Consider the following 72,089-nt stretch of genomic DNA (forward strand, 5'->3'; position numbering starts at 1 on the left):
AAAATTTCATAACTAAGTGTCCAAAACTTTTAGGTATTCCATATATTTTCACAGTGATTGCTGTGACATTAATCTTATTATCTGTTCTAGATGGTATACTTAGAGAAATTCTCAATGAAATAATAGTAAGGTCTGAATTTTTTTTTCTGTTGTGAGATTCTTCAGTTGAAAAACAGAATCTCTTTCCCTAGATTTAAATGAATATATCTGAGCTAATATCAGTCTTTTTTCCAAAAGATACTTGAAATCCTTTCCCGAATTTGCTTTGTCCTTACTCCATAGATGAGAGGATTGAGGGCAGGTGGAACAACAACATATAGATTGGCCAGGAGAATGTGAATGTATATGTATATGGGAACATCCCTGCCAAAACGATGGGTCAAGACAGAGAAAAAAGCTGGAGTGAAGAAGGCTAGAATAATACAGATATGGGAGCCACATGTATTAAGTACCTTGAGTCTGGCATCCTGAGAAGAAAGGCAGAAGACAGCTCAGAGTATTTTCACATAGGAAATGACAATCAGAACAACATCAACAAACACCACTGATACAAGAAATAATCCAAATATCATATTTACTTTTATACTGGCACAGGCCAGCCGAGCAATTCCCATGTGCTCACAGTATGTATGTGGGATTATATGGTGTCCACAGAAGGAAAGCCTCAAAATAAGAAACACCAGAGGGATAACCAAAATGAAATTGACACCAAACACCACAACAAGGATGAGACAAATCATCCTGTTCGTGAGAATCAGGCTGTATCTCAGAGGATTGCAGATGGTAACATGGCGGTCAAAGGCCATGGCCACCAATGCAACAGTCTCCATGGCAGTGAATATATGAATAAAGAACATTTGGGTGACACAGCCATCAAAACTAATCTCTTTTAAATTAAACCAGAATATGCCCAACATTTTGGGGATAGTGGATGTCGATAGACCCACATCAATGGAGGCTAACATGGCCAAGAAGTAAAACATAGGCTGATGAAGACTGTGTTCATTCTTGATCACAAACAGGATAATGATGTTTCCCACAAGGGCAATCAAATACACAAAACAAAAAGGAAACCCAATCCAGATGTGCATCTCTTCAAGGCCTGGAACTCCCAGTAGGAGGAAATAGGAGGGATGGGACTTGGTATCATTTGAGGGGGACATCCTCTCTCTGTTCTTTTGGAATTGCAGAGAAAACAAATTATTAAACATTTAAAAAGTCAAGCCACATCTAATAAAAGAATACAATAAACTTGGAGTGGTTATTATCAGGAAATTGTGAGGGAGATTTTATGCTAGCCTTTCATTCAGACATTAAAAAATAATAATTCTGCTAAGTGTAGCAAACAAATTTAAGAAAATCTGATTTTATAATGTTATTATCTTGAGGATGAGACAGTATACAAATAAATAAATAAGAAGTATATGGGTTTATACGTATACATGTGCAGATGTCATATAGTATACATTCATATATATATACATTCATATATATATTTATAAATATACAAATATATAAATATATATATACACACACACACACACACACACAGGTAGATATAAGTAATATAACTGGCTTAAAGAGAAACAAAGCATGACAATTGGATAATAATGAAGTTGGTATCTATTTAATTTTACCATGAGGGAAGTTCCTTCTAACAAAGTGATAAAATTAAGCAGATAAATGAATGTAATATGGGGATAATTCAGTGTAAAGTTAATAATGAACATTAAATATATTTTTTAATTTGAGTATAGTTGATACATGATGTTACATTAGTTTTAAGTGTACTTCTATATTTACAGGTAGAGCTACCACCTGTCCCCTTTCATCACTATTACAAATATTATTAACTATATTCTCTATTCTTTGCCTTATATTCCTATGACTTACTCATTTCATAACTGGACACCTGTATCTCCCACTCCCCTTCACCTGTTTTGCACATCCCCCCACCCATCTCCCCTCTGGCAACCATCAACATTAAACACATTTGAGACATGGGATGATACTTGGATTTGAATCTGGAAAGGAGGCTCCTTCAGCCTTGTGGGCCATGAACTGGAAGTGGTGATAATTGCTCTTCTCTGATAAGGCTGTGAAATAGGGCTTTAGGAAAGCTAGTGTCTCTCTCTCTCTATCTCTTTCTCTCTCTGGGGGCATTGGGCAGCAGGTTTGTGAGGAGTAAAGAAGGAAATTGAACTCTTCCTCCTTAGTTTATTTTCCTCCTTTTTTATGATCCATGGTTGGTGTGGTAAGTTGGAGTGAGGTGCTTCTGCTTGAGAGGTTTCCCAAGCCCATCAGCTCAGTGAAACTGAGATGAGGTGAGATGTACAGATCAAGGAAGTGCTTATTTCTGAGGGCTTTCTCAATTTTTCTATGGAAATTTCTATTGAAATTTACTCTAAAAATTATGAATAGCAAAAAGAAAACCAAAAGAATGTACCTTATATTAAAAATATCCTGTTTGATCTATACTTAAGAAAAAAAACTGAAATTAAGGAGAAACAAAGTAGGAGATTTTACCCCTATCAAAAATACGTAAATGCTGACCTTATGCTCTTCTATTCCTCACAGCTTCAACCCTATTCCAGAGATGTCTTGTTTGCAACTATTTCTCAGATCTATCCCTCATTTCCAGGGCCTGGCTCCCAGAACCCAGCCTTGAGCAGCACCACCTGGCTTTGCCATGACCATGATTCTTTTAGGATCAGACTACAGCAATATCTCCCCTTCAGACTTCATTGTATTTGTCATGCCTACAAAGGACAGTTTATACTTGTGCTACAACAGCTGTCCAAACCCCAGCCTATCTCCCACAGAACGCTTAATCCCCAGGGTCTGGAAGTTTCCTCTTCCTGAAGAAAAGATAGTTAATTCTCCTGTGATTTTATTTATGAACTACGGATCTATGGTTGCTACCTTGCATTATTACTCTCTACTCTGACCACCCCCACAGACTCTATCCCCCAGCTTTACCTTTAGCCTAACATAATTAAACTTTTAGAAATTTTGGTTTTGATTTACAATAATAGGGATGCCTGAGTGGCTCAGCAGTTAAGCATACGCCTTCTGGCTCAGCTCGTGATCCTGGAGTCCCGGGATCGAGTCCCACAATGGGTTCCCTGCATGGAGCCTGCTTCTCCCTCTGCCTGTGTCTCTGCCTCTGTGTGTGTGTGTGTCTCTAATAAATAAATAAACAAAATATATTTTTTAAAAAAGACAATAATAGAAGTAAGGTAATATAATTGGTAATGTATAACACAGCCCGGAGAAATAGTGACTATAAAAATAATGCTAATGCCACGATGTGTAAAAGTGGTACTGAATAGCAGTGAGGGGGAGGGCTCCAAGGCCCTCTGAGTTATTTCTACTCTAGTTTAAATTAGGGGGAATGGCTAGACAATGCACATGCCAAATCTTTTAGAATTACGTAATTAGTGAAATTTCACAGAGATTGTAGCAGTAGCTGGTTTTTAGGGCTTCCATTACATGTTGCATTTTGGATTCATACACAGGAATCCAATATATCCTCACCTAGGATCCAACATCCCTGTGATGTGGAAGTAGCAGCCCTATTCTAGCAAGTCAGAATTCAGAGCTTAGACATTCCTTCTCATGCTAAGCTTTATGTCCTTTTTGTTCAGATCAATATATATTAAGTTTGCAGGGTGTAGGCTACACCACTGGTGGATAGGTTTACTCAAGCAGAACAACAAAATAATTGGTGTAAAGAGGCTAGAAGTCCCCCATAGATTAGTGGATACAGATTGATGGATGCGATATGGAAATCTGAAAAATCCATGACAAATGGGAGAATTAGACAAGAGGAAGGAATGTCAGAGAACTAAATAATTTACTGCCATATGTGATTTAGTGAACTACTAGCATGATCCACCTCTCAACATTCTTCCAGTATTGAAGTTATGACTTACCTGTAGCCAGTTTTCATGGTGTTCTGTAGGAGACCAACTGCAGGGAATCTGAAAGATTAACCTTTTCTTAACAGACTAACCGCTTATTCCAACAAATAGCTTCTATTTGTCCTATCCAATATCATCAGAAACTCAGGTCATTTAAATCTATAATGTTGAGAGTCTCCTCACTGACATCATTGAAGATAACACTGTGTTCATGAACCCCACCAACATGCAGTTTATGAGGAATGACTTTATTCAGGGTGTTTATGCCATAGTGCAAGTGTTTCATTTTATCCTTCAGAGGAAGCAGGCACTGGGCACACACAATTTGTCTTTATACAAGCCTTTATGGTGTTCTCTTGCTTCCAGATCTTTGGAAGCTGTAAGGCATGATATAACAATTAAATAAGGTTTGGATACCTTAATGGTAGTGAGTTATTTTTGCAATGCTTAAAGGGATATGCAATGTAGTCTATAGTTGGAAGTCACTATCTCTGATCTGTCATTCAACTCATTAGATAACTCCAGAGCCCTAGGAGGACCTTTGATATGTATCCTCCAGAATCACATCTGTGGAAGAACTGCTTGACAATTCTCATCTCTTAGGAATAGAGTATAATTTTGTAATTCTCATTGCTCTCATCTTCTAGATGGTTCACATTCTCCATTAATATCCCCTGTGTGCCATGAGCTAAGTGATAAGTGAATGATCCATCCAAGGTTTTTGGCTCCATAATCTTTGACAATCATGGAGAGGGCCCTTACAGCCCAGTGTTTTTGCCATAAAACAGAGTTGAGAACACAGTAAATCTCATCACATGTGTTCCCTGAATCAGGGAAGCTCACTTGTTAATTCAATAAACTTGCTTGGTACCCTCACAATTATCAATTACATGATGGGAGGAAGAATATGAGAAATCACAGTACCATACATCCATATGTGTAAACTTCTCTCCTTATTCCCATTTAATGAGGACAAATAGCAGCCCAGGGATGACGCATTATCTGAGTGATGCTCCTCTCAGTCTCAGGATGAGACTCAGGAAATTCACTTGTTCATGTCACCTTGCTATGATATAGAGATACAAGGGAATTTCATCAGGAGTCTCTTCCTTGTATTTGGATCTTTATATTTTCTTCTGCACCATGGAGCCTTTTCCCACATTGAGGTGCTAGTTTAGCCTGTCAATAAATCTGTGACAACCTGGTTAGGTCCTTTCAGAGCCATTAAAAATAATAATGATAAAACAATATTGGAATATTGTCTCTGTTTATGAGAGATTCACTACTGCAAAATTGCACATATTGGAAAACAAGTTTCCATAAATATTTGATGACCATCCTCCCCATTCCATTCCTTAACTTTGACTGTTACTGCCACTTTAAGCAGACTGTTCCTACCTCTAAAGTGGCTCTCTAATATCCATTCAGTTGGTTCATTTCCAAAAGGCACAGAGTTGACTGACCAGATACCTAACTCACTGAACTAATGGTGACAGACAGCATACTGATAGGCCTTTAGGATAAAAAAATTAATGAAAGACATTTATAGAGGAAAGAGTTGTAGCATGAATGTGGATTTTTTCCTTGTCAATTGTATTCTAGAGTAATATTCAGATACTTTGTGAGGCCAGATGTTAGACTCTAAGAAAAGAACCTTGACCCTTGGGCTATGGGATCTTAAATTATATTAAATCACCTATCCCTTGCCTGGGATAAGCAGAGACTGGGACCCAAGAGAATAAGGTGAGCTAGACCATTGGCTTCTAACTTTATTCCATCAGCTTACATTCATTGTTTGGGGGAATAATTACTAGAGTCATTAGAGGGCTGGGCTCCAAGTAATGCTGATTTAGCAGTATGTCATGTGAGAGACTTAACCACTCACCCCTTTCTGCCACTCAGTATCAGGGGATGAGAATCAAACACTTCTCTAGCACTACCCAAGGGCTTGCAGCCAAACCTTGTTGTTGCTGATTATAATATGGCTGACAAGTGCTCTAATCTGCCTCTTAGGATACTACCAATATCAAACTTGAGCACTTAACAGTGACTGTTTTCCATGGCAGTGTGTTAAATGCCAACTGTATTTCTGGAATGCATGTGTGGAGAAAATCCTTCAATTAAACCTTATTTTAAAACTCTATTTGATTGTATATCTCAAACTTCCTTAATATTCCACTTTATCTTATTATCTATGATGCAGAAAGTCTTCTAAAACTTCTTTTAATTTCAATCTATTTGACTTTCCAGCTGGTGAATGAACTCCTATTTCATAAACTAGCAGTTGTCCATCCATGCATTCATCCTTCCAATAAATATTTATTTAGCACCGGATATGTTCTAAGAATTATCTACTGAACAAAAAAATCATGCTATTATAGTGGTTTTCTTTCCCTTTAATGAGTTCTGTACTTGGTGCTAACGTCTCTGTGCTCAAAACAATTTTATTTTTCTGTTTACTTGACAAGAAGTTAGCGTCTTGAACATTAATGACTTCATATATTATATTTTTTTGTAGAGATGATAAAAATTACATGATTATTAAATGATAATTATTTACATTTAATTATTGTATATCAATACAACGTGATGCTATGTAGCTTTCAAAGGAAATGAAGACATAAATTGGTTCTGGAAAGGATCACAAGAAACTAACATTGGACATTTTTTTCTTGGAAGAGATCTGAAGAATGGAAGTTAGTGATAGAAAGTACACTTTATAAACTCCCATGTGAGAATTTATTTTTAATTGGTTTAAGTTTTCTTTTTTAACTTAATTGAAGCATGACTGACATAAAAAGCCCAGACATATTTAATGTATCTGACAATGAGCTTAGGAATAAATATACACCTGTGAAACCATCACCACAACCAATGACCTAACCATATCTATCACTTCCAGGGTGCCTGGGTAGCTCAGTCAGTTGAGCATCTGCCTTTTTTTTAAAAAGAAGATTTTGTTTACTTGTTTGACAGAGGTGCGGGGGGGGATAAAGAGAAAGAGAAAGAATAAGCAGAGAAGGAGAAGCAGACTCCCTGCTAAAGAGAGGGCCTGAAACAGGGCTTGATCCCAGGACCTAGAGATCATGACCTGAGCCAAAGGCAGATGCTTAACTGACTGAGCCACTGAGGCACCCCAAACATCTGGCTCTTGATTTCAGTTTAGGTCACCAACTCAGGGTTTTGAGATCAAGCCCATGTTGGGCTCCACACTGGGAGTGGAACCTACCTAAGATTCTCTGTCTCTCTTTCTCCCTCTGCCACTTCCCCTAATCATGCTCTCTCTCTCTCTCTAAAAAAAAAAAAAAAAAAAAAAAAAAGAAAGAAAAAAAAGAAAAGAAAAAAACAAACATATCTATCACTTCTCCAAAATTTTTATCCTAACTTCTTTACTTAATATGTATGTTTTCCTCAATTAGAGCATTTCATGTGAGATGTACTGTGCCCTCTCAGCAAATGTTTAATTATACAATGTGGTATTAACTATAGGCACTGTGGTGATTTTTCAAAAATAATAAAAATATAGTTCAATTACCCCAGAATTTAGCAGCTTAAAACAAATATTTCTAATCTCACAAATTTTCTGCAGATACAGATGACAAATAAGCACACATAAGCATGCTCCACATCTTCAGTCATTAGGTAAGCATAACTCAAAAACACAAGATATCAATAGACTCTTTCTAAAATGACTAAAATATAAAAAAAACTAACCATACTAAATGTTTGTGAGGGTGCAGAACAAGAAATTTTATGTACCACTGGTGAGAATGTAAAATACACCTATTCTAGAAATAATTTTGTCAATTTCTTAAAAAATCTTTATATATATATCTGCTATTTCACTCCTAGATATTTACCCAAGAGAAATGAAAGTATATGTTTGTTCAAATACTTGCACATGAATGATCATAGCAGCTTTATTTGTAATACACAAAAACTGGAAACAAACAAAATGTTCAACAACAGATAACAGATTTATTTTGGTATTTCCAAGAAAAATGTATGTGTGATTAACACAATGATAATTTGATGAAACAAAGTGGTCATGGAAGCAGCCAGGGCTAAAAAGATCCCATTCAGTAATATTTAATTTATATAAAATTCCAGAATTTTATAGAGTTAATCTTTATAGAGTGAAGCTAATCTATAGTGAAAGAAAGCATGTCAGTGGTGTCAGGTTCAGGCTATGGTTGGATCACAAAGATGTAAAAGGAAATTTTGAAGGTGATGAATATGTTAATTAACTTTGTTGTAATCAAGTTAATGATGGTTTCATGTGTGTATACTTATGTAGCAATATCCATTTTTATCTGTGTTTGTACTACAATGTCCTAAGAAAGTAAGTGCTCAAAATATATTTATGGTATATATTAATAAACAAATGAATGGTAATATTGCATGTTTATTCCTTGATGGAAAATATATTTTCTAGTTTAGCAAAAAACTATGAAGTACTAGGGCCAGTGCTTTTACTAGAAATTAACAGTGTTTTTAATAACTGGCATAATCCCTTTCTTGAGTTTTATCTACTAGTTGGGAAATTCTTCAGGAACAAAACTCTATCTCATGTATTACTATAATGGCACCAAGTCTGGTATCATGCAAATAATAAAAAGGCATTAGGAATAGTTTTCTTGGATTTCATCAAATTGGTTTCTGGGTCCTTTTTAAAGAAAAGTTTTCAAGTTGATGTATAAAGTCTTAGAAAAGTATAGGAATAATCAATTAAGAAGATTGGTTAGTCACTGTCAAAACACATATCCACTGTCTGTCTAGTATAGATGCCCTCTTCATCTTTGAAATCATTTTCCTTTTGTTACATTGGGATTTACTTATATCTCCTTCTTCAGTGGTCTTTTGCTAAGGAAAAATTTGAGTATCCCTTTTTGTATTTGTTTTTTTTTTTAATTTTTTATTGGTGTTCAATTTACTAACATACAGAATAACCCCCAGTGCCCATCACCCGTTCACTCCCACCCCCGCCCTCCTCCCCTTCTACCACCCCTAGTTCGTTTCCCAGAGTTAGCAGTCTTTACGTTCTGTCTCCCTTTCTGATTCCTTTTTGTATTTGTTTAGTCTTTGTCCCATGGACAATAAGATACAGAGTGGGTGGGCAGGAGCAGGTATTAGTTAACCACAAAAATATGAAAGCTGTGGAGGGCTGTATGACCCCCTAAATGGTGAGTAAAAAAAAGTAAGGAAGGCTGAGACATAGGTGATGACTATAGCACAGATTTGGGCAGTTCAGGTGCTAAAGGCCTTCTGCTGAGCATCTGCTGAGGAGAGGCTGACCACTGCCCAGAGAATCATGGAGTAGGAGACTGTGATGCACAGGATGTCAAAGTCCCCAATCAGAAGGGCAACCATCAGACTATAGATGGCATTGACCTTGATATTGCCACAGGACAACTTGGCCACAGTCATGTGATCACAGTGGGTATGGGAAATTATATTACCCTTGCGATAGGGAAGATGTTTGGTGAGTAATGTAAAAGGAATGGCAAGTATCACACCTAGAGGGAAGGTGAGAAACTTGGCCTTGGCAACGATAGAATTGGTGAGGATAGTGGCATAGCGAAGAGGAAAAGTAGATGGCCACAAAGCAATCCAGGGCCATGAGCATGAGCACCCTAGATTTCCAACGCTGTGACAGTGTAGAGAAAGCACATCTGGATCAGACAAGCATTGAAGCTGACAGCATTTTGTTAAGGATCCCTGGATCATGACCTCCATTTCCAAAAACTATTTTCCCCAGTATTTACTTTTCTATTTAATTATTTATTTTTTTAATTTAAATTCAATTTGCCAACTTATAGTATAACATCCAGTGCTCATCCCATTAAATGCCCTCCTTAGTGCCCCTCACCCAGTCACCCCATCCCCCAACTCTTTCCTTCCACAACCCTTTGTTTGTTTCCCAGTGTTAGGAGTTTCTCATGGTTTGTCTTCCTCTCTAATTTTTCCCCAGTGTTTAAAGCAGAAGCACTGCTAAGCCAGGTATTCCATAATTCCTTCCCACTGCCACCCTACCTGTAGGGTCTCACTTCACTTGTATGAAGCTTCAAAGTATATAATACACTCCCCTCACTTTATGGTACCATAAATTTAGGTGGCAGGACATATTAACAGGAGGAGAAAGAGATCAAGATAATCTTGTCTGTTATACCTGTTACTAAAAGCTACCTTTTATTTAGTCTGATCTCTGTATTCTGCCTTCAATTTTTATTTTTTTTCATTCAATATTTCTTCCTAAGAAAGTGGTAGAAAATATGCCTAATAACAAACAATTGAAACTGAAGAGTCATTGCTATAAGAGTGATTATGTCCAAAGTTTCCTTGCAGGACTATAGACTGGACTGGCTTATTGTATTCCATGGAATCCAGAGAAAAGGTTACACCACTGTACTGAAGTCCTTCAAGCATCTCACAAGGAGAGGAATCTCTGTTATCTTGTTAAGTATTGAGCAAATTCATGCAAAACAAGTATTCATTCATTTTGTCCCTCAAGGCATGAAGAGCAAATTAATTACTTCCATTTGGGTGATGGCATGTGGGAGCAGGGGTTGAAAATAAAATTTTAATTCATATTACCCAGTTAAAGTCCAAGGTGTGTGAAAGTGAAAGAGTGGAATTCTAAGTGAACAAAAAGGTAAGCCAAGAGGAAAGAAGGGGTTGAATTTTCATTTTGGAAGAAAGAAATTGACAAAATTAAATATTTTCATTCTGAAAATAATAGAACTTTATTTCAGATAGGACATTCTACATGTTTAAATATTTTTTATTTACTTTTAAGATTTTATTTATTTATTCATGAGAGATCCATAGAGAGAGGCAGAGACATAGGCAGAGGAAGAAGCAGGCTCCCCCATTGGGAGCCCAGTGGAGTTCCATCCTGGGATCCCAGGATCATAACCTGAGTCAAAGGCAGACACACCTCGTTGAGCCACCCTGCCCCTCCCCCCACCCCACCAATTTTAACTTTTAAAAATATTTCTTATAACCTATCTTTTCTTTTACCATGTTTTAGGCCCCCAAAGCTCTTTCCTGGACAACTGAAGCATTACAGACTCCAAATTGCCTTCATTTCCTGTTTTGTTCCCTAAGTTTGTAGAGATTATTATTTCAATAATTACTTAACAATTTCAACAGCTATTCAATAAACTATTATTATTTGACAATTATTTGTTGAAATTGAACAATTCCAAACTATATAGCTTAGCATATAGTCTCCTTAAATATTTAGTTGATCTGTAACTCTTCAATGACTACTGTGTGTGATCATTTATCTTTGTCATTGTTTCCACACCTCTTCTACCTCCCAAATTCCAAAAGAGAAAGCTAAGATATCTCTTTTGAATGCCACTCAGATTCACAACTCTTTTTTTAGTAGTAGAAGTTCCAGGGTTAGAAGCAATGTATATCTGAATTGGTTTTCCTTTTTTCTCATGTAGCCACTATTGACTCTTCACTTTTACTATCCCCAGGATGCTGAGAATATTCTAATTCATTTGATGGAGATCAGGTGGGTTTTGTTTGGTTTTGGTTTTGGTTTTGGTTTTGGTTTTGGTTTTGGTTTTGCTTTGTTTTGTTTTGTTTTGTTTTTAGCAGAGAGAGAACACAAGAGGGAGGAGCAGAGGGAGGAAAGAGAATCTCAAGTAGACTATGTCCTGAATGTGGAGCCTGACACAGGGTTCATCTTAGGACCCTGAGATTATGACCTGAGCTGAAACCAAGAGTTGGATTCTTAACTGACTGAGCCACCCAGGTACCCCAGCGGGGATCAGTTTTGAGGGTTGCCTCACACATGATCTTCAACCATACATTCACTGGAAGATAAATCATTATATTGATCATCATGGCTTTTGATTATTATGTTGCAATCTGCAGTCCTCTTTAGTAAAACCAGATGCTCACAGACAGAATTATGACTTTCATTAGAATCTATCCCTGAGGGTGAAGTTTTTTGGGTCGTAGGATATACATATATACATATATACATTTCTAATGAAATTCATGATTCTATGATATATATATATAACTATATATAGTTAAAGATATATATAAAGATATATATATATGCATATATATTCATTTCTAATGAAATTCATAATTCTGTCTGTGAGATTATATATATATATTTATTTATTTATTTATTTAATAATTTCAAAATATTGTCCAAAGTGGAGTATACCAATTTATACCTTGGACTTCACAGAATAGAAGTTTCCATTGCTCTGTTTTCTAACTGTTCATATTGAAAGTGTTTTCATTTAGCAAACTGGTACACATGTCAAGATATGTCATTGTGATTTTAATTTGCATTTCTCTGTTATTAATGAGGTTTCAAATCCTGTTATTTATTTCTTGGCTATTTAAGTTTCTATTTTTTTACATTTATTTTTATTTAAGTTCGATTTGCCAACATATAGTATAAGACCCAGTGCTCATCCCATCAAGTGCCCTCCTTAGTGCTTGTCACCCAGTTACCCCAACCCCCTGCCCACCTCCCCTTCTGCAACTCTTTCTTTGTTTCCCAGAGTAGGAGTCTCTCATGGTTTGTTTCCCTCTCTATTTTTCCCACTCCATTCCCCTCCTTTCCCTTTTAATCCCTTTTACTATTTCTTATATAAATTTCTACTTTTAAGAAGTGTCTGTTAATCAGTGAGAACTGTTGCAAACTGACCTTAGAGTCACCAGGGAAAACTCAGACTTTAAATGACACATCATAAATCCTACCGTCCTTAGCTTATTCATGAATTAAAAACTATACATCCAATATCTCCAGAGATAAATATGCAATGTTTCCAATACAGCCATAAATTAACTTCATCTTTTAAAACCTGTGTAAAATCAATACAATTTCTTCTTGATAATCAGGCTTAACTATCCTAACTAGGAAGATGCCATGACATATCCGTAATGACTGGGGTGGGGGGGGGCGTGGAATCTTAAATATTAATTAAATAGAATCATGGCTGTATTTTCTAGTAGAAGTATATCTCTCTTGGTAACTAAGACTTCCAACCTTTCAAATCCATAGTTATGAAGATAGGAAGATATATTCTGGGAATAACTCAAAAAAATTTTCATATAAGTTAAAGGTTATTGCTTCTTTGTTTTATGCCATTTCAGCTTACCAAAGATGTTACAGAAATGCACTACTTTTGGAAAGCAAGGGAAACCTATATACCATGCTGAGCTAAGCAGAAAGGGAGAGGGAGATGAGGTCTCAAAGGGGAGGAATTCACAGGAAGCTGAAAATAGATGGTTGGTAAACAAAGGTTGCTGCATCATGCAAATAAGTCTTTCCCATATAAGAAGTTATTTTTGATCATAGCTCTCTTCCTAGTACAGACCTGTCATCTAAATTCTTTTAGGAAGTTAAGGGTTTGGTAAAAAGCTCTTCCTGAGTCTACTGGGCCTTGATTGTTTTTAGCTCTAAATAATCCACAAGCCAAAGAGGCATATACTGTGGTTGCCTGCCTTGAACCCCCTCAGTTATGGCATGTAATAGAAAGTTTACTCTGCATGCTATCCCTTGACTACTAGAATTAGAAATCTGGCTGGAGAGGATATGGCACCATAAATTGTCCAATTGTTCTTTTTTTTATTTTTTTTTATTTTTTATTGGTGTTCAATTTACTAACATACAGAATAACCCCCAGTGCCCGTCACCCATTCACTCCCACCCCCGCCCTCCTCCCCTTCCAACACCCCTAGTTCGTTTCCCAGAGTTAGCAGTCTTTACGTTCTGTCTCCCTTTCTGATATTTCCCACACATTTCTTCCCCCTTCCCTTATATTCCCTTTCACTATTATTTATATTCCCCAAATGAATGAGAACATATAATGTTTGTCCTTCTCCGACTGGCTTACTTCACTCAGCATAATACCCTCCAGTTCCATCCACGTTGAAGCAAATGGTGGGTATTTGTCATTTCTAATAGCTGAGTAATATTCCATTGTATACATAAACCACATCTTCTTTATTCAAGCATATGCCACATACTGTAGGATAGCACCTCCATTTGGAGGTGTTTTTTTTCCCAACTGGCAGTTTTCTTTATCCTGTATAATCTATCCCATTATCCTCTTAGCCCATATGCTTTGGGTGATAAATACATTGCAAATACCATGAATTCAATGGGTGTAATTAGAGTGTTACAACTCTGTATTTGAGAAATCAATTGTTTGGAGTCAGAATAATGTTATATGAACCCCTAACCACATGTTGTGGTTCTATGAGTAGTATTGCAGACAATAAAGACATATTTGCATTTGACATTCATATCTCCTCACATAAAGAAATGTCACTCATGCTATTACTCACATCATCATGGAATCCACCAACAATTGGCTGGGCACTTCTCCCAAGAAAATGGTCTCATATCAGAGGTTCAAAAACTGGTCTCTGCTTTTGGATGGCTGAGCATTCTGGAGAAACTGTTAAGAAATCAACCTGGATCAGGGTAATTATATGCATATTAGCAGGAAGAAATGTGTAAAAATGTTATTCGTAATAGCTCAAACCTGAATGAACTTAAATGTCTATTGATGGTAGAGGTAATTGAAAGACATGTAGTATATTCACATAATGAATTACAAAGCAGCAATAGACATTGTAGAATCACAGATGTATGCAACAACATGGATTATTCTTATGTTGAACAATAAAAGCCAGGCACAAAAGAATATATACCATATGGTCCCATTTATATAAGAAAATGTGTAAATGACACTGCTTTACACCTGCAAATGGCAAATATTTGAAAACCAACAACATTTTTTGATGGACATAGGGAAATAGTTGATCTTGTACTTTTTTCATGCGTGTGCAAATTGATATCACCTCTCTGAAGAGAGGGAAGATGTCCTAAGATCCAACAATTCCTCTCAGAAATAATTTTTAAGTTTCCATTTAAACTTAAATGGAAAAGATGAGGTTTGCAAAGTTTATGCCCCCCAACATAGTTTAGATATATTCCAAATGTAAAAAAGGGAAATTATCATACAAAGATGAAAGAACCTGTACATAAAGAGATTTGAGATGCAGGAATAACAACATATAAAGTAAAAAGTAGTGAAGTATTGAATATGCTACCACTTAGATTTTTAAGTCTATATACATGGAATAATCTGAAAGCATACATAAGAGCTGCTGATGGTGATTGCATCCAGAGAGGATTTTTTGGGTTGTGAGAGATTTAATTTCACTATATGATGTTTGGTAAATTGGAATATTGAATTTCATGCATATATGTCCAATATGTATGAAACTGAAGGAAACCAGAATTTGCAAACTCATTATATGCCTCTGTGGCATAAAATTTATTTTGAGCTGAAGGCAATTAAGAAGCAAGCACAGAAAAAGTTTCCACTTTTTTGCCTAGAGGCAAGAAAGAAATTATTTGTGGAAACAGACTCTCACCAGCCCAGCAATGGCACCAAAGGAACCTACAAACAAACCTGTGACACTGTTACCTTCCGTGTTACTTCTTTACCATTTACTCTCCCTGACCCAAACATCTGTGTCAATTCTCCCCAACTCTATTGTTTCTTTGTCTAAAAAAGTATAGGGCAGCCCAGGTGGCTCAGCAGTTTAACACCACCTTCATCCAGGGTGTGATCCTGGGGACCTGGAATCGAGTCCCACGTCGGGCTCCCTGCATGAAGCCTGCTTCTCCCTCTGCTGGTGTCTCTGCCTCTCTCCCTCTCATGAATAAATAAGTAAAATAAAATAAAACTTTAAAAAAGTTTAAAAGCTTCCTGCTCTGGTCATTTCTTCATTCTCTTATGAAGGCTCCCATGTACATGTAAAAATTCAATGAAATGTGCATACTTTTCTTCTGTTTGTCTCTCTTTCTCAGTTTAATTTCAGACCTGTCAGGGAACCTAAGAAGAAACTTCCCCATCCCCTACAAAACAAAATATATGACCACTATCTAAAACACAAATTATAAGTTGGGAATATATTTATTGGCATGAAAATGTTCATAATATGTTATGAAATAAAACGAGAGTTAAAAATTTTTATGATATAAACACATTTTAAGACATGTTAGATATGGATCTTTTTTTCCCTCTTTATCTATTTTCTAGTTGGCTCTTTTTCTACTTTCACATGGCAATTTAAATGTCTCTTTCTCAGCATAGTTTCCTACTCACTTTTTCTAGATTAAGTCCCTGACAAAATGCTTTCATTGTACTTACCATATGGCAGGCAATCACTCTGGAGTTTGAGACACATCAGTAAACAAATAAGGTGTATGTCTTATGATACTAAAATCCTAAAGAGCAGAGTTGGAGAGGGCATCTAATAAACAGTAACATAGTGACTAGGTAAGATGTATTATAAAACGGAGAGAACTATGCACTATAAAAAATGAGAGCAGTACAAAGAAAATCAGAAGTGCTAGATAGGACTTTCCTAATATGATGTTAGACTGGATATCTTTGATATGATTGCACTTGAACAAGAGGTTGATATTCCCATTCATGATGAGAGAAAGTTACAGTAGCTACAATGTAAGTATTTAATTATTAATATTTGTCTTCAGGCCCTTTGACCCTTTGAAAGAGTCTTCTGTCAGGATGAACCAGAAAGGAGGCAATAATAGTGTTGGTGCATGAGACTGTCCTACGATGCACCTGAAGAATCTGATGTCAGACCCTCTGTATTTTAATAAGCCATTTAAAAGAATCCATTGAAGTAGTACAGGGTCAACAGGGGACTTTTCACCATCCCAGTCATAAAGAATGGGCCACAAACCCTTAAGTTTTTAATCTCTTGGAGAAATCATGCAGTATTTTTTTTAAATTTAAATTCTATTAACCAACATACAGTAGTACATCATTAGTTCCAGATGTACTGTTCAATAATTTATCAGTTGTGTATAACACCCAGTGCTCATCACATCATGTGCCTTCCCTAATGCCCATAATCTAATCTCTCCTTCCTTACATCCCTCTCCTCTCCAGCAACCCTCAGTTTGTTTCCTATAGTTAAGTCTTTCATGGTTTTCCTCCCTCTCTGGTGACTTCCCATTCAGTTTTCCCTCCCTACCCCTATGATCCTCTGCACTGTTTCTTCTATTTCATATATGAATAAAACAATATGATAATTGTCTTTCTATGAATGACCCACTTTGCTCAGCATTATACCTTCCAGTTCCACCAACATCAATGTAAATGGTAAAGACTCATCTTTTCTGATGGCTGAATGATACTCCATTCTATATGTGATATATATATATATATATATACACACACACACACACACACATATATATATATATCTCACATCTTTATCCACTCACCTGTCAAAGGACATCTCAGTTCTTTCCCAGTTTGGCTATTGTGGACATTGATGCTATGAACATTGGGGTGCAGGTGCCCCTTCGGATCACTACATTTGCATTTTTGGGGTAGATCCCTAATAGTGCAATTGCTGGGTCATAGAGTAATTCTATTTTTAACTTCTTGAGGAACCTCCATACTATTTTCCAGGGTGGCTGTACAAGTTTGCATTCTCACCAACAGTGTAAGAAGACTCCTCTTTTCCTGCATCCTCACCAATATTTATTGTTTCCTGTCTTGTAAATTTTAGCCATCCGATTGGTGTGAGGTGGTATCTCATTGTGGTTTTGATTTGTATTCCCCTGATGCCAAGTGATGTGGAACATCTTTCATGTGTCTGTTAGCCAGATGTAGGTCTTCTCTGATGACATGTCTGTTCATGACTTCTGTCCATTTTTTGATTGGATTATTTGTTTTTTTGTTTGTTTGTTTGTTTTGTTTTTGGATTATTTGTTTTTTAGGGTGTTGAGTTTATTAGTTCTTTACAGATCTTGGATCCCAGCCCTTTATCTGATATGTCATTTGCAAACAACTTCTTACATTCTGTAGGTTGCCTTTTAGTTTTATTGACTGTTTCTTTTGCTGTGTAGAAGCTTTTCATCCTTAAAAAAAATTATTTATTTGAGAGAAAGAGAATGAGTGGTGGGGTGAGGCAGAGGAAGAGACAGAGAAACAGACTCCTTGATGGGCAGAAAGCATCACATGGGGCTTGATCCCAGGACCCGGAGATCATGACCAGAGCCAAAGGCAGACACTTAACAGACTGAGCCACCCAGGGGCCCCCAGAAGCTTTTTATCTTGATGAAGCCCCAATAGTTCATTTTTGCTTTTGTTTCTCTTGCCTTTGGAGATGTGTCTAAGGAGGAATTGCTGCATCTGAGGTCAAAGAGGTTGCTGCCTCTGTTATTCTATTGGATTTTGATGCATTCCTGTCTCATATTTAAGTCTTTCATCCATTTTGAGTTTATCTTTGTGTAGATGTAAGAAAATGGACCAGTTTCATTCTTCTACATGTGGTTATCCAATTTTTCCAACACCGTTTATTGAAGAGACTGTCCTTCTTCCAGAGCATATTTTTCCTGCTTTGTCAAAGATGAGTTGACCATAGAATTAAGGGTCCATTTCTGGGTTCTCTATTCTGTTCCAATGACCTGTGTGTCTGTTTTTGTGCAAGTACCACACTCTCTGGATGATCATAGCTTTGTAATAGTTTGAAGTCTGGCATTGTGATGCCATCAGGTTTGTTTTCTTGTTCAACATTTCTCTGGCTATTTCAGATCTTTTCTGGTTCCATACAAATTTTAGGATTCTTTGTTCCAGCTTTCTGGAAAATGTCAATTGTATTTTGATAGGAATTGCATTGCATATGTAAATTTCCCTGGGTAGCATAGACATTTTAAAAATATTTATTCTTCTAATCCCTGAGCATGGGATGTTTTTCCATTTCTTTGTTAAATGGAACATAAGTGTTCTGTAGCTTTTAGAGTACAGATCCTCTATCCCTATACTGTGAAGAGTTTTAGTCAAGAAAGGATGCTAGTATTTTGTCAAGTGCTTTTTCTGTATCAATTGAGAGGATTGCATATTTCTTTTTTTTTTTTTTTGGCATAATACTTTATTTTGCTTCATTCTTAGAACAATTCTGTAGGGGTGTATTTTTTTTAATTAACATCTTTTTTAAAGATATTTTATTTATTTATGTATTCATCACACACACACACACACACACACACACACACACACACACAGGCAGAGACACAGGCAGAAGGAGAAGCAGGCTCCATGCACAGAGCCCGACGTGGGACTCAATCCCAGGTCCCCAGGATCAGGCCCTGGGCTGAAGGCAGGCGCTAAACCGCTGAGCCACCTGGGCTGCCCTAAATAACATCTTCTAAATGAAGTTAGAAGTGTTTACATTTTTAAAGAATTATTTATTTATTTATTTAGCCTTTTTTTATTTTTTTAATAATAAATTTATTTTTATTGGTGTTCAATTTGCCAACATACAGAGTAACACCCAGTGCTCATCCCATCAAGTGACCCCCTCAGTGCCCATCACCCATTCACCCCCACCCCCCACCCTCCTCCCCTTCCATCACCCCTAGTTCGTTTCCCAGAGTTAGGAGTCTTTATGTTTCTTATCCTTTCTTTTATTAACGTGCTGTATCACACTGATTGATTTGCAAATGTTGAACCACCCTTGCAGCCCATCAATAAATTGCACTTAGTCATGATGAATAATCCTTTTAATATACTGTTGGATCCTATTGGCTAGTATCTTGGTAGGTATTTTGGCATCCACATTCATCAGAGATGAATTCTTCTTTTTGATGGGGTCTTTAACTGGTTTTAGGATCCGGATAATGCTGGCCTCATACAATGAGTTTGGATTTTTCCTTTCCATTTAATTTTTTTGGAAACAGCTTCAAAAAAATAGGTATTATTTCTTCTTTAAATGATCGGTAGAATTCCCCTGGGAAACCATCTGGCCCAGGACTCCTTTTTGTTGGGAGGTTTTTGATGACTGCTTCAGTTTCCTTGCTGGCTATGGATCTGTTCAGGTTTTCCATTTATTCCTGTTTCAGTTTTGGTAGTTTATAAGTCTCTAGGAATCCATCCATTTCTTCTAGATTGCCTAATTTGTTAGCGTATAATTGTTCATAACATATTCTTCAAATTGTTTTATTTCCTTAGCATTGATTGTGATCTCTCCTCTTTCAGTCATGATTTTGTTAATTTGGGTCCTTTCTCTTTCCTTATCAATAAGTCTGGCTACGGATTTATTGATCTTTTTAATTCTTTCAAAGAACCAGCTTCTAATCTCACTGACTGGTTCTACTATTCTGGTTTCTATTTCATTGGCTTATGTTTTAATCTTTATTATTTACCTTCTCCTGCTGAGTTTGGGCTTTATTTGCTGTTCTTTCTCTAGCTCCTTTAGGTGTAAGGTTAGCTTGTATATTTGAGATTTTTCTAATTTTTTGAGAAGGGCTTGTGTTGCAATGTACTCTGCTGTATTCCAAAGGTTTTGAACAATTTCATTTTCATTTTCATTTATTTCCAAGAATTTTTAAAATTCTTATTTAATTTCCTGGTTGACTCATTCTTTCTTTAGTAGGATGTTCTTTAACTTTGAAGTGTTTATGTTCCTTCCACATTTATACTTGTGATTGAGTTCAAGTTTCAAAGCATTGTGATCTGAAAATATATAGGGAATAATCCCATTTTTTGGTATCAGTTGAGACCTCATTTGTGATGCAGTATGTGGTCTATTCTGGAAAATGTTCCATGGGCACTAGGGAAGAATATGTATTCTTTTGCATTAGGATGGAATGTTCTGAATATATCTCCTAAATCCATTTGGTCCAATGTGTCATTCAAAGCCCTGTTTCCCTGTTATCTTCTCCTTAGATGATCTGTTCATTGCTATGAGTGGGGTGTTAACAACCTGTACTATTATTTTATTGCTATCAATGTATTTCTTTAATTTTAGTTATTAATTGGTTTATATAACTGGCTACTCCTACATTAGGAGCATAAATATTTATAATTGTTAGATCTTCTTGTTGGAAAGACCCTTTAAGTATGATATAGTGCTCCTCTTCATCCAGTACTATAGTCTTTGGTTTAAGATCTAGTTTTTTTGGGCAGCCCGAGTGGCTCAGCGCTTTAGCGCCGGCGTTGGCTCACAGAGTGATCCTGGAGACCAGGGATTGAGTCCCAGGTCTGGATCCCTGCATGGTGTCTGCTTCTCCCTCTGCCTGTGTAGAGACAGATCTCTCTCTCTCTCTTTCTCTCGTCTCTCATGAATAAATAAATTAAAAACCTTAAAAAAATCGAATTTTTCTGATACAAGGATTGCTATCCCATCCCTGCTGGATCAGGCACCCCTGTTCTTTCTGTGACTCTGGGGTCTTGAGACCACATAGTCCCACCTAAGATTCTGGCCTGCTTCACCACTGAGCATCTTTCAGCCAGGGACATCTCTCACTGGAGTAGATTTCTAAAGGTTCCGATTTTGTGCTCTGGTACTATATCACTTTCTAGTAGCTGGCTTTCAGAGGCTCCCACCCCAACCACAGCCATTTATCTTCCAGTATATTCCCTCATTTTCCTTCTCAGCACTCCTACCTTGCAAAAAGTGTTTGGTTTTCTATTTGTAGAATTCCAGCAATTCTTTTCTTACTTGTCAGGTTGAATTCATAGGTGTTCAAAATGGTTTGATGGTTATCTAGATAAATTCAGGGTACCTGGTAAAACATAGGGGACCTACTCTTCCGGTATCTTGCTTCCTCCCCATCATGCAGTATATCATAGACATTACGATCAAAGACTCTGGAACCAAGCTGGCTGGGTTTGAGTCCATTCTCTATCACTCACTGGATACGTAACTTTCATTTAGTCATTAATCTCTCTGTACCTCAGTTTGCTTGTCTACAAACTGAGCCTAAAATAGCATCATCCTCATAGTTATTTTAGGATCAAATAAGGATATACTTTTTGGAAAAGTACCTAGAAAATAAACGTGTATGTTTTTGTTGTTACTATCATTTTCTGGAAAACTGTTTTTTGTGGAGGCAAGCTGTCAACCCTTCAACAAAGAGTTACTCAGGAGGAATTTGTAAGGAATCTTCACTCTGCCAGAAAGACTCAAAGACTGAGAAGCCAGGTGAGATGCTGGAGAAGTGAGTAGAAACTGAAAAAACTGAGTTTCCAGCAATGAGAGAAGAAAGATGGAGGAGGAAGGAGAGGGAGAAAGGCTTCAGGGGCAGAGATTATGCTGGAGATCTGATCAGTCCGGCAGGTGACAGGCCAGGCAGCTACTTTCAGATGAAGGGCAGTTCTAAGAACTTGGTATCTCTCAAAGTCCAAGAACAGAGGTTGTCATGCCTGAGGTCACACAGAAACTCACAGACAGAGCACTTCTAGGTCCAACCTCTATCTGTCTTTCTGAGTCTTTTGTTCCTCCTCCTTTCTCTTTTATCTCCAGTCACTCCAAAACATTTCTAGGCTTAAATTGGCTATGCTTTGGTTAGCCTTAATAATGTGCATATATTTTTTCATTTTTAAAAAATAATAATCCCCACCAGGCTTTCTCTTTAAATACTTATACACATATTAAGATTCATCTCATCTGCTACTTTCTCTGTAAAATCTTTACTTACCACCACAATGGCTATTGATAATAATTTAGTTTTCATGAATTTTGTAACATTTTTTTGTACAATACCCTGTTACCATTTTATAATAATGATTCCATCGCATTTTATATCTTATACTATATTAGAAATTCATTAGTGTGTTTGTATTCACTTATGTTTTTCAGTGCATAACATGGAGTTAGTCACATAGAATATATCCAGAGAACTGTGTGGGCTGATTTTTATAATTTTGGAGATAAAATAAAACTGATTATCTACTACTTTTATAATTGGAAAGATTTCTCCTCAAACTATAATGTTCGGAATGAATCAGAGTTGAAACATTTAAGTTACAATAATAACAATAATCTCAGCTATAATTTCTGAAGTGGTTAGTACGTATATTATGCTAAGTGCTCTTTTTTCTTGCATTAAAGCATTTAACAAGCCAGATAAATCTTTGTAGTATGTTTTTCTCACATTTTATTAAAAGTATAGAAGCTGAAATTTAGACAGATTAAATAGCCTGTTAAAGTCTAGTGCCTAGAAATGAAGACATAAGATTTAAATCTTGGGACTATCTGAATACAAAACTTATGTTTCCCCCAACTCTTTCCTAACTAACATTTTATTCTCTCTATACTGTGTCCATTGTTATCATCTATCCTCTTTACTTCATTTACATTTCCTCTCAAGTGTTCCTGGCTTGAGTCCAGATTCTGAGCACCCTGAACTCAGGGATTACTTCATAGTCGACTCTGCCTCTCTCTCTCATTAACCCTAAGGTATAACAGATAATATGACCTATATAAGTATCTCAATATGAGTGAATAAGTGAATGAATTATAACACATACTCATCATTTAACTGTTGCATTTGTCTGTTTCACTGACAACATGACAATTACATTTTGTAGGTGCATTTTAAACTTTATTTATTTATTTATTTAATTTATTTTTTAAAATAAATTAATTTTTTATTGGTGTTCAATTTATCAACATACAGAATAACACCCAGTGCACATCTCGTCAAGTGCCACCCTCAGTGCCCGTCACCCATTTACCCCCAACCCCACCCTCCTCCACCTCCACCACCCCTAGTTCCTTTCCCAGAGTTAGGAGTCTTTATGTTCTCTCTCCCATTCTGATATTTCCCACACACTTCTCCCTTCCCTTATATTCCCTTTCACTATTATTTATATTCCCCAAATGAATGAGAACATATAATGTTTGTCCTTCTCCGATTGACTTACTTCACTCAGCATAATACCCTCCAGTTCCATTCACGTTGAAGCAAATGGTGGGTATTTGTTGTTTCTAATGGCTGAGTAATATTCCATGGTATACATAAACCACATCTTTATCCATTCATCTTTCGAAGGACACCTAGGCTCCTTCCACAGTTTGGCTATTGTGGACATTGCTGCTAGAAACATCGGGGTGCAGGTGTCCCGGCGTTTCACTGCATCTGTATCTTTGGGGTAAATCCCCAACAGTGCAATTGCTGGGTCATAGGGCAGATCTATTTTTAACTCTTTGAGGAATCTCCACACAGTTTTCCAGAGTGGCTGCACCAGTTCACATTCCCACCAATAGTGTAAGGGGTTCCCTTTTCTCTGCATCCTCTCAAACATTTGTGGTTTCCTGCCTTGTTAATTTTCCCCATCCTCACTGGTGTGAGGTGGTATCTCATTGTGGTTTTGATTTGTATTTCCCTGATGGCAAGTGATGCAGAGCATTTTCTCATGTGCATGTTGGCCATGTCTATGTCTTCCTCTGTGAGATTTCTGTTCATGTCTTTTGCCCATTTCATGATTGGATTGTTTGTTTCTTTGGTGTTGAGTTGAATAAGTTCTTTATAGATCCTGGAAACTAGCCCTTTATCTGATAGGTCATTTGCAAAAATCTTCTCCCATTCTGTAGGTTGTCTTTTAGTTTTGTTGACTGTATCCTTTTCTGTGCAAAAGCTTCTTATCTTGATGAAGTCCCAATAGTTCATTTTTGCTTTTGTTTCTTTTGCCTTCGTGGATGTATCTTGCAAGAAGTTACTGTGGCCGAGTTCAAAAAGGGTGTTGCCTGTGTTCTCCTCAAGGATTTTGATGGAATCTTGTCTCACATTTAGATCTTCCCTCCATTTTGAGTTTATCTTTGTGTATGGTGCAAGAGAGTGGTCTAGTTTCATTCTTCTGCATGTGGATGTCCAATTTTCCCAGCACCATTTATTGAAGAGACCGTCTTTCTTCCAATGGATAGTCTTTCCTCCTTTATAGAATATTGGTTGACCATAAAGTTCAGGGTCCACTTCTGGGTTCTCTGTTCTGTTCCATTGATCTATGTGTCTGTTTTTGTGTCAGTACCACACTGTCTTGATGACCACAGCTTTGTGGTACAACCTGAAATCTGGCTGTAGATTTCAGCCAGAAATCTGAAATTTCTGAACCATATGAAATGGTTTTCTCTTTTATTTATTTTTTTTAAATTTTTATTTATTTATGATAGTCACACACACACAGAGAGAGAGAGGCAGAGACACAGGCAGAGGGAGAAGCAGGCTCCATGCACCAGGAGCCCAAGGTGGGATTAGATCCCGGGTCTCCAGGATCACGCCCTGGGCCAAAGGCAGGCGCTAAACCGCTGCGCCACCCAGGGATCCCCCGGTTTTCTCTTTTAAAATTGGTTTTCAGATATGGTTTTCTTTTTTAAAATTCCACTGGCTATTCGGGGTCTTTTCTGATTCCACACAAATCTTAAAATAATTTGTTCTAACTCTCTGAAGAAAGTCCATGGTATTTTGATAGGGATTGCATTAAATGTGTAAAATGCCCTGGGTAACACTGACATTTTCACAATATTAATTCTGCCAATCCATGAGCATGGAATATTTTCCCATCTCTTTGTGTCTTCCTCAATTTCTTTCAGAAGTGTTCTATAATTTTTAGGGTATAGATCCTTTACCTCTTTGGTTAAGTTTATTCCTAGGTATCTTATGCTTTTGGATGCAATTGTAAATGGGATTGACTCCTTAATTTCTCTTTCTTCAGTCTCATTGTTAGTGTATAGAAATGCCACTGATTTCTGGGCATTGATTTTGTATCCTGCCATGCTACCAAATTGCTGTATGAGTTCTAGCAATCTTGGGGTGGAGGCTTTTGGGTTTTCTATGTAGAGTGTCATGTCATCAGCCAAGAGGGAGAGTTTGACTTCTTCTTTGCCAATTTGAATGCCTTTAATGTCTTTTTGTTGTCTGATTGCTGAGGCTAGGACTTCCAGTACTATGTTGAATAGCAGTGGTGAGAGTGGACATCCCTGTCTTGTTCCTGATCTTAGGGGAAAGGCTCCCAGTGCTTCCCCATTGAGAATGATATTTGCTGTGGGCTTTCCTAGATGACTTTGAAGATGGTGAGGAATATTCCCTCTATCCCTACACTCTGAAGAGTTTTGATCAGGAATGGATGCTGTATTTTGTCAAATGCTTTCTCTGCATCTAATGAGAGGATCATATGGTTCTTGGTTTTTCTCTTGCTGATATGATGAATCACATTGATTGTTTTACGAGTGTTGAACTAGCCTTGCGTCCCAGAGATAAATCCTACTTGGTCATGGTGAATAATTTTTTTTAATGTACTATTGGATCCTATTGGCTAGTATCTTGTTGAGAATTTTTGCATCCATGTTCATCAGGGATATTGGTCTGTAATTCTCCTTTTTGGTGGGGTCTTTGTCTGGTTTTGGAATTAAGGTGATGCTGGCCTCATAGAACGAATTTGAAAGTACTCCATCTCTTTCTATCTTTCCAAACAGCTTTAGTAGAATAGGTATGATTTCTTCTTTAAACGTTTGATAGATTTTCCCAGGGAAGCCATCTGCCCCTGGACTCTTGTGTCTTGGGAGGTTTTTGATGACTGCTTCAATTTCCTCCCTGGTTATTGGCCTGTTCAGGTTTTCTATTTTCTTCCTGTTCCAGTTTTGGTAGAAACTGAGAAGAATGTATATTCAGTTGAGTTTGGATGTAAAGTTCTGTAGATATCTGTGAAATCCATCTGGTCCAGTGTATCATTTAAAGCTCTCATTTCTTTTGGAGATGTTGTGCTTAGAAAACCTATCGAGTAAAGAAAGAGCTACATTGAAGTCACCAAGTATAAGTGTATTATTATCTAAGTATTTCTTCACTTTGGTTATTAATTGGTTTAAATATTTGGCAGCTCCCACATTCGGGGCATATATATTGAGGATTGTTAAGTCCTCTTGTTGGATAGATCCTTTAAGTATGAGATAGTGTCCCTCTTCATCTCTCACTACAGTCTTCCGGGTAAATTTTAGTTTTTCTGATATAAGGATGGCTACTCCTGCTTTCTTTTGAGGACAATTTGAATGGTAAATGGTTCTCCAACCTTTTATTTCCAGGTTGTGGGTGTTCTTCTGTCTAAAATGAGTCTCTTGTAGACAGCAAATAGATGGGTCCTGCTTTTTAATCCAGCCTGAAACCCTGCGCCTTTTGATGGTGTCATTAAGCCCATTCATGTTCAGAGTTACTATTGACAGATATGAGTTTAGTGTCATTATGATATGTATTCAGTCCTTGTTTATGTGGATTGGTCCACTGAACTTTTTCTTAAAGGGGAATTTTAAGAGTCCCCCTTAAATTTTAAGAGTCCCCCTTAAAATTTCTTGCAGAGCTGGTTTGGAGGTCACATATTCTTTCAGTTCCTGCCTGTCTTGGAAGCTCTTTATCTCTCCTTCCATTTTGAATGAGAGTCTTGCTGGACAAGTATTCTTGGTTGCATGTTCTTCTCATTTAGGACCCTGAATATATCCTGCCAGCCCTTTCTGGCCTGCCAGGTCTCTGTGGAGAGGTCTGCTGTTACCCTAATATTCCTCACCGTAAAATTCAGGGATTTCTTGTCTCTTGCTGCTTTAAGGATCTTCTCTTTGTCTTTGGAATTTGCAAGCTTCACTATTAAATGTCGAGGTGTTGAGTGGTTCTTATTGATTTTAAGGGGGCATCTCTCTATTTCCTGGATCTGAATGCCTGTTTCCTTTCCCAGATTAGGAAAGTTTTCAGCTAGGATTTGTTCAAATACATATTCTGGCCCTCTGTCCCTTTCGGCGCCCTCGGGAACTCCAATTAAATGTAGGTTTTTCTTCCTCAGGCTGTCGTTTATTTCCCTTAATCTGTCTTCATGGTCTTTTAATTGTCTGTCTCTTTTTTCCTCAGTTTCCCTCTTTGCCATCAACTTGTCTTCTATGTCACTCACTCGTTCTTCCACCTCGTTAACCCTCGTCGTTAGGACTTCTAGTTTGGATTGCATCTCATTCAATTGATTTTTAATTTCTGCCTGATTGGATCTAAATTCTGCAGTCATGAAGTCTCTTGAGTCCTTTATGCTTTTTTTCTAGAGCCACCAGTAGCTGTATAATAGTGCTTCTGAATTGGCTTTCTGACATTGAATTGTAATCCAGATTTTGTAACTCTGTGGGAGAGGGGACTGTTTCTGATTCTTCTGAGGTGAGGTTTTCCTTTTAGTCATTTTGCTCAGAGCAGAGTGGCCAAAAACAAGTTGTATTGGGAAAAGGAGAAAAAGAGAGAGAGAGAAGGAAAGAAAAGAGAAAAAGAAAAAAGGAAGAAAAAAAGGAAAAAAAGAGAAGAAAAAGAGAAAGAAAAAGAAAGAAAGGTGAAAAAAAGGTGGGGGAAGCAATCAGAAATCAAAAAGAAAAAAAAAAAAACCACGGGGGAGTATCTTCTGATTCTGTGTACTTTAAGTCCCTTGGCTTCTCCTGGAAGTTGTCAGTCAGTCCAGCTGGTCTTCTGGGGGAGGGGCCTGTTGTGCTGATTTCCAGGTGTTAGCACTTGGGGGAGCTGCTCAGCCCCTGCCTGGTGCAGGGCTCAGTGGGGGTGTTTACCCCGTGAGGCCGCAGGAGGAATAACCCCAGTGGTGAGGCCAGCTCTGGAGCCTTGGATTCAGCCCCTGCAGTAACTAAGCAGCTCTCCGTCTGCAGGGCCTGGAGGCTCCGGGGCGGGGCCGCTGATCTGCTCAGCTCGGGGCAGGAGCGTCCTTGCTGTCCTGGGCCCTCCTGGCCTCTGCCTGTCCCGGGGGAGGCCGGATCCTGGGCTGTGTCCCGGCCCCTGTGCTCCGGAGCCTGCGCTGTTGGATTCGCGCTCCCGCCCCGCAGCCCCCTCCGCGGAGCCGCCGCCCGAGTCCCTCCGAGCTGCTTCGGGTCCCCCGTGCGCGCTGCAGCCCTTAGGGAGCTCGGCGCACTCTCCCGGGGCGCAGGTGTCTGTCAGTGTCCCCGGGAGCCCGAGGGCATCCCCGCCCTCCTGGGTCCTGCTCCACCTCCCCGCAAGCCCCTTTCCGCCCGGGAAGGTCGGTGCAGCTCCTGCTCCTCCGGGACGGGGCTCTCCTGTCCTGGGGACACTCGCCCCGGCCTCAGCCCGGCTCCTCGCGGGGCCCCTCCCCCTTGGAGGCCTTTGTTTCTTTATTTCTTTTTCCCCGTCTTCCTACCTTGATAGAAGCGCGAACTCTTCTCACTGTAGCATTCCAGCTGGTCTCTCTTTAAGTCTCAGGCCGAATTCGTAGATTTTCAGGATGATTTGAAGGTTATCTAGGTAGTTTGGTGAGGACAGGTGATTTGGGGACCCTACTCTTCCGCCATCTTGCTCCTCCTGCTTGCTTTATTTATTTATTTATTTATTTATTTATTTATTTATTTATTTATTTTTTAGAGAGAGAGAATGCGTAAGGGGAAAGGTGAAGAGAGAGGGAGAGAGAGATTCTAGCAGACTCCACACTGAGCACAGAGCCTAATGTGGGGCTCCATCTCATGACTATGAGGCCATGGTCTGAGCCAAAACCAAGAGTCAGATGCTCAACTGACTGTGCCATTTTAAATGGAAATCCTAAACTGATGAAAAGGGCAAAAAACAATTCCAAGACATGTCTTGAATGAAATTAGAATATTTTTTTAAAAAACCATTTATCCAATAATCAAAATCAGGAGATGTCAGAAAATATTTAAATCTAGATCATCTTTAAAAATACTGGAAGATAGGGGCACCTGGGTGGCTCAGTGGATTAAGTGTCTGCCTTTGGCTCAGGTCATGATCCCAGGGTCCTGTGTGCTGGGTCCTGAAATCAAACCCTGATGTTGGGCTTCCTGCTCAGCAGGGAGCCTGCTTCTCTCTTCCCCATTCGTGTTCTCTCTCCCTATCTCTGTCTCTGTCTCCATCTCTCTCTCTCAAGTAAAATACAATCTTAAAAAAATACTGAAGAGGGACATCTGGGTGGCTCAGCAGTTCAGTGTCTGCCTTTGGCTCAGGGTGTGATCTGAGAGTCCTGGGATAGAGTCCCCCATTGGGCTCCCAAGGAGTCTGCTTCTCCCTCTGCCTAGGTGTCCCTCTCTCTGTGTTTCTCATGAATAAATAAATACAATCTTTAAAAGAATACTGAAGAATATTGCAACAGCAGGCCCACATTATGCATGGCAATGTGCTTGATTTGTGTAAATTTGTTCTTTATGGAGAGGACATCCCCATCACTATAGTCTCCTCTTCTCACTTTGGGTGCACTCATCAACACCATGCCTGCATCCCTCATTCTGTTCCCTGACTGTTTTCACTAGACATAGAAATACATAATCCCTTTGTAAGACATAAAACTTGTAAGGAATGGGTACATTTCTTTTTTATTCTGCATTCTCTTCTTTGGCAGATCTTTACACAGAAGAAACATTTCATAATATAAATTTACAAAGGCTTCAGAAAATCTACATATTAGAGGGACTCATATGTTTAATACAATTTTACTCACAGCATTTACAAATGTATTCTCCACTCTTCTTGAGCCCCCTCTTCCTAAACAATATGTCTATTTTATGATTTATTTGTCTTGGGTAAAGACAACCTATCTCCAACTAAAAACTTGATCACACCTTCCCGGATCTGCTTGGTCTTAACTCCATAAACAATTGGGTTCATTGTAGGAGGCAGTAGCAAGTAAATGTTGGCTACAATGATGTGTATGTGGTGGGGGATATTGTGTCCTCCAAAACGGTGGGCAAAAAATGTGAAAAAAGCTGGAACATAAGTGATGACAATAGCACATATGTGGGATGTGCAGGTGCTAAAGGCTTTGTGACGAGCATCTGCAGATGACAGGCTCACTACTGCCCTCAATATCATAGTGTAAGACACAGAAATACAGCATATATCAAACACACCAATAAGGAGAGCAACCATTAAGCCATAGATAGCATTGACCTTGAAATTGCCACAGGACACCTTGGCCACAGACATGTGGTCACAGTAGGTATGGGGAATAAAGTTGCTTCGGCAATAGGGCAGACGCTTGGTGAGGAATGTGAATGGGAGGATGAGCAGCACACCCCTCAGGAACGTGGCAAGACCTGCCTTGGTGATGACAAGGTTGGTGAGGATGGTGGAATAACGTAAGGGGTGGCAGATGGCCACGTAGCGGTCCAGGGCCATGAGCATGAGCACCCCAGACTCCATCCCAGTCAGCATATGGACAAAAAACATCTGAGCCAGGCAGGCATTAAAGTGAATCTCCTTGAGGTTGAACCAGAATATGCACAGCATATTGGGTACCGTGGTGGTGCACAGGGTGACATCTGTGAAGGAGAGCAGGGCCAGGAAGTAGTACATGGGCCGATGCAGGGCCTCCTCATGGCTGATGAGGTAGATGAGCCCACAGTTCCCCAGGACAGCGGTGATGTACATGAAGCAGAATGGCAGGGCGATCCAGGTGTGTGCAGCTTCCAGCCCAGGGATACCATTCAAGACAAAGAATCCTGGGGCCAGGCTGGAGCTGTTTTCCCCACACATAATGGCTGATAGGAGGTAGGCATTTTATATTCTTTAAAAGTGGTGATTTCCTGGATAAGAAAATAACTCAAAAGTGAGTAGGGGGCTTGGAAACTGAGTACAACACTTTTTTTTAATGAAAAGTAGTAAGTTCCTCTACAGTCATATGTATCATAAGATTCTGCTTTTGGTTCTTAACATTGCATGTGACATGGACAAATTGTTTAGTCATTTTAGTGCCTCAGTTTTCTAAATCTCAGATGAGGACAATAATTGTGCCAACCCCAGAAAGTTGTTGGAATTATTCTATCATACATTTATATAATGTGCTAAAACTGTTCATAGTATATAGTGAATGCTCAATGAATATTAGCAATAATACTACTATTATTACTATTCTCACCTCTGTATAAGGCATCCTATGTGATCAAATTTATTTTATTTAATATACATAAATTCAAATGGAGCTGTTGAGCCCTGCTGTAGTTCAAGTGTCACGGTGCACTTAGGGTGTGAAGGTAGTATTAGATTTTGAAAACCTTAGTTATATTGGATGATTGAGAATCGAACTTTAGAAAGAAAATACTTGTTAGTACAGCCTTCAAGACAAGCAAATATATTCTCATATCTCAAATTTGTATTTTAGGCAGAAAAATGATAAATATCTATTGTCATTTGAATGATATCCAGGGACATCTATTCTAGCTATATCCTTGCAAGTCTCCTGGTAACTCTAGGTAACTAAGCATGTGGCCATTGGAACCTCTTCAAGGAGAATGGTATCCATAGGAGGTCACTACTGATGCCTACTTCCTTCTAAGGGAACACTACAGCCACAAGATTAAAAGACCAAGATATTAAGATAACAAAGGAGGAAGAATATTTCATTCTGCATAACTGGCTTATAAATTAAAATGAATTATGTCATGGAAAATTCTCAGGCTCTTCTAAGCATCAACACCATATAACTCAACAATTACTCCATAATCATTGAGCATAAATAATCAAACAGCACCAGCTCTTTTTCCCTGTCAGGAAAAGATTTCTGTCTATACCATCCCTCTCAGATGATTCCCCAAGATGCATGTGAATTCTTCTATTGAGTAAATTCTATTGAGTATTCTATTCTAGAATAGAATATTCAATTCTATTTTTAAACTCAAGACATAAAAAGGAAGAAAATTAGATGTATACATGTCTGCCATCTGATAATGTGAGAGCAGAGTCTTATTCTATGGTTGCTTATGGAAAAATAGACCCTGGGGCTTCATGAGCTTCCAACACTAACTATCTGGATGGTCTTGAACAAATCTCAAAGTTTTTATTGGTGTTCACTGGAAAACTGTGTGGAGGTTCCTCAAACAGTTAAAAATATACCTGCCCTACGACCCAGCAATTGCACTGTTGGGGATTTACCCCAAAGATACAAATGCAATGAAACGCCGGGACACCTGCACCCCGATGTTTATAGCAGCAATGGCCACGATAGCCAAACTGTGGAAGGAGCCTCGGTGTTCAACGAAAGATGAATGGATAAAGAAGCTGTGGTTTATGTATACAATGGAATATTACTCAGCTATTAGAAATGACAAATACCCACCATTTGCTTCAACGTGGATGGAACTGGAGGGTATTATGCTGAGTGAAGTAAGCCAGTCGGAGAAGGACAAACATTATATGTTCTCATTCATTTGGGGAAATGTGTGGATATATTTTATATATAAGTGAAGGTAAGTGCACAATAACTCAATAGAATGTGTAATTTGACAACACTGAAAACTGATAGAGCCAAGATTTAAGTTGGTTTGACTTTGAAGTCATATGTTTAATTAATATCTATCCATTGTCCTAAATTAGTGATCCTAATCCTGAGGAATAGTTTCTGGGCATAATCCTGAGGAAAAGTTTCTGGGCCTAACTAGCTTACACAGTTCATTATGATATAGGAAGAGGAGAAAACTTGTTCTTAACAGTGTCTTAGGGAAGAGAAAGAATAAATGTATAAATGTATAAAGTTACAGAAAACCAGTCTCTAGTCAAGGGAGGTATCTTTGCAGAGGAAATCTTCCTGTAAGAGAGAATCTGTGAGATAGCTGGATTCCTATTTCTGGACTTGTTCACATAAACACTGTATGGCACCTGGTAGGGGGGTTGTACAAGAAGCTTTCCATAGTAAATCCTTTTTTCAGAAATTCCTCTCAATGCCTTCTAGGATTCAAGTCTATTCTTACTTTCCATTTGCTTGCAAAGACCATTTCCACCAGAAGTAGTTCTGAGTACAGATATCTATAAAGGCAAAAGCTTTTGTTTTCCTCCCATTGGAGCCCATTATTGTTGAAACTTTTTTTATCGAATGAATTCTGAGGTAGTTTTAAATTTATGTCATGAGTAGGGGTATGCTGTTTTTCCTCTTAGCCTCTAAGTAAATGGTCATTTATTCTGGTTGGAGTCAAGAAGAAATACTGAGCCTACAATCAACCACATTTCAAACAGTGATATGTCTTGGATTATAAGTTTTATATTTTGGGAAAATGTAAGTCTTTGGGAATCACCCAAACTCACCTCAGTATCAGCAAAGACCAGATTCATAGACATGACTGAGACTCCTGAGCATGTCAGTGTTCTATAACAACCAGTTTCCGCCTCTACATAGTATTGCTGTGCCCTTTGAGGATTCTCCAGATTTGAGTGTCTGCATCTGATTGGATCTCTATAGTTGATGTCTCAGAGGGCTCTGAAGTAAAGGTCCTTTGGGACTTTTGAGGTTATTTTACATTGATCAGCTGTTTAAGCAGGAGTGAAACTATAAAACAATAAGTGTATCAAAGTTAAATGTCTTCCTCCTGATGTGGACTCTAAGAGATCTGATATTCAAAAAATGATGTGCTTTCCATTTTTATTGATTTATAAAATAATGGTCTGAGTACATAATTATAAAATTCCAAAAATGTACTAAAACACCTATAATATCAATGTTTCCTTTTAGCCCCTAAGTAAATGGTTCATTTTACCACCCTGAGTATGTCTATGTGTCTCTGTGTGTATATTCAATGCATATAACATATATTACATATATGTTCATTATACACATACACACACACACACATACACTTGAAATATCCTATAAGTCAAAAACTGTTACAAGAGACAATAAGGTTATCATATAAGGATAAAGGGGTCAGTTTATAAACAAGATATAATGGTTATAAGTATATATGTGCCCAATATTGGAACATCTAAATATATTCAGCAAAGATTCACAAACAGAAAAAAGAGACAGCAATACAATGATAGTAAGGAAATTCCCTACCCACTTTTAAAGATAGATACATTATCCAGGCATAAAGGCAATGAGGAAAAATTGGACTTGAACTACATTTTAGACCAAACAAACTTAGACAAATACAGAACATTCTATCCAACTGCAGCAGAATACACATTCTCCCCAAGCACATATGAAACATTATCTGTGATAGATGACATGTTAGGCCACAAAACAAGTCTGAGAAAACTTAAGAGGGGCACCTGGGTGGCTCAGTTGGTTAAGTGTCTGCCTTCCGTTCAGGTCATGATCCTAGGGTCCTAAGACTGAGTCCTGTATCAGGCTCTGGGCTCGGTGGGGAGCCCCTACCTCTGCCCCTCCTCCTGATGCTGCTTTCTCTATATAAATAGATAGATAGATAGATAGATAGATAAATAAAATAATTAATAAAATCTTTAAAAAACAAACTTAAGAAAGTTAAAAGAATATTAAGTATCTTTTCTGAGCACAATGGTATAAAACTAGGTATCAGTAACAGGAGAAAAGCTGGACAATTCCAAATATGTAGAAATTAAACAATACACTCCTGGAGAGCAGTGGGTCAAAGATGAAGACAAAACATGCCTGGAAACAAATAAAAGTATAAACACAAATTATCAAAACAAGTGATACAGAAAAAACAGTTATAAGAGGGAATTTTATAGTAATCAATGCCTACATTAAGAAAAAAGAAAGATTATAAAAATGAAAGATTTTTTTAAAAAGATTTTATTTATTTATTCAGGAGAGAGAGAGAGAGAGAGGCACAGGCTTCATGCAGGGAGCCCAAGGTGGGACTCGACCCCAGGTCTCCAGGATCACGCCCTGGGCTGAAGGCGTTGCTAAACCGCTGAGCCACCTGGGCTGCCCAGAAAGAAAGATCTTAAATAAATAACCTAACTTTACACTTCAAGAACTAGAAGAATGATGAGTATATTAAGATATAAGTTAGCAGAAAAAAGGAGATAGCAGGAATCAGAGGAAATCAGAGAAGAAATAAATGAACCAGAGACTATAAAAACATTAGAAAAGATCAATGAAACTAAGAGCTAATTTTTTGGGTGACTATATACTATTTTAATAACAAACATTCTACTCACAGAGTTTTTGAAAGTCCTTTCCCATACCTGCCTCCTCCACTCTTCTGCACACAACCTGGCATTCATTTTGCCAGATGAAGAAGCCACACTTTGAAGATACCTACTGACTTGATAAGGTCACCTTGCTGTTAGCAGGCTGAACCAAACTGAAACCCTACAGGTCTTCCTACTCCCAAATTGGTGCTCTTCTTCTGCATCCCACCTCAGAGATGGTAAGGTTCAGAGGAATGCCACTTTAAAAGATAAAACTGATACCATAGAAATCTGTGAGGAGAACACAGCAGTAAGCTCTTTGACATCAGCTGTAGCAACTTCTTTCCAGATATGTTTCCTGAGGCAATGGAAACAAAAGCAAAAATAAACTATTGGGACTATATCAAAATAAAAACATTCTACTCAGTGAAGGGTACGGCTGACAAAACTAAAAGGTAACCTATAGAATGGGGGAAAATATTTGCAAATGACAAATCTAATAAAGTGTTAGAATCCAAAATATGTAAAGAACTTAACACTCAAAAAGTGAATAATCCAATTTAAAAATGGCCAGATTATGTGAATAGACATTTTTCCAAAGAAGACCTACAATGACCAACAGACACATGGAAAGATGCTCAAAATCACTCATGATCAGGAAAATACAAATAAAAACTACAATGAAATATCACCTCACACCTGTCAGAATGGCTAAAATTAACAACACAGGAAACAGATGTTGGTAAGAATGTAGTGAAAGAGGAAACTTCTTGCACTGTAGGTGGGAATGCCAATGGTCCAGCTACTCTGGAAAATAGTCTGGAGATTCCTCAAAAAGTTAAAAATAAAACTACTCTAAGATCCAGCAATTACACTGCTAGATATTTCCCCAAGGAATATAAAAATAGTAATTTGAAGGGATACATGTTTATATATATACATATATATTGAATATAAATATTGAATATTTATATATAAACATGTATATTGAAATATTACTCAGCCATAAAAAGACTGAAATTTTTCCATTTTCAATAACATGGATAGAACCAGAGAATATCATGCTAAGTGAAATAAGTCAGTCAGATAAAGACAAATATATTATTTCACTCATATGTACAATTTAAGAAACAAAACAAATGAACACAGGGGAAAAAAGAGAGAGGCAAACCAGAAAACAGCCTCTTAACTATAGAGAACAAACAGATGGTTACCAGAGGAGAGGTAGGTGGGGAGATGGATTAAATAGTTGGTGGGGATTAAGGAGTACACTTGTGATGAGCACCGGTAACATATGCAAATGTCGAATCACTAAATTCCACATCTGAAACTAATATTACATTGTATGTTAACTAACTGGAAGTTAAATAGAAATTTAAAAAATAAAAATAAAAATAAAAATTGGACTACAGTAAGATAAAGAAAATTTTCCCATCAAAATAATTTAAAAAATGGAAGTAGATTGGAAGAAAATATATGCCAACATATGTAACTGACAAAATCCCATCCCAAATATATAAAGAAATCTTATACATCAATAATGAATTGAAAATTTTAAAGAGAAAAGGGTAAAAGTTTTAGCTGCCATCCCTACAAAGGTATCTAAACAGATAAAAACATATTTCATCATCTTTGTCATCAGGAAAATGCAAATTAAAATGAAAATGAGCTGCTGCAACACTTTCAATACCAAATGTTGGGAAGGATATAGAGTAAATAGTTTTATAGTTTTGACAAGAGTTTAAATTGGTACAACCGCCTTGGAATACAGTTGATATAGTACACCAAGAGAGAACCTAAAACTACAGTGTGATCCAGAATCTCACTCCTAGATATTAAACCAAAGGCATGTACAAATATTTGCTCCCAAAGACATATAAAAGAATGTTCAGAGTAGCGTTATTCATAGGAGCATATCAAAGATGTTCTTTGAGAGTATAATTATTGCATATTCATAAATTGACATTTTATTTAGGAAAGAAAGTGATCAAACAAATGCTTAATACAACATGGGTAATTTTAATTATAATCATTGTCTTTTAAAAAATTCTGAACAACTTATACCAGTTTTCCAAAATTTGGTGTTGCAGCATATAACTAGACATTTCTTATTTATTCTGTTTCCTCCCTTTTCCTTCCCTTAACTCCCTTCTCTTCTCCTTACCTCTTCTTTTGTTTCTCCAGTACCATAATCTTCTCTTATCTTTTATTTTCTTTACGTGTAACCTGTTATTTCCTGTTTATATGTGAACTGTATTTTTTATCATTGTTATAGTTCAGCTATTAAACTTTGTATTAGGGATCCCTGGGTGGCGCAGCGGTTTAGCGCCTGCCTTTGGCCCAGGGCGCGATCCTGGAGACCCGGGATCGAATCCCACGTCGGGCTCCCGGTGCATGGAGCCTGCTTCTCCCTCTGCCTCTCTCTCTCTCTCTCTCTCTGTGTGACTATCATAAATAAATAAGAAATTTAAAAAAAAAGCTAAACTGTGTATTATAATGAGTTTCTTGGAGTGCTTTTTTTTCTTTGTATGTGATAGACTTTATTTTTAAAAAAGATTTTATTTATTCATAAGAGATGCACAGAGAGAGAGACATAGAAGGAAAAGCAGGCTCTCTGAAGGGAGCCTGATGAGGGACTAGATCCCTGAACTCCGAATCACACCCAAAGCCAAAAGCAGAAGCTCAACCACTGAGCCACCCAGGTGCCCTGTGATAGACTTTATTTAAAAAAAAATTTTTTTTATTTGTTTATGATAGTCACACACAGAGAGAGAGAGAGAGAGAGAGAGAGAGAGGCAGAGACATAGGCAGAGGGAGAAGCAGGATCCATGCACCGGGAGCCCGACGTGGGATTCGATCCGGGGTCTCCAGGATCACGCCTTGGGCCAAAGGCAGGCGCCAAACCGCTGCACCACCCAGGGATCCCTGTGATAGACTTTAAACTTGCATACATGCATCAATATTAACTTTAGACCCATTATTTTCTTTATGGCTTTGAATATTGTTTGTTCTGGTTATTCTGAATTCTGCTTTATCTATACCAAGGATATTTATGTTTCCTCTTCATGCATTGTATAATAGCTTCTAATATTTGCTAATTACTAATTTATAGTAATTACTGATTGAAAAGCATAACATTTTCTTTACTCTTTAATCATATATTTTAATTTTTATCATGTTACTTTCCTAATTAAGTTTTCTTTTACTCATTTATCATTGTTTGATTCCATTCTGCTACCTTATTATTTCATTCTCTAATCTTATCACCTAAGGCATTTCTGTCTTTATGATATTTTTCTACTTTCTTTGTGGCTCATATGAAATCATCCCCATTTTTGGAACATTGTTTAGTCTTTTTAATCTAATAGTAAAGAATTTGGATAACTATGATACTCTTGTCATTTCCTCTTATTTACCAGGAAGTTACTATAGACACAATAAAATTATTTTTGTCTATGATGGTGTTGCTTTCCTCTCTTTATTCATCTTCAACTGGATTTGTTTATTCTTGGTGTTTTTTTATTTTTTATTTATTTATGATAGTCACAGAGAGAGAGAGAGAGAGAGAGGCAGAGACATAGGCAGAGGGAGAAGCAGGCTCCATGCACCAGGAGCCTGACATGGGATTCGATCCCGGGTCTCCAGGATCGTGCCCTGGGCCAAAGGCAGGCGCCAAACTGCTGCGCCACCCAGGGATCCCTATTCTTGGTGTTTTTTAACAAACATTGAGTATAAATATCTTTGTTTCCTTTCTCCCTCATCCTTCTCATATGTAGACATGAAGAGGAGGATAATACACAGATTCCTACACCAAATGTTACTTTCTAGCCACGTTTGATCAGTGTCTCTCTCGACTTGGAGCGTTTTTCTCTTATCATTCTGCTAATGCACAATATACAATTCCCAGAAGTTACTGAAATCAAGCTCCATCACACCCATAACCCCACCTATTGTAATTATTAGAAGACTTGTGGACTAAATGTAATATAAACCCTTTTATGCTTATCCCTCCCTTTTGATACCCACTTCCAATATAATTGTTTTCTGTATTTGCAATTTTTCTCATTATGTTGAAGATGTGTGTATGTTTGTCCATGTGGAGGTAAGCAGTTAAGAGAGATGCAATGAATGTATAGAGAAAGGCTATTGCCAGAAAATGTCTTTTTATGTTTTTATCTTGTTTGGATTCATCTCTAGTGATGTGTTGCACAGATGTGTTATCAGATTATAATAGTAGTACTTTTTTTTTCTGTGTCTTTAGGCTGTCAGGCATAGATATTTTAGTTCCCATGCAAATATTGTGTAGTGATCCCAGATTCTAGACTTCTCACTTTGTCCAGCCTTTACACACAGGCAATAGGGTCTCAGCACTGAAGTCATTTGAGTAAAAGTCTTTGTATTGGCTGTGAGTTCTCATTCCTGAGTGCCTCTGTGATTTTCTTTTATCTTTTATTTATTTTTTTAAAGGTTTTATTTATTTATTCATGGAAGACACACAGAGAAAGAGAGAGGCAGAGATACAGGCAGAGGGAGAAGCAGGCTCCATGCAAGGAGCCCAATATGGGACTCGATCCCAGGATCCAGGATCACACCCTGAACCGGAGGCAGGCGCTAAACCACTGAGCCACCCAGGGATTCCCCTCTTTTATCTTTTAAAGTTCTTTATTAATTCATTTGATTTTAGTTTTACTTGCTATCATTTCATAAGTGTATTTAATTTAGCATTTCCTTGTGTTTGGAGTGTTGGGGAAACTGTACATTCCTGTTTATATTCAAACTGCCACTCTGGCTAGAGACCCTCAAACTACCAATTTAGTATCATGTAATAACAAACTAGCATTTTTAGTGCGATATAACTTCAGAAAACTCCATATTACATATCACTGTTTTCAACATTCTAGTGGAAGGATAGCATACTTTGCTTACTTTCAGTCGTGCACTTAAATAATAAATGTGCATTTCACATCTGCCAGTGTTGGTATAAGGTTTGATTTGGCAATAACCTTATAAAATTCAGAAAGTTTTCATTCAAAACTAGATTTCCTTAGTGTGCAGAAGGATACAGAGACCAGAAACCGGTATGCAAGGTATATTCAGGCTTGTTAAGTGCCCCACAGTGACATGAATGCAGGTTCTTAATTCTCCATATTTTACTGTGTAGGAACAGGGCCTGGTTATAAGAGACAAGGCCAATGTTTATAAATGGCTTGTCTATTATATAAATTTTCTTTGAGTGACCAACTTCACTTGGGAGTCAAATTATAGGAGAAAATTTTCAGCTGTAGTGACTAAGGTTGGAAAAAACTATGAAGTCAGCCAAACCCAAATGCTTACCAGTTTTGCTGGAGAATCCCCTCTATTTTCTACTACTACTTCACAACATTTATAAGACTTATTCTACGTCTGCTTCAAAAGTGTCCCAGAATTATCCTCAAGAAATTGACTTAAGATTTTATGGTTTATTCCCTTGCTTATCATCCCATCTATTATTTAGATAGTATTGATAGAAATACATGACAATTATTCTCCTTGATAGTGGAAATTCAATATGGTTAGATAGATATGAGATAATTTCTGTAACTGAAACAAGTCACACCAAATTATGCAGTGAAAAGAATAGAGGTTAATGAAGTCACTAAAACATGTGTGAAACGTCTTTAGAAAACAGATGCTGACACTTCTTTTTACAGTGGGTTTCCTGCCAAGAATGAATGAATCCTCAACATGGGATCAGGATTTTTTTTCCCATTTACAATTTGTTTCATGTGTAAAACACATTAGGCATGCAAACATTGAAATTACATTGATGTGAAATTCCTTTCTAGAAAAAAAAGTCTCAAGTTCTGGAGATACTTTTTTATTAAACAAATTTTTATCGTTGATGAATTTTACAAAAAAATAATTCAGTTAATATTATAATAGGTGTTCAATAAATATTGTTTTCTGCATTGAATCCATTGATTTTGAACTTATGCTCAAGAATCTCCTCTGAAATATTTCTTGTCTTTCCTTGATTTTGGATAATTAACTCATGAATCTATTTCATAACTAAGACATCTTTCTCTTTAAAAAATAACTTGATGACTCCTTCCTGGATCTGCTTGGTCTTGACTCCGTAAACAATGGGATTCAGAGTAGGAGGCAACATCAAATAGAGATTAGCAATAAGAATATGCACATGGTGGGGAATGCTTTGTCCCCCAAAACGATGAGTAAAAATGGTGAACAGCGCTGGAACATAAGTGATAACAATAGCACATATGTGGGATGTGCAGGTGCTGAAGGCTTTGTGACGAGCATCTGCAGATGACAGGCTCACTACTGCCCTCAGTATCATAGTGTAAGACACAGAAATACAGAACATATCAAAGCCTCCAATCAGGAGGGCTGCCAAGAGACCATAGATAGCATTGACCTTGAAATTGCCACAGGACACCTTGGCCACAGACATGTGGTCACAGTAGGTATGGGGAATAAAGTTGCTTCGGCAATAGGGCAGACGCTTGGTGAGGAATGTGAATGGGAGGATGAGCAGCACACCCCTCAGGAACGTGGCAAGACCTGCCTTGGTGATGACAGGGTTGGTGAGGATGGTGGAATAACGTAAGGGGTGGCAGATGGCCACGTAGCGGTCCAGGGCCATGAGCATGAGCACCCCAGACTCCATCCCAGTCAGCATATGGACAAAAAACATCTGAGCCAGGCAGGCATTAAAGTGAATCTCCTTGAGGTTGAACCAGAATATGCACAGCATATTGGGTACCGTGGTGGTGCACAGGGTGACATCTGTGAAGGAGAGCAGGGCCAGGAAGTAGTACATGGGCCGATGCAGGGCCTCCTCATGGCTGATGAGGTAGATGAGCCCACAGTTCCCCAGGACAGCAGTGATGTACATGAAGCAGAATGGCAGGGCGATCCAGGTGTGTGCAGCTTCCAGCCCAGGGATACCATTCAAGACAAAGAATCCTGGGGCCAGGCTGGAGCTGTTTTCCCCACACATAATGGCTGATAGGAGGTAGGCATTTTACATGCTTTATCAGTGATTGCTTTCTACATAGGAGAAAAATGGGATTCAAAACCAGATAAGAGAGAGTGGTTTGGATAATAATACCCACAAGTTCCATGAACCTGGTCATGATAGGATAGTTTTTTCCCTCCTACTCTAGCTGGAGATTCTTTGAATTATGGTATCTAAAAATAATTACACAGTATTACTCCATGTCTCATTGGTATATTCTTTAAGTAACTACACTCACTTTCTAAATTTCCCCCCAGTATATCTCTTTTTTTCCACCACATTCCAGTGAACTGTGCTATAATGATCTCCTCCTCCCAATAAGCCATTTCTATTTTTATCCCACAGATTCCTCCTGAATCTTGTCACTAAAATCATATGTGTATATTTAGAGGATCACCCTAATATGACCAGTCCCTAACAAGGGACTTTCATCCTGCCTTGAAGATTGTGAAAAAGCTATTAGTGCATGTAAAATTTCCCAGTAATGTTCCACATAACTTGCTTAAGATGATACATTGTAGATGCACAATAAAATATATATGAATAAATGAATGTTTGAATTAGTAAGGACTTAGTATCTGACATCTTTATCATGCTTTTTTACACTATTGTATTTTAAAGACATATCTTGAGAAAAAAAAAAGTATACTTCTAAATCATTAGCAAGTTTTATGGAATTTTAGTAAAAATTTTATTAAAGGGGTGAATTCAATCAGGTGTAGTATCATTTTTATTTGGCTTCTCTGCTTTTCTACTTTTTAAAAATTAGGTTTCTATCCATTTTCAATGCAAGACTTGCATTTAAGAAGCCCTTGAAGTTCTAAGGATTACTAATTGTCTGTAATGCTTTAATTTAAATAGTATTTCTTTTGTTATAAGTGGACATATTATTAGTAGAAAAGACAATATCATATTTTTGGATTGCAATTTCTCGTAAAGGTAGTAGAAAGAACTGAATGATGGTTGAAGGAATTTACAGATTCAAGGATGTTTGAAAAACGTTGAAGTCACCAAATGATTAAAATATTTTTTTCAATTGAGAAAAATAAAGCTCAGGATGGGCACCTTTCCATGGATCAAGGTGAATGCCAAACATTCCTACCATCCAACAGAACTATATAGATACTTGCAGTGTGATGACATGTATTATATGGCTGTGAAGACAACAGACATAGGTTCCTGTCACCTAAATAACCTGGAAATCACTGTTGTGTACAATCTTACTAACCAGGATACATAGAAGTCACCACAGAAAGAAGATACAAAAGAATACAAGTTACACAGGCTCATGGTTTCTGGTTCCTAAGGTGATTGCCTCTTATATAAATAAATGTGTTTATGAGAGAGATCTCCCAGACCTCTCCAGAAATGTCCCTGTGTAGAGAAACTATTGTTTCATAATCCTAGACCAGAGGAATGTAAAGATTACAATCTCCAGTGTCCACCGTCTTTTATATGAATGCCACAGTGAAATGAATGGGTGACTGGAAAGTGAGAACAAGTCATGTGGAAGCCACCAAGGAAGAAAGAGACTCATTACCTCTGCAGAAGTGAAAGGGATAGAGACATACATTGCCTCTTGCTAATATTGCCTTTAAAAAACTGCCTGCATATTCTAGGCCATTATATTGTTAGCCATAAATATTGTTATTTTTCCTAAAATAACTGTTTTTGCCCAAAGGTTATGAAGCCCAAACTCACCTCAGTGTTAGACACAATTCTATTCATGGCTGAGAATATTTAGGAGTTCTTCAAAATCTGGGATGGCATCTTCTTACATAGGACTTTTAGTTTCCCTGGAGAATCTCCAGCAGGATGTCCCAGGTGGATTGAGTCTCCAGAAGTAGATGTCTCGGAAGGATTCTCATTGAAAGAGAAGAAACTTTCAGCCTAGTAGTAACAGATCTATATTTAGAAGCTTTTGATTAGAAAAGAAAACAAAAACAAACCACATTAAAATTAATGCCTTTTCCCAAGTGGGAAATATGACCACCAAACCTGGTGGATATGAACATCATGCAAAAAAAATTTATTACAAAAGAAATACATTCATGCTGTGAAAAATATGAAAACTTCAGAAAAGTATAAAAAGTTGGAAAATGACTTGTAAATCCAACATAGAGGAATAACCACTCTAAAAAGTTTTCTGTACTGCATTTACTCATTTTATAATTATTATGTGTAATATTCTGTTTTTGTATAAATTTCAGGGTATATGGGCTTTTGAATAGTTTTTCCTCTCTACATAATATTATTTTGTGAACATTTTCTTATGTCATTCTGTATATTTTGAAATCAAAGTTTTCAATAGCTAAACTTCTTTCACCTAATAGCTATACCCAATATAATTATTTCATTACTCCTGGATATTTAATTATTTCTCTTATTTTTACAAAAAAATAATTCTTCTATGGATATTGTAATCCATTCTGCATTACTGATTTTTCCTCTCTTAAGATAATAAGAGATAGGGGGCGCCTGGGTGGCAGTTGGTTAAGTGTCTGACTTCAGCTCAGGTCATGATCTCTGGGTCCTGACATTGAGGCCCATGGCAGGCTCCCTGCTGGGTGGCCAGTTGTCTTCTGCCTCTTCTCCTCCCCCTGCTCATGTTTTCTCTCTCTAAATTAAATAAATAAAATCTTTTAAAAAAAGATAATAAGAAATAGGATTGAAATTTGTGGGACCAGAGGCATGGACAATTTTAATTATATTTATAAATGTTGGAAAAAAATCATCTTCATACAACTGTGTTGATTTTTATTTCCATACAGTGTTAGTGGGCTACCCCTTCTATATTATATTGATTATTGATTATTATATGTTTTCGTTTCCCCAGCTGGATTGGTGAGAATACATCTCTTTGATATTTTAGCTTCAATTAAAATTAACTTCTTTTGTGGTGATTATGAACTTTTTTCAAGTGATTTTGCTCAGTAGTTGTTCTCATATTTTGATTATTAATTCACCTTCTTATCCATTTTTTCTTAAAGTTTTTATTTGATTTTATTGTACTTTGAGAAAGAGAGAGAGAATGAGCGAGGGAGGATCAGAGGAAGAGGGAGAGAGAGAATCTCAAGCTGACTCTCTGCTGAGCATGGAGCTTGCTGCTAAACTTGATCTCATGACCCTGAGATCACTACCAGAGCAGAAACCAAGAGTCAGACATTGAACCAACTGAGCCACCTAGGCATCTCATCCTCCTTATCCATTTTTAGTGGAGGTGTTAGTCTGTATTTTATTGCTTGCTAGGCACCTTCAATATTGAAACACAAACCCATTTGCTGTCATAGTCTGCAAATATTTTTCTAAAATAGTGTTTGGCCTTAAAATTTTGTTTATGGTTGACAGAGATTAAAATGTTTTCCCTTTCCTCTCTTTTATTGAAGGAAAATTTTTCTATGCTTCAACCCCTCCATGTGCAATGACATACAGAGAAAATAAAGTTTCACTACTCCAAAAACTCACATCTCACCTAACTCCTAAAGTGAATGCTATTAAGGTCTAACTTCTGGTGTATATATTTCCAGAAGTTTTCTTATATTAAGCATTTAACACAATTTTAGTGTATTAACTGTGTTTTTTTTTATTTTTACTTATTTATGCATGAGAGACACAGAGAGAGGCAGAGATACAGGCAGAGGGAGAAGCAGGCTCCCTTCAGGGAGCCCGATGTGGGACTCGATCCCAGAACCCCAGGATCATGCCCTGAGCCAAAGGCAGATGCTCCACGGCTGAGCCACCCAGGACATCCTTTAACTGTATAGTTGATATTGTTTTGTTTAGCTTTTTGCATTCTCAATATTGCTAGAAAAGAATACCGAAATTCTCTCCCTTACCTGCAGTTTTGCTTTCTCTTATTTCAATTACCTGTCAGCTGTGGTCCAGAAGCAGATGATCCTCAAAAGGTCAGTTGGAGCCTAACAATGCATCATTCATTGTGCCTACATCATTCACCTCCCTTCATCTCATCAGGTAGGCATTTTATCATCTCATATCATCACGAGAAGAAGGATGAGTACAGTACAATAAGATATTTTGAGAGAGACCACATTCACATAACTTTTATCACTATCTATCATAATTGTTCTACTTAATTATGAGTTACTGTTGTTCATCTCTTATTGTGCTTAATTTATAAATTAAACTTTATCATAGATCTGTGTATAGGAAAAAGACATTGTATGCATAGAGTTTGGTACTATGTATGGCTTCAGGCCTCCACTGGGGGTCTTGGAATGCATGCCTCTATGGATAAGGGGGGGCAACTGTAAGAAACTCTCAAATTCACTACTTGGAAAGACAGATTTCAATTAAATAACAAGTTTGGTTTTGTTATAAAGCAATAGAACACACATAAAATTATTTTGATAAAATTTAAATTGATGCAACTATATTCCAAAATTACATATGGGTCTCAATATAAATCCTCTCCTTTTAGATTTTAAATTTAGGGAAATAAGAATTAATATGAATGTTAGTTAACTACAGAGAAGGGATTCCTAACTTGGTGACTGTGGTCCTCAAACTGGTTATACTAAACTGCATCAAAATCTAGGGGACTTTTAGAAAGAGATGTAATAGGGCATCCTATAATCTATCACTTTGCTAAAAAATATTTTCTTTGAGTTTAGGAATTGACAGAGCTAACCATTCTTTTTTTTTTTTTTGAACTAACCATTCTTAATAAAGTTGTTTTTCATTTCCATTTTTTATGAATTTCATTTTATATTTTATTATATACACAAGTATTGCTTCCAAGTTCAGCTTGGAAGTTTCAGGAACTGAAAGAGCAATGTGTGGTAGGAATAAAAGAAGGGACAGATACAAAATAGTGTTGGGATCAGGGACCAACACAAAGGAGCGAAGGTCCTGAGCTCATAAAGGTTGCTGCTTTTATTAGGTACATTGCTTAACCCTATGTGTTTGAAAGAGAGATATCTACATTAGATAAGTTGGGTAATACAAAGAGGCAAGATGAAAATAACTTCTAACAAACATCCCTCCCATATAGAGTGCACAAGGACATTTCAAGTATGATGAACAGTGCATTCTCGTGTTCCAGTTGGTTACATCCTGCCTTAAGGACTTACTGTTCTTCTATATTTAGAAACTTCTCTTTGTCACACCATGGGATGCATTTCTCAGGATCATATATTAACAGCCTCTTTTCTTAGATCTATTTATGATACAGTAGGCCTGTTTCCCACACACAAGAAATCTTGAGGCCAAGATTTAATTTACATCTATTACAAATACTTTTTTAAAAAGGTTTTTATTTATTTATTCATGAGAGACAGAGAGAGGCAGAAACATGGATAGATAGAGAAGTGGGCTCACTGTGGGAAGCCTGATGTAGGACTCCATCCTAGGATCCTAGAATCACACCCTGAGCCAATGGCAGATGCTCAACCACTGAGCCATCCAGGTGCACCTACTACAAATACTTTTAATATGTTTCCTATATTTTTAGCCACCCTTGTCAATAGCTTATTTTGGAAAAAAAATCCTCAACTTTCTGCATCACAGAAAAATTGTTATTCCCAATGGAAAGCCTGTGTTATCTATTTAGAACTTTTGTTTTCTCTCTTGTTTTTACTATGGAGTCTAAAAAATGACTCCATGAAGTCATTTGACTTCCTATGCATAGGACTTTGTTTTATATGGAACAAAACAGAAACAATAACTAACAACAGAAAGGTAATGCATTAGATCTCTTTTAGTGTTTATATGCTATAAACTTATAAAGAACTGGCCCCTCCTTTGAACCAACTTACTCTTTTTCCCAGTCCCTTGAGTGTGATCCATAGTTCCTTTCAGACCTTTATACAGGCCATTTCTTCTTCTTGGATCAATTGTCACCTCCTAGCCTCACTCCACCTAATTACCACCAGTTTATCCTTCAGCATCAACTTCGACACTAATTTCTTCTGGAAACATCTTATGTTTGTAATTTGTGCTGGAGACATCATTGCATCTGTAAAATTAACTATGCTAATTATATTTTTGCTTTATTTGATTTTTTCTTTATCTTACTCATGTATCTTTCCATCTTGTCCTAATTTCATCTTAAAACTTTGGTTTTGCAATGGCATATTTTTCCTCTCTCTTTTTTTCTTTTTTTAAGTAGGCTTTATGCCCAGCATAGGACCCAAGGTGGGGCTTGTACTCATGACCATGAACTCAAGACCTGAGCTGAAATCAAGTGTCATACATTAACCCACTGAACCACCCTGATGCCCCTGCAATGGTCTATTCTTAACAACTCCATTCCTTCTTCTCCAGTTCAGTGCTGAGACACATAGGAGGCAAGGAAATTGACACCAAAATGTCAACAATTTTATGAAGCACATAACTAGAGGTTTTCCTATTCGGAGGCATGAGATTTAAAATAATGAGTTATGATGTTACTCTAAATGGAGTACCTAAACTTGAAATAATAATAAGAGGAGAATAATTTCACCCCTCCTCCTAATCTCTCCTTTTTCTTTCCTTAAGATTATTGCTGTTTGCTCTATCTCATCATACTACGTCTTCCTGTGCAATATTCGGATTGTGATAACCTCTCCTCCATTTCCTTCTCTTCCTATCCTTCTTTCTTATTCTCTTTCTTCTTGATTTTCCTTTTTTATGACCACAAAATTTCCAGCTCTAATTGCAACCAGAGTTTTTATCACTACAGCAGGTTGCAGTGTTTTACCTTTGAGAGTTATATTTAGCAAAATACCACTTTCCATATCTGCGACTCTTCCTCCACAGTGCATCTGGCATCATTTTTCACCTTCAATACTGTGCACATTAGCTTACAAACTCTTTATGCCTTATTGTTATCCAAAGGTTCCAGGTATGTTCAGGTGCATGAAGATGGCATTGCCTGGACAAATCAATCTTTATTATTTAACATAATAAATTTTATTATTTAACATAAAAGTAACCAACAGGTAGATAGATGTGCATACTTGTTTAGTTTCTACTGATATTTATTGCTCCAAAGGAATCAGGGGAAAATTCCAGACCCATATGAAACCTCTTTTCAACTGACTGAAATGCCTTTGACTTCCTATCTCAAATATAGAAATGTTGAATTCAAAATTCTTATGTATAATCATCTCACAAAATGATTAAACAAATCTTGTGCAATCTTGTTCATTTTTCAGACTTTTTATAAAACTGCTTTGAGGGCAGCCCCGGTGGCTCAGCGGTTTAGTGCCACCTTCAGCCCAGGGCATGATCCTGGGGTCCTGGGATTGAGTCTCACGTCAGGCTCCCTGCATGGAGCCTGCTTCTCTCTCTGCCTCTCTGTGTCTCAAATAAATAAATAAATAAATAAATAAATAAATAAATAAATAAAGTCTTAAAAAAAAGATAATAAAACTGCTTTGAAAATAGTTTTAAGTTATTTTGAAACACAAGCTATGTCCTTAGCATTTTTTATTTCAAGGAAAAGTAAATTTGCTGTTCATTGCTAATGGAGAGACAGAACTCAGGGAAAGGATGAGATAAGATTCTAATTATATTTTGGCTTAATTTCACCAGTTCAATAAGACAGAAACACAATTGTTACTGGAGTCTTATGAAGAGGTCATAGAAAATGTTCACTGTACTCTGTGTCCCCCCATCTGTATGGTTTGCTTTATCATTACCTTGTCTTTATCTCTATACATCTGCACATATGACCAGTCTGAAATGGTTGGCCAATGGTTCTGGAGATTCTTCAGGAACAGAATAATTTTCACTATGCTATATTATCTTGTAATTTCCTTCTACTTTCTTTCCTTTGGGAATAATAATATATCCTAGTTTGAAAAGGAATTTGATTTAACTAAATTGAAATCTAAGTGTGAGTACTTAATACCTGCTGCCTCGGTTCTAGAGCTAATCAAACTGTGTGAGGTTGATGTGGGAGGGCTAGGCCTTTCTACCAAGCCCATTGAGGTTTGCTCATGACTTGGTCTCTAGGGCTGGAGATGGAATTTTGAAATAAAATAATCTCCCACCATTTTTTCCCATCTTTTCCTCTCCTCTCTCTCTTTTTTAAGATTTTATTTATTTATTTATTCATGAGAAACAGAGAGAGAGAAAGGCAGAGACACAGGCAGAGGGAGAAGCAGGCTCCATGCAGGGAGCCCGACGTGGGACTCGATTCCGGACCTCCAGGATCACACCCTGGGCTGAAGGTGGTGCTAAACCGCTGAGCCACTCTGGCTGCACCCCTTTCCTCTCTTTTACTCCTCTTCTTCCTCTTTCTCCCCATGAATACTGAATAGAATTTATTTCTATCAAGTCTACCTTCTAATTTTTAAAAAATCTCAATTATTCTGGCCTGCTCGTTCATATTAGATTGCGAGTCTTAGTTTTCAGAGTTAATGTTTTGTTGTTGTTTCCATAAAACCCATTTTTAAGTTTGTAATGGGAAGATGACATAAAATTAATAGGGAATGCTACTCAGGTGCCTTAAATAAATGTTTTTTATTACATTTTATTTCTCCAGATTTTTACGTTTGTGTTCTGGTTTTGCTTTGTTGCTATTGCTGTTGTTGCTCCCGACCCTACAGCATAAGTCTATCAACATGATTATATTTACATTTTAGTCTTAATGTTTTCAGATTCACCCAGTCTTGATTTGTGTAGCTCATATTCCTCTTCTATAAAATGAGGATAATTATAGATATCCCATAGTTTTAACTTAAAAATTCAATGCAATACTGTATATGCATCATTATTATAACACCTGACACAATATATTTTAAAATGGCAGTTTAGGAAAGGCAACTTCATGATCTGTTTGCTAGTATTTTATTGCTAGTATTTCCTAAACAAAATTCCTGAATTGAATAAAATTCGCAAAATCCAAAAACACAATTCAAAGATATAGCAACTTTAATGATTATAAGTTTAACTTTTACATTACATAGAGGCATTTTCATAATGTTAGTATTAAAAAAACAATTTTTCTTACAAATGTGAAATTATATTGCAAAAATATATGATGTGATTAATACATTCTATAGTCATTTGACTATATATAACATAATATTAAAATATAGTCTTCATATTAGCAGGTAATAAGAATATAATCTTAATATAATTAAGTTTTCTACCTAATTATCTATTTCTATTTATTTCCTGATCACATTCTATTACTCCAATCACTTCTTGTGTTATGCTCTTATTCTTTTTCACTTTTTTTAAATAATAAATTTATTTTTTATTGGTGTTCAATTGGCCAACATACAGAATAACACCCAGTGCTCATCCCGTCAAGTGCCACCCTCAGTGCCCGCCACCCAGTCACCCCCACCCCCCACCTTCCTCCCCTTCCAACACCCCTAGTTCATTTTCCAGAGTTAGGAGTCTTCCATGTTCTGTCTCCCTTTCTGATATTTCCCACTTATTTTTTCTCCTTTCCCCTTTATTCCCTTTCACTATTATTTATATTCCCCAAATGAATGAGACCATATAATGTTTGTCCTTCTCTGATTGACTTATTTCACTCAGCAAAATATCCTCTAGTTCCATCCACGTTGAAGCAAATGGTGGGTATTTGTCATTTCTAATGGCTGAGTAATATTCCATTGTATACATAAACCACATCTTCTTTATCCATTCATCTTTCGATGGACACTGAGGCTCCTTCCACAGTTTGGCTATTGTGGACATTGCTGCTAGAAACATCGGGGTGCAGGTGTCCCAGCGTTTCATTGCATCCGAATCATTGGGGTAAATCCCCAACAGTGCAATTGCTGGGTCATAGGGCAGGTCTATTTTTAACTCTTTGAGGAACCTCTCCACACAGTTTTCCAGAGTGGCTGTCCCAGTTCACATTCCCACCAACAGTGTAAGAGGGTTCCCTTTTCTCCGCATCCTCTCCAACATTTGTGGTTTCCTGCCTTGTTAATTTTCCCCATTCTCACTGGTGTGAGGTGGTATCTCATTGTGGTTTTGATCTGTATTTCCCTGATGGCTGGGCAGCCACATGCAGAAGAATGAAACTAGACCACTCTCTTGCACCATACACAAAGATAAACTCAAAATGGATGAAAGATCTAAATGTGAGACAAGAGTCCATCAAAATCCTAGAGGAGAACACAGGCAACACCCTTTTTGAACTCAGCCACAGTAACTTCTTGCAAGATACATCCACGAAGGCAAAAGAAACAAAAGCAAAAATGAACAATTGGGACTTCATCAAGATAAGAAGCCTTTGCACAGCAAAGGATACAGTCAACAAAACTAAAAGACAACCTACAGAATGGGAGAAGATATTTGCAAATGACATATCAGATAAAGGGCTACTTTCCAAGATCTATAAAGAACTTATTAAACTCAACAGCAAAGAAACAGACAATCCAGCCATGAAATGGGCAAAAGACATGAACAGAAATTTCACAGAGGAAGACAGACATGGCCAACACGCACATGCGAAAATGCTCTTTTTCACTTTTCATTCAATCTTCATTGTCCCTGATCACTCAACTGTTTCTTCTCCTGTATTAAAGTCAAGTAAAGCTGGTAAGCCCAGACATCTTGTTTGGAAAATTATATAAATTTTCTTTAAGTCTCCTTTCCTTTACTCATAAAGCCTTTATTAAAATACCCATCAAATTATATCTACTATGTTTTCCAAAATTCTTCTTGATATAAACTCCAAGGGGTACTTCACAGATTGTGATGAACTCCCATGATCATATCTACTCCAGCTTCATTTGTATATACATGACTACATTATTAAGAATACAAATAATTACTGGGGCAGCAAAATGTCAGAAATAAATGAGCAGACAAGGAAGATTTTTTTCTTAAGTTATACAAGTTGCACTTAAATATTAAATAAAAAAAGATGACAGGACCTATGGAATTCAACACAAACATTCTGGGGAAATATTTCTGACTTCCTTACAATAACCAAGACAGTTAGTATAAGTGCTTTCTCCAATACTCTGGAGTCTCTCAGCTGTCTGACCTGCTTTTTTCTTTTCTGTGTACTCCCTCAGAATGCCCTAGACCAAAGAGGAGTAATCAAGAGCTTACTTCAAATTCTAGATTTCCCATTCTGTGAATTCATTCCACCAGGTTTAACTAAAGTTAAACTATATAGGAAATACAATCATTTCATATATTATTTTTTCTATCAAGTTAGAGGTCTTGAATTATAAATTCTTTGAGATTGTTTCATAAATATTGTAACAGACTATCGACAAGTGTTTTCTTCTGACCTCATGGTTATGAATTTTGCATTTATTCTTTTTCTTCATAACTTTTTTCTTTACCTTTATGTTACATACAGAATTATATACCATAAATTTAGCTCATCCTCAAAATATTTCTCTCTAAAAACAATTTGATCACTCCTTCACGGATCTGCTTGGTTTTCACTCCATAGACAATTGGATTCAAGGTGGGAGGCAACAACAGGTAGAGATTGGCTATAAAAATGTGAACATGGTGAGGTATGGTGCGTCCCCCAAAACGATGAGTAAAAAAGTTGAAGAAGGCTGGGACATAGGTGATGACAATAGCACATATGTGTGATGTACAGGTGCTGAAGGCTTTGTGCCGAGCATCTGAAGATGGCAGATTCACTACAGCACGGATAATCATGGTGTAAGACACGAAGATACAGAACATATCAAATCCTCCTATCAGTATGGCAGCTATGAGACCATAGATGGCATTAATCTTGATGTTGCCACAGGACAGTTTGGCTACAGACATATGGTCACAGTAGGTGTGGTGAATGAGGTTGCCCTTGCAGTAGGGAAGACGCCTAATCAGGAAAGTGAATGGGATCATGAGCAACACACTTCGACTGAAGGTGGCAAACCCAACTTTGGTAATTACCATGTTGGTGAGGATGGTAGAATAACGTAGAGGGTAGCAAATGGCCACATAGCGGTCCAGGGCCATAAGCATGAGCACGCCAGACTCCATACCGGTCAGCATGTGGATGAAAAACATCTGCACAAGGCAGGCATCAAAGTCAATCTCTTTGAGGTTGAACCAAAAGATACATAACATATTAGGAACAAATGAAGTGCACACACTAACATCTGTAAGGGACAGTAAAGCTAGGAAGTAATACATGGGCCGATGCAGGGCCTCCTCATGGCTGATGAGGTAGATGAGCCCACAGTTCCCCAGGACAGTGATGATGTACATGAAGCAGAATGGCAGGGAGATCCAAGTGTGTAAGGCTTCTAGTTCAGGAATCCCATTAAGGATGAAGTATCTTGGTGTCAGGCTGGAGCTGTTGGCTCCATGCATGGTAGTCAACTGCTAAGCATGTTACTTCTGTGCCAGTAAAAATGGATGTCCTACACAAGAATATAGTAGTGAGATTAATTTCAGTCTGAGATCAAAGATGAACAAATATTTTACATGACATAAATTATAAACTTAGGAGAAAAATAATCTTTTTGTACCCACACTATGTTATGTGATCCTACTAAGTAGTCTGGGGCCTCTTAATGAATCAAAAGAATACTAAAAATGATGCAAACATTATAATAGAGACCTGATCTCCCTTGGTTTTATACTGTATACTGTCTCGGTGTATGTGTTCATATTCTCAGGCCATTCACTAGTGCTTGTTTTTGCCCCCTTGAAAGATTTTCAATGTATAGGCCCTGTTTAAACACTGATTTTTTAAACTCCTCACATAATTTCTCTTCTTCTAAGAGGTCTTTCTTTGTAGATGTGTTTACTATATTATAGTCAATTAAGAAATGTGAGCACCTACTTATTACACACAGCTGTTGTGGGGCTTAGTATGATCTAGACTTTATAAGTCTAAGCTTTGTGAGTCTGGATTTTCCAAGTCAGAATAGTCACAGAGGGGTTGATGAGCTAAAAATTACATAATAAGTTACAATTTACAAATCATGGCCATGTTCATTTTACACTGTATATCTGATAGTTGCTGGTAAACATGAAAGATTTTAGTTTTTACAGTTAGCCAATTGTTTTGTTAAGCTCTATGTAGTGAAAGCTTTCTTTATTAATTTGTTTTTTTTTTTTAACAGTTAGTTTTCTACCTTTCTTCTATGTTCTGGGGTATGGATTTAACTTGAAAGCTTTTTGATTAAAATTATGACTCCATGATCTTTTTCTCTGTTTTGTTTTGAAAAAATCTTTAACTTTTATTTTTTAAAAGTCCTTCTCAAGTTGTTTGCAACTTGAGTTATTCATTTTCCACAACATTATGTTGTATATTTTATTGCATTCTCAAAAATATATATTCTTTTGTTATATTTTATTTTATTTTTTTTGTTATATTTTAATCTCCCCTGTATAACAGTCTTTACCAAAGTTGCAATTTTGATTACTTCTGTTTTCTCTGTCTTACGCATGTCTGTGTATGTGAGAGATAGAGAAAAGGAGATAATTTAGCCTAAGATTTTTCTATATAAGTAATTTGTTTTTACTCATTACTTTTAACAAGTGGAAAACTTTTCAAATGATGCTGTATAAATAATACCAACATATTAAAAAAAGATAAAAGCATTTTTTTCTAAGAAACGGAAAAAGATTAGAACTGATGATTTTGTTGAAGCAATTTGCTTGACTGTACATTACACAAACCCTGGAAAAGTTAAGTAAATCGCGGAAATTTTCACAACTTAGAATATAATAAGCAATATATATAATACTATCATACTTACCTTTAGTAATATTACATTATCTTGCTTTAAAAAATAAATGAAACAAAACAATGTCTAGGCACCCCTCAAAACCTCTAGTATCCTTACATCACATTCGGAGCAAAAGCCAGCATTTCTATATTCGTTTACAACATCCTGTAAAATTAGAACTCTTTTCAATCTCCCCTTGCTCTAACTCTGATCCTCTCAGTCTATCCATACCTACTGGAGGCTTCTCAAACTTAGCAAAAATGAACACAGTGAACTGAAATTCTGAAGAATTTCCACTCACCACTTTCACTACCTGCTGTTGTTCCACAGATACCATGGTACATACCTTTAATAGTTTCAGTGTCAGACTCAAAGTAAGGTTTTCCTTACCTTAATTCAAAATTGCAAGCCCCAGACCTCTGCCAATCTTGGCAATCTTGGCATAACATCTTGCTTTCCAGATTTTCTGTATTCCACAGCAAATAGTATTGTACTTAATCCCTCACTAGAATATAACATCTATATGCTCAGAATTTCTGTCTACTTTGTTCACTGCTCTGTCTCTTGCATGTAATGTAGTAACTGGCACAAGAAAAAAGTTTTAGAATAAATGAATGAATTAATTTAAAAATGTCCTTTTTGGTTGGTCTTCTTGATTGAATATAAATACCTTAACAAACTAGTGCGCATATTGAAAAATCAGAATATCTGGAGGGTGGGTAATATGACTTCAAGATATCTAGAATCCTACAGGTATTTTGTTTGTCTGTTAGTCAAACTGGAGATAAAACTGACACGAGTACATGGAGTGCAAGTAATTGCCCTTTGTATTATTTTCCACACTTTAACCACACATATGATGAATAAGAAAAGTTATAGGAAAATGGGTCTGGGATCAAATATTGTTATTCATTCATGCATACATACATCTCTAATAAGGTAACAAGATTACTATCATCAAAGGGGGAATAATATGTGTCATGAATGTTGTTAAGAAGTTGGGGTACATAGTCACAGGAATTCCTTTCAACTCTTGGACTATTTCATTTTCATTCATAGAGATCTTAGCACTTCCTAAGGAAGACTCTTCCATTTACAAAGAGAAGAGTTTTTCTATTATGGTGCAGATATTTGCTTGTTCGTAACATTATTTCTGGTCCTTAGCACATTAGACTATGGTGCTATTAATTGCACTTTATTTTTCCCCACTTCTCCCTCTTCCAGGCAGTTTGTAAATTCATTCAGAAGTCTAGAGTGAGATAATTTAGTCCTTCACATTCAGTCACTTTCTGACTCAAATCCCTGCTATTTAGTTGCAGATTTTCTGTGCATCTTATATATTTTTTTCCTCTGAATTGCCCAAACTCACCCTGATGTGTGATGCTTTTAAGTCTCCATTCTTGAGTGGTATTGTTCAGGAAGTTGTATAACATTGGTTAGGAACCCCATATATCAGCACTTAGTGGCTTCTCTGGGGATTTTCTAAGCCAAAGAAAACTTTTTTTTTTGACACTTCACAAATAGATGTCTTGTGGGTCTCTTCTAATGGACAAGAGGTAAAATTTAGCTTTTTTTTTTTTTTGACCCATGTTTTCAGTTTATTGCCACACACAAAACATTTTATAAAATAATATGGTAGACTTCCACATCAACATCTTCATGTAAAAACTTCACAGTGCAAGAAAGTGATCACTATTTAGTATGAAGGCATCTAAAGCCAGCCAGTAATTTAAGTATAGGTCAGAATATTTTTGCGAATCTTCCTAAAAAATGTTGGCACATTTATTCAATGCCCAGGTATAAAAATCACTTAGTATCCACTTCTTATCCTTCTGTATATTTTTATATCTACATGGCATCACACTAAATGCTGGTGGACAAAACAACCTAAGGATCTAAAAACGCAATGATTTGAAACCACCGAGGAGAATGCTAGCCCCCCAGACATTTTTGTATGTAATCTTCTGTCCATTACCACATAATAAAGTAAAAAAGCTGTTATACCTTAAAAAGAAGCTAAAGGAAAACATTTCACTTTTGCTTTAAAAACATCATTTCTTAGCTCATAAATAGAGAAAAGCTTTAATTTGGGGGGAGGGGAAGTGTTTCAGAAGTAAAACAGCAAGTTTATGTCAGTTGTACAAATGTCTCATTTAGGAAAGAAAGTATTTTGATTCAAACAATTCTAAAATATTCATCATTACAAAAAAAAGTGTAATTTAAAGCTAAAAAACGGTAATACCTTGAATTAATATAAATCATCCACTAGCATATCTTATTATTTTTCACAAAATCCATAATTAAGGAACAATCGATTGGGTAAAGGATCTTTTTCCAACATTTGGTCAAATTAGCTAAGAAGCCCTGAGTCTCAGGGCTGTCACCTCTCAAATGAGGGTCCTGGACTGCCCTTTTACAACCCTTCTGATTTATAAATTTATATAGAATTGTTAAACTCATGGAATCCTTTTGAGAATGAGGTGTTGCCACCGGATGTATTTTCCAGATAAAGTTCCCACATTTAAGTAGTAAAGCTGTTCTTTAAAAATTCAAAATCTTACTTTAAAATTTATTTTTGATATATTTCCCTGTCACTTTAAAAGTTGAGTTGTGACTGACCCCACTCCCCTAACGTCCTCATGGTCTCCCAGAGCTGGTGGCTGGCAGTGATCTGCAGAGTTCAGGCCCTGACTCCAATGCTGTGCAACTTCTGGCCACACTCTGAGTCTCAAAACAAGGATGATACCACCCGCTCTGTACCTGTTTTAAAGCCCAAGGGAGCGATCATATTATACCAAAGTATTTGTAAAATGCAAATTATCATATGAATGCAAAGAACTGCTGCTAAGTCCTAGGTGAATTTTTCCTGATAACCAAGTCTAGGTATTTCTCATAAAATAAATGTACTTCGTCAATCCTTGTGCATTTGTGGTTCTGATTCTTCAGTTACCTGACTGTCTGCAGGTAGTCACTGTGTCTCCTGCTTTTAACTGCACCAGGCCTGAGACTGTTGGTCTCTCCTGGAGTCTAGAAGTCTGACCTTTCAATATGTAAGAATCAAAATCTAAAGATCTCTGTTACCTTAGCAAATGTGGTAACATTACTCACTTTAAAGGAGTAGTTCCCTAACTAGGTGAGGCATCAGACTCATCTAGGAAGCATTCTAAAAATTGAGATTTCTGGGCTCCAGCTGTAGAGTCTGATTATATATATGTCTGGAGTAAGACCCAGAAAAATTCTGTTCAAAATATCCCCCAGGTAAACTCAATAATTGATAGTTTGAGGACTCACTACTTTGACCTCAATTTCTTCTCTAGAATTTTAGCAGCTGCTAGTTTGTTTTTAGTGTAAAAATTTCTCCCTGCATTTAATCACATGCATATTAAGAGTAGATTGCCCACCATCTTGGCTTAGCTACATAGGGAACCTATTGCAATCCTTTGCAATGAAATTAAAAAATGGTAAGTCAACTTCAGAGTGAAGATGATGCATGTAGATGCTGAAAGGTGGCTGATGCTAGACTTGCAGAGCAACTATCTTTTGCTTTACTTATAGTTAGTCACTGGTACATCTGAGGACCATCTTTTTACAATTGTCATTACGCATTAATAATGGAGGTCACAACTCCAAAAAACGGATGGCTAACTAGCTTAATCAGTATCATTAAGAAAATGTTTCTAGCACACATAAATGAAAAGTTCTTTAAAAACCACACAGCTTTCTGTTAGAAACACAAAGACTTCCATGCTTCTGAAGTCTACCATAAAGAGGAAAGTTGACCAAAACTACAGTTGTTTAAAAATATGTTCAATTAATTGTGAAAATATAAGTGCAAAATAGGTGCAATTTCATCCTTTAGGAGGTTTAACAGACATAAATGGAATTCACTTCCCATTTATTCTACCCAAATAGTTAATTTTGAAAATAACACGTGAAGTATTTGGTATAATGTAGTTCTGAACGTCATCCCTTCCAAATTTAATACAAAAGCCACATTTGGATGTTCACGGTGTCCCAAGTGTATCTAGGCACTGCGAAATGTTGTCATGTCTTTTGGTTCTCTGCTGGGGACACACCAGTCGTCAGCCTCATGGTTGGTATTGTAATGCTTCCAGGCAGCCTTGTTATACACTGGCAGTCTCTCTATTGATTCTGTTGACAGAGCCTTAATGTAGATGACTGCATCTGTCCCATAACCCTCTAGAGAATATAGTTTTAGGTTTCCTTGGAAGTATTGGGCATAAAGACGTGAGATGGGCAATCCATAACCAAAACCAGCCAGAGGCACTGCTCGAGACGTCTCAACACGAGGCCGGGGTGCCGTTGAGTACATGTAGTTGAAGAGTCTGTCAATTTTCCTCAAAGGAACACCACCTCCTCGGTCACTCATCTTCACAGTCAAATCCTCATTACCCAGTGTGATGTGGACTTGAATAGGAGGGTAAACACCTTTGTCAGCATGGTGTTCCATCGTTGCTCTCATCGCATTCCTGAAAAGTCCAAACACCATGTGATAGAGATGGGATGGTACATAAACCACTTGTATTGGCTGTCCTGGTGGTTTTGCATTTCATTCTTCAAGTTCTAGTTCAGGAGAGTTAATATAATACAAATCACACAGACGCCTAGCATTTTCATAGCCATCTTTAATGACTTCAACTACATCGCAGTTTGGATTCATGCTTCCAATGTGTTTTCGATGAGCTGGGCTTCCTTTGCCTTTTCCACCAAACAATAAAGAGTGCTGATTGAGTAACGTTCTAATTGAAATGCGACTCCTGTAGAAGCGATCCTAAAGGTACTGAACATTCTGGCTGGTGACAGGATCCACCCCGAAGCTCTCTTTGTATTCAATCACACCCTGCACCATCGTGGGAATAACATCGTTGTGTCGATTCCTGATCTGAATCACAGTATCTGTAAAGTCATAAATAGTTTTAGCCTCTTCGGCACTTTTGCCTTTAAATTCAAGAAGTTCCTGAAGACTCTGGATATACCAGCTTTGTACCAATTGAACTGATGGAGTCCTGAGAAGATAATCTGGGAGAAGACTTAGTGGCATAAAACAAAGAGACAATTGCCACTAATTTATATAGAAAATTTTGTGAGCATTTCCAGACCCTGAGATGATCTCTTGAGCTTTTCTGATATTTTAAGGTACATCTTGTTAATGGGTGCACAGGATACATGGAGACAAAACACAGATGCTCCTAGACACACTCCAAAGCCATGAAGGCTTGATGCTGAGATGCTGAGTGTGTTTCCTGAGGAAGGAGCAAGTGGGGCTGCTCTGGCTGCTCAGGTGTGCGCTGCCTCTATAACACCTCATTGCACAGCAAACACTGACCATTAGTTTTGGTTTTAGCCATTTTAGGTACAAGGGAAAATCTCCTTCATTTTTTTTTTCATTTAGTAAAAACAGTACTAATGTAGATCTTTTGTAAAAGTGAAGTGATATAACACAAACTCTCAAAAAGTGGAGGATACACGAATTTAGAATATATTAAGTCAATCGGAAAAGGACAAACAATATATGGTCTCATTCATTTGGGGAATACAAAAATCAGTGAAAGGGAATAAAGGGAAAGGAGAGAAAATGAGTGAAAATATCAATGAGGGTGACAAAATATGAGAGACACCTAACTCTGGGAAATGAACAAGGGGTAGTGGAAAGGGAGGTGGGCGGGGGGGTTGGGGTGACTGGGTGATGGGCACTAAGGGGGGCACCTGGAGGGATGAGCACTGGGTGTTATGCTATATGTTAGCAAATTGAACTCCAATTTAAAAATTAAAAAAAAAAAGAATATATTTGAGCCAGAGGGAAAATCCTCAATAATTATTTCCAAATTTCAACAACCTTTCTCTGATGGAACATAGGAACTGTCTGGTGTCCATTGCAGTATAAATCTAGAACCATATTGAACTTCCCGGAGTTCCTCAATTCTAGCTTCAAAACTTAGACATGCACCTACTATATGACTCAGCAATTCTACTCCTGGGATATTTGCATAAGAAATTTGAAAATATATGTCTATACAAAGACTTGCCTATGAATGTCAGGAACAGGTTTACTCATAATAGCCCCCAAAAGGAAACAAAAAAAAAATATCCAATAATGCAAGTGAGTGAATAAATGAATTATAAATCCATAAAATGATATAAAAGAAGCAAATTAAAAAGAATAAGTCGCCAACACTCACAAAGCTGGAAGCATCACACTCTCTAATTTCAAATTATGTCACAAAACATAGTACTCAAAACAGTATGGGATTGGCATAAAAACAGACTAGACCAATTGGACATAATCAAGAGCCCTAGACCTCCATCTTACAATATTCACAAAAAATGGACTCAAAATGGTTAAAGTCTTCAATGCAAGATGTGAAACCATAACACTTCTAGAAGAAAATGTAGGGGACCATCTCCTTGGCTTAAGTCTTGGCAACGATTTTTTGGATATGACACAAAAAGCAAAAATCAAGTGATATTGTATTAAACTAAAAAAATTCTGCACAGCAAAACAAGCAATCAACAAAATGAAAAGGCAACCTGAAGGCTGGAAGAAGGTATTTACAAACCATATATCTGGTAAGGGATTAACATCCAAAATATATAAGCAATTTATATAGCTCAGGAAAAAAAGCAAAACCCTCATGATTTTATTTAAAATGTTCAGAGGACTTAAATAGATGTTTTTCAAAGAAGACATACAAATCGACAACAAGAACATAAAAAAAAATACTTAACATCACTAATCCTCAAGGAAATGTGAATTGAAACCACAAGGAGATCATCCTAAATCTGTTAGCATGGCTATTATCAAAAAACAGTGGATAACAAATTTTGGAGAGGATGTGGAGAAAGGGAAATTCTGGTGCACTGTTGGTGGGAATGCAAATTGGTGCAGCCACTGTGGAAAACAGCATAGAGTTCCCTCAAAAAATTACAAATAGAAATACCATATGATCCAGCAATCTCACTTCTAGGTTTATATCTGAAGATATAAAATCATTATCTCAAAGAAATATCTGCACTCTCATGTTCATTGTAGCATTATCACAACAGGCCAGGACATGGAAACAACTAAAGTGTCCAGAGATGAATGAGTGGGTAAAGAAAATGTAGCATATGTATTTGACAGAATATCATTCATATGAAAGAGGGAAATCTTGCCATTTATGATAAGATTATGGCGTTATGCTGAGTGAAGTAGGTCAGGCAGAGAAACACATATTTTATGATCTCACTTATGTGTGGAATCTATGAACATCAAACTCATTGAAACAGTAGAATGGTGGATGCCAGTGGGGAAAGTTAGGGAAATTTGGGAGATGTTGATCAAAGGGTACAAACTTAAACAGTTGTAAAACGAAGTTTTAGAGAATCTAATGTACAGGATGATGACTATAGTTAACAATATTGTATCGTATGCTTGAAAGTTGCTATGAGAGTAGAGCTCTAATGTTCTCACCACAATAACAACAATAGAATGGTAACTATATGAGGCTAATCATGTTAAACAATAGTATTGTGGCAAATATTTTGTATCAAATAATCACATTGTACACCTTAATCTTACACAAACTTACACAATATGTCAATTATATCTCAATAGAGCTGGAAAAAAAACATACCTATAAAAATCTATAGCAGATATTCATGATGGTGAGTTATTTGATATTAATCCAGAATTTTCTTCTCAGCAATGAATTACACTCTCCTGAACATCCCAAATGTTTGTATCAAGGTATATGTGTGTGGAGGGTATGGGGGTACACCTGAAAGTCCAAGTGAATTTATCAACCAGCAAGCACAGGCACATTATTATAAATTATTGTATGTTACTATAAGTAGTTAGCCAAATAAGATTTATTCCAAACAAGTGACCTCTTTTTATTTTATAATAACTTTTATTGTTGTACTGCTGTGCTTTTGAGTTATAGTATAAATTCATGTTTTCACATGATTGTTTAGAACCAGGTTTCTCTAGCCCTAGTAGGCTTTAGTACTAGAAGAAACAAAGATGTCCTTGATCACTCCTCCTGTTAAATATTGCACAAGAGGAGTGTTGTAGCTAGTGTCATAAGGAAAGAAAAAAATACCAAAAAAATACAAGAAAGGGGGAATAAAATGTTCATCATTCACAAAGAGATGCTATATATCTAGATAATTCAAAATAATCTATATAAAATGTTAACATTAAAAAGTAAACTTATCAAGAACACTAAATACAAGATCACATATAAAGCTCAATTTTTGTATACCAAGATTATTTAATTTTTCCCTCAAAATATTTTTTCCATACCAATTTTGTGCATGACATTGTTCTAAATTTTGAAAAAGGTAGAAGACAGGGTCTTTCTCCCAAAAAGATTTCATTCTGAAAGTCTAAATTATTTCAGATATACATATGCTTTGTTGTACCTATAAAAATATTCCCTCAAAAGCCTTAATCTATAATTTGGGAGAAAATAATCCCTAAGACAATTCCCAATGGCTGAGCCAGGGTCCTTAGGACCCAGATATATCTGATTCCTAAGTCTTTTTTTTTCTTATGAACACACACAAGAAATCATTCTCCTCTGAGACTATAGTAGAAAGAGATAGTAGCAATTGAGTTTTCCCAGCTCCCAACTTTAGACTATATCACACACCTAACACACACATACATGCACTTGCATGCACACACACACACACACACACACAGAGACACGCAGAATAGAAAACTTCCCTCCTCCTACCTCCTCATGGTCTCAATATAGGTCTCAGATCCTTCCTGCAGGACCAAAAACATCACATAGACATGAATATGACTTAATCTGTGGATATGTCTTCAGTTCCTTGAAGAACTCCAGTAGCTTTCAGGGTGAGCAGATTTCTGAATTTGGGGTGCATTCTTGTTAAGGGAATGGGTGCAAATTATGAAAGCTGAGCTGAGATGAGGCATAACATAGTTGTCAGGTAGGGTTATTCCCCTAACTTTTGAAAAGACACAGTGTACCCTACCATACAGCTGCTTTTACATACTGGCTTATCTGGTCCATTTTCACTTTTGATTAAAACATTAGTGTTTCAGCTATTTAGATATAATCCTTGTGAGGAGTATTCTAAAGAGAGGTAATCAGTCCCACTGGTTATGGAAGTTAAAACGAGTATTTCCAAGATGCAGTGGAAGGAAACAGAAGAGTGATACAGCCTTATTCCATAGTTTTCTGTTTCTGGTCCACTTTTCCTTTCAGGAAATTGGTTTCATCTCATCTCATAGTTATGATATTTGAATTATCTCTCAACTCTAAGCGCTTCTAGATTTCATGTACTCAGCCTTGATCTTTTAAAAAATAAAGATATAAAATTTTATAAAAGACATGAGGAGAGCAGAGCCAAATACCTACAGTCTTAGACTTCCAACAGAGACACCTCTGAAGTGGCAGGGAGGTCACCTCTCATATGTTTAGGAGACACTATAAATTTTGGAGTTTTTTTTTTTTTCAGAGACTATTTTCCCTTCAACACCCCTTGATAGGACTACCCTCTTATTTCACTACTCGTACATTTTTTTTCCAAATTAGCATATTCCAGCCCCACATAGCCCACTTCATCAGACTTTTCCATCCTATTTGCATCCACCACATGCTCATAACTTTGTTCTTATCTCCTCACAATATACTATCACACCAAATATTATCCTCCTTACTATTTTTAAATGTTTTTGTCAGTTCTTATTCTTCCACAGCTTCCTTTTTTATGGGCTTTAAAAATGTATTGAATATATCCCTTATACTAGAAAAAGTATAAGTTTTGAAAATTATATAGGCTGAGAAATATTCAATTCTATGGCTCCCTAAAACTGTAATACAGAGAGAAAATAAAGTTTTATGTGCTTAAAGTAAATGTCCGTTGTTTTAAAGTGATGAGTATCTCTATTCACATTGGATTAGACTCTAACCTTAGAACAACATTAATGTCTCATAAGTTACTGCATTCTCAGTGATTCTTCACCCACTATTTACAGTGGTAGTGATCCAAAATCAATAATAGGTGACTATTTAATGATATTAATAAGATAATTATTGTTTTACCTTTAAGATCATTCTATGATTTGTAGTTTTCTGAATTTAAGTTTCCTTTAAACCAAAAGGGGAGAAATTTATGCTAAAATTAATGCCTTGAAATCATTGTCATGGTGTCCACTAATAAAACTGATTATTTTAGAAAGGTGAGCCTACAAGAAGCATTGAAAATTGTTAACATTTCAGAATGGAATAGGTATCTCTGACTAAAATGATGAGCCCTTAGCACATGGCAAATATTTAATCAATTCTTGATCATCCAATTGGTCAGTTTGTAACCAGCTTCAGCTGGGAGAATGGACAGCAAATTGTGATAACAAAACCATGATAACCAAACACCCTAGATACATCCAGATCCAGCACATCCACTAAATTCAGTCAGTTTATCTTGTCAATATCTAATGCTTAAGACATGGACTCAATCAGTGGGTCACATAGTCAACATAAAAGTCAACATAAAAGACCATATCTAGTGATTAATCTACAAGAAAAACAAATTTGCCATTATTAGGAACAAAATCCTGCTGGTCAGTTACTCTTTGAACCATTTTCTTTTCCTGCTTACAGAGCAATTTTGTAACTGATGTACCATGAAATTCCAACAGATGTTATGTCATTCCTAAATGGTACCTACCTAACTCCAGCTTCATTCATCTTAAATGGCATCCCTGGGCTGGAAGAAGTACATTTGTGGATCTCCTTGCCCTTGTGCACCATGTACAGCATTGCCATCACAGGGAACTTTGGCCTCATGTACCTCATTTACTCTGAAGAGACCTTGCACAGACCTATGTACATCTTCCTAGCTCTTCTTTCCTTCACAGATGTGCTCATGTGCACCAGCACTCTTCCCAACACACTCTGCATATTGTGGTTCAACCTCAAGGAGATTGATTTTAAGGCCTGCTTGGCCCAAATGTTCTTTGTGCACACTTTTACAGGGATGGAGTCTGGGGTGCTCATGCTCATGGCTCTGGACCGCTATGTGGCCATCTGCTACCCCCTGCGCTATGCTACTATCCTCACTAATTCAGTCATTGCCAAGGCTGGACTCCTCACTTTTCTTAGAGGTGTAATGCTTGTTATCCCTTTCACTTACCTTACCAAGCGCCTGCCATACTGCAGGGGCAATGTCATACCGCACACCTACTGTGACCACATGTCTGTGGCCAAGGTATCCTGTGGCAATGTTAGGATCAATGCCATCTATGGTTTAATGGTTGCCCTTCTGATTGGGGGCTTTGATATCTTATGCATCACAATTTCCTACACAATGATCCTTCGAGCAGTTGTGAGTCTCTCATCAGCAGATGCTCAGCAGAAGGCCTTCAGCACATGTACTGCCCACATCTGTGCCATTGTCATCACCTATGTCCCAGCCTTCTTCACCTTCTTTACCCACCGGTTTGGGGGACACACCATTCCTCCACACATACACATTATTATGGCTAATCTCTATCTGCTCATGCCTCCCACAATGAACCCTATTGTGTATGGGGTGAAAACCAAGCAGATACGAGAAAGTGTCATTAGATTCTTGCTTAAGGGAAAGGGCAATTCTCATAGCATTTAAGTAGAATCTTTTGAGAAGTTTGATTCTCTTAGCCAGGCTGAAATCACCAAGTCTATAAGGAATTCTCCAAATGAAAACAGATATCTGGCCACAGGAAATACTTCCATGGAACTTTAGTTCTTTTACTTCCTTTAAAGGGTACCACTATGCCCATTAGGCAGACTTTCTCTCCTGAAATTCTGTGTTCTTAAAAGACTCTTACTCATTGGGGACAATTGTTGGACCACTAGGACTGGAGTTCTGAACTTTTTAAAAAAATTAAATCCCTGGCAAAACAGGAGCTGTGTTCATCAATGTCTGTGCTAATTTATTTATCTCAACATTCTTCTGCCAAAACCATTTGGCGTTCATTCTTCTTTCCCAAGTTCTTTTCTCCTACTTTCTTTCACAAGTTTATCAACTGTATATCTAGCAGTGTATACATATGTCCACCAGAAAACTTCTAAAAGATGTAAGTTGCAGCATATTCATAATATCCAGAATGTATTTCCATCAACATCCAAACTGAATAAATAAGTAATAGTAACCTATTCAAATAAAATGTTGACTGAAAAAGACCAAGTAATATGCATCGTGTGATTTCATTTAGATAAAGTTCACAAGGTCGCAAAACTAATTTTGGTGTTAGAAATGAAGCTGACGTTTAACTTTGAGAATGAAAGCCTGAGGAATGATTGAATAGAGTATGAGGAGTGTTTCTGAAGTGTGCCACCAATGATTTATTTCTTGACCTGAACAGTAATTACAAAGTGTGTCCACCTGATGATATTTCATGAAGCTATACTTTTATGATGTGTGCCCTTTTGGGCATGCATATTATAGTTCAACAAAATATTTATTTAAAATATGTCTTGAGGGGATCCCTGGGTGGCTCAGTGGTTTAGCACCTGCCTTCGGCCCAGGGCATGATTCTGGGGTCCCAGGATCGAGTCCCACGTTGGGCTCCCTGCGAGGAGCCTGCTTCTCCCTCTGCCTGTGTCTCTGCCTCTCTCTGTGTCTCTCTTATGAATAAATAAATAAAATATTTATAAAAACTAAAATGTATCTTGAGAAGATTTCCTGATCTCTCTAAACTTGAAGCATTTTCTTCCTCAACTATTGTGCCGTCTATCCATAGCTTATGAAGTATATCTACTTTATTTTCTTTCCAGAGTATATGAAATTTAGTATAAATAACATGTATATTTGTACAAATTGTGATCAAACAACACAGAAAAGATAATCATAAAAAACTCAAAAACCTCCATCTTGAAAATATCTTCTAGTTTCTTTCCAGAGATAGCCTCTTTTTTTTATTTTATTTTATTTTATTTTATTTTATTTTATTTTATTTTATTTTATTTATTTTATTTATTTTATTTTATTTATTTTATTATTTTATTTATTTTATATTTTATTATTTTATTTTATTTTTTAATAATAAATTTATTTGTTAGTGTTGTTCAACTTGCCAACATACAGAATAACACCCAGTGCTCATCCCATCAAGTGCCCCCCTCAGTACCCATCACCCATTCACCCCCACCTCCCGCCCTCCTCCCCTTCCACCACCCCTAGTTCGTTTCCCAGAGTTAGTCTTTATGTTCTGTCTCCCTTTCTGATATTTCCTATCCATTTCTTCTCCCTTCCCTTCTATTCCCTTTCACTATTATTTATATTCCCCAAATGAATGAGACCATATAATGTTTGTCCTTCGATTGACTTCACTCAGCATAATAGCCTCTTAAAAATATTGTGTGTGTATGTGTATGGCTTTTTTTATTTTTGATGATTTCTTCTTTTCCTGAAAGTTATAGTTGAACTTTAATTTGACTACAAACTACCCTGTTATAGACAATAAGGACTGTAACTCAATTACAGTATCTGTCAATGTGTGTGATTTATATACATTGCTGTGTGTGTGTGATTTATGTATGTGTGTGTGCATATGGTGTGTAAATGTATATACATAAATGTGTACGTATTTATATATATTCAAATGTATGTGTCTAGTTTCTTTCCCTACTACTTCCAACCTCAGTGTTAATCAGATATATTTTTAATTTCCTGTTCTTAAGATCATTACCACTAACGACACAAATATTGATATGAATATTGAGTATGAATATGTACTACTTTACAACCAGATCAGGATTACATTCGCTTCTACATCTGTCCAATGTCACCAATCTTATCTTTACAGAAGACTATTTCCAGCATCAATATTTTTCAGAGATGTCTGATAATGTATTTCACCCATAAAACAATTAAAGGATTTGGGAAAGGGGATAAGCAGACAATTAGAAAATGCCTTTTTTAATAGAAAAGAATGAACAATGGCAAAAATATGTAAAGGAAAGAAAATAGAGCTGCAAAGTCTCACAGAAAGAGAAAAAAATACAAGGCAATATCAAATATGAAAGAAAAACAAGAAATATAGAAGTTCTGTCCAGGACGGTAAAAGTCTGACTTCCAAGATTTACATTAAAAGTGGTAACTGTTCAGGCAAAGGCAGAATTTTTCCAAACAACTATAAAATAATATTTTCTATAACAAAATTAAAAATGTGTGCTTAAAAAATATCAAGAAATACCAAAATAGCTAGAATATTGTTTGTAAAAGACTTACACCTGGACATTTACTGTGAAATTAAAGAACATAATTTTAAAACCCTTAAAAATTTCAAGTGGACAACAAACATTAAAATATTTTAAAGATCAATTCATATGTACAGAATTGAAAAGGATTTCTGCCAACAAATATTGATGTTGGAAGATCATAAAAAATAATTACTAGACTACAATTCTGTTCTCAATTTATAATTATGTGAATGGTGAAGTTATTTTAGATATGCAAAAAAATGAAGAAATGAGATCTGCATAACTGTTCTTACAAAGTTATTTGAGTATGTACTCCAGTAAAATACCAAAATAAACCAATATATAATGATACATGGAATTCCTGAGTTAATGGTTTCAGTCTAAGAAAAGGAAAAAAAAAAAAGTATTCCTGCCACTCTAAAGGAAGATTGAAGATGAGAATAATTGCTCATAGACCAACTTTTGATGATTATTCTTGTGTTCAGTAATTTATTTTTATTACATTACTGGAAACTTAACCATTATTACCACAACCTATCTCGAGGGCAGTTTAAGTAGATCAGTTCTAAAGATCATTGTAGTTCCTTTTGAGATTTCTTATACATTCCCCCTCTCTCTCTCTATCTCTCTCTCTCCTGGACAAGACTAAGTATCATTTATTTAGACACAACTAGGATTTTATTTATTCTGGATGCTTTACATGAGTTATCTCTAATTTTGAATGAATTCTGCAGATTATCATTATTCATTTAATTTTTTAAAGGAGATTGAGAGTTGGATGGGTTCATTAATTTGCCCTAGGCTACAAAGATTTTCAGGTAGAGATCTGGGATTTGAACCCAGAAAATCCATGTTGTTTCTTTTTTCAAATGTTATTTTATTGAGGTAAAAACACTTCACTTTTAATTTATACTCTTAAAACATTTTAAGTGTACAATACATTTTGTTGACTATATGTACAATGTTGTATTGCAGATATCCAGAGCATATTCATCTTGCTTAACTGAAACTTTATGATTTTTATTTAGTAATTTTCTCGTCTCTCTGTTCCTGGAAACAACCATTCCACTCTTTATTCTTATGATTTTTACTATATCAGATACCTCATATAAATGGAATCATGCAGTATTTGTTGTTCTGTGATTGTTTTCACTCAGCATAATGTCTTCACATTCATCCGTGTTACTGTAAAAAATTGTTATCTATAACACTATGTTGTGTATATTGCAAAATGTTCTTCTTTATACACACACACACACACACACACACCACATTTTCTTTATCTGTTCAATGGACATTTAGGTTGTTTCCACATTTTGGTTATAATGAATAATGATATAGTGAACTTGGGAATGCTGGTATCTCTTTGACATCGTTATTTCAGTTCTTTTGGATAAACATCAGAAGCAGGATTGCTGAAATATATGGTGGCTCCATTTAAAAATTTTTGAGAAACATCTATATTTTTCCATAATTGCTGAAATATTTTGCATTCCTAGCAACAGCACACAAATATTTTAATACCTTTACATTTTTGCCAGCAACATTTTCCTCTTGTTTCTTCAATTAACAGCTATTCTGAGAGATATCAGATGACATCTCATTGTG

At 36.8% G+C, this 72,089-nt stretch overlaps 4 protein-coding genes and 3 pseudogenes across 4 annotated transcripts; 1 reads left to right on the top strand and 6 right to left on the bottom strand.

Moving 5' to 3' along the window:
- Positions 1–218: 218 nt before the first annotated feature.
- On the bottom strand, positions 219–1,163 carry LOC140615459 (olfactory receptor 52E4-like; annotated as a pseudogene).
- Positions 1,164–8,958: 7,795 nt separating this feature from the next.
- Positions 8,959–17,255, bottom strand: LOC140615253 (olfactory receptor 52N1-like; annotated as a pseudogene).
- A 12,839-nt stretch (positions 17,256–30,094) lies between these two features.
- LOC140615460 (olfactory receptor 52N2) lies at positions 30,095–32,310 on the bottom strand. Its single transcript, XM_072795321.1, has 2 exons — positions 31,643–32,310; positions 30,095–31,310 (listed from the first exon to the last, which is right to left on the bottom strand). The coding sequence occupies exon 2, from the start codon at positions 31,258–31,260 to the stop codon at positions 30,289–30,291; it is 972 nt and encodes a 323-aa protein (XP_072651422.1). The 5' UTR covers positions 31,261–31,310; positions 31,643–32,310; the 3' UTR covers positions 30,095–30,288.
- Positions 32,311–41,650: 9,340 nt separating this feature from the next.
- Positions 41,651–42,649, bottom strand: LOC140615461 (olfactory receptor 52N2-like). Its single transcript, XM_072795322.1, has one exon. It carries the CDS (start codon positions 42,611–42,613, stop codon positions 41,651–41,653), a length of 963 nt encoding a protein of 320 aa, XP_072651423.1. The 5' UTR covers positions 42,614–42,649.
- Positions 42,650–53,932: 11,283 nt separating this feature from the next.
- LOC140615254 (olfactory receptor 52N2-like) lies at positions 53,933–54,892 on the bottom strand. Its single transcript, XM_072795172.1, has one exon. The coding sequence runs from the start codon at positions 54,890–54,892 to the stop codon at positions 53,933–53,935; it is 960 nt and encodes a 319-aa protein (XP_072651273.1).
- Positions 54,893–60,137: 5,245 nt separating this feature from the next.
- LOC140615255 (pyruvate dehydrogenase (acetyl-transferring) kinase isozyme 1, mitochondrial pseudogene) lies at positions 60,138–61,321 on the bottom strand (annotated as a pseudogene).
- A 5,618-nt stretch (positions 61,322–66,939) lies between these two features.
- LOC140615462 (olfactory receptor 52N1) lies at positions 66,940–67,902 on the top strand. The gene has a single exon (XM_072795324.1). The coding sequence runs from the start codon at positions 66,940–66,942 to the stop codon at positions 67,900–67,902; it is 963 nt and encodes a 320-aa protein (XP_072651425.1).
- Positions 67,903–72,089: the final 4,187 nt, after the last annotated feature.

Source organism: Canis lupus, chromosome 23, assembly GCF_048164855.1.
Source record: "Canis lupus baileyi chromosome 23, mCanLup2.hap1, whole genome shotgun sequence".
Classification (NCBI taxonomy): domain Eukaryota; kingdom Metazoa; phylum Chordata; class Mammalia; order Carnivora; family Canidae; genus Canis; species Canis lupus.

Coding starts and splice junctions, on each gene's coding strand:
- LOC140615460 (XM_072795321.1), bottom strand. CDS start 31,260: ATGTGTGGGGAAAACAGCTCCAGCCTGGCCCCAGGATTCTTTGTCTTG.
- LOC140615461 (XM_072795322.1), bottom strand. CDS start 42,613: ATGTGTGGGGAAAACAGCTCCAGCCTGGCCCCAGGATTCTTTGTCTTG.
- LOC140615254 (XM_072795172.1), bottom strand. CDS start 54,892: ATGCATGGAGCCAACAGCTCCAGCCTGACACCAAGATACTTCATCCTT.
- LOC140615462 (XM_072795324.1), top strand. CDS start 66,940: ATGTCATTCCTAAATGGTACCTACCTAACTCCAGCTTCATTCATCTTA.